Genomic DNA, 72089 nt, shown 5'->3' on the forward strand with positions numbered 1-72089 from the left:
AAACTCAAGGGGCAAGGAAAAGACAAATGTTTCTAAAAAAAAAAAAGCACTCTTAATTTGTGACTCATAAGCACAGGTTGTAGAATGGAAATGATTCTCAACCAGGAGTCTACAGCCCCCATGGGACATACTTCAGTGTTTCACTGGCTATGAAGGTGCCTCTGATATACCAGCACTATTCCAGTTCAATGGCATTAAACACTCCACACAACATAATTCCTTAGGGAAACTCAGGAAAATCAGTGTTATCCACCATGACTTCCATCATCACAGTCGACTTAGTTTGTGAGTTAGAATATCTGCCATCACTACTGTCCTAACAGCTGCATGTGGACCTTATCAGACTGTTGGTAGGTTTGCAGTGAGGAATGCAATCAATGCATATGCCCTTTGGTGGTACTTTCACTGTTTTTATTTATTAATTTAGTTATTTTTCAAATCTAAACTATAATACAGTACAGAAAGGTGGTTGGGGTTTGAACATGGTTAGCCATATGCATTGCAATGTATTTAACACAGAAAGACTGGGAACCACTGTAGTGCAGAATATAAGACTTTGTTAGCCAATCTCCTGCTAATAGTCTTCTGTTGGGAGGTATATTGTCAAGAACGCTCTGAGAAGCTGGATGCATGCGCTTAGCTGGTTTTAATAACACAGGCTCCTCTAAAGACGAAATCAGATACAAGCAAGGTTCATTACACAGATTACTGACTGCTTTAGGTAAGGCTTCAATCAGAAATTAACAACCCAAACTTGTAAATAAGTAGAAAAACCAGACAAAACAGGAAAGAACACAGCTTAGGAACTGGGAGACTTTGTGAAGATTTGTGAGACAGCTGGTGACAGACCGGCCAACAGCACATAACACTGATATGCAGAGTCAGAGAGGGCTGGACACAGACACATGACAGGACTTTTGTGTCTCATTGGTGAGTAAAAGTCGTTTGTGAGGATGTCAGTGCAGCCCTGTCTCATATATATCAGAACAACCTTGTGATGTAAACTGTTGCTATGTTGTGAAAGACTTGCTGATACAGGACCACAAGTTGTGAAGTGTTTAAACATGGTCACTGTTTAAGCTCTCCTGTCACTCCATTTCAGCTCCATCCAATGTACCCACAGTTAATCTGACAAGTCGCACTGAGAATCAGTTGACTTTAGAGTGGAGTAAAGTGAACAACAACAGTGATTACAATTATATACTGAGATACAGCAATGGAACAGAGACAAACATCCCTGTATCACAGGACAGTGATGTAGTCCCACATACTGTACCATCTCTGTCTTCTGGGACAAAATACTTCTTCACTCTGTACACTGCATTTGAAGGAGTGAGAAGCAGTGGATACAACTTCTCTGAGGTCACTAGTGAGTACCAGTCAACAGTTGGATTTGATTCAGTTTGTTTGTTCGTTCTTTGTTGTTGTTGTTGTTGTTCGACAATTTCTTAAGAGCTTCCAGTGCTTTGCTAGTATATTTTACTTTTGCTTTCTCTCATGCTGCACTGTGTCTGGAAAGATCATATCCAGTTTTAGTGCAAAGTCTCCAGGTAAAGTTGGGAGATTTACAGGTTTTAGGATGACACAGCTGTACCTCTCTTTTTCTCTCTTTATCTATTTTGTTCTTAATACGTCTTCTTTTCAGCCCCATCCAATGTTCTCACAGTTAATCTAACCAGCCGCACTGAGAATCAGTTGACTTTAGAGTGGACCAAAGTGAACAACAACAGTAATTACACTTACATATTGAGATACAGCAATGGAAATGAGACACCCATCACTGAGTCAGATTCAGGAGATGTAGTCCCATATACTGTATCATCTCTGTCGTCTGGGACAAAATACTCTTTCACTCTGTACACTGTGTTTGAAGAAGTGAGAAGCAGTGGATACAACTTCTCTCAGGTCACCAGTGAGTAACAGTGAACTTTCTTATTTCCACTGTTAAATTTTGTTCAGCTTTTTCAGCTGATGGTATATTCTAAAGAATGACCATGTGGTGAAACGATCTCGCGATTTTAGTCGCCCCCTACTGGCCACGCCAAGTGGGTGAAGCTTTTGGAAATGATGGGTAAAAAGGCTAAACTGGTCTTGCAGCAGTCCAAATTTGATCCTGATTACTGACGTCCCGATGTTTTATGACCTATATTACATTAGTCTCAGATGCACTGTAGTCTGCTTTGTACACATTCGATAGACTACAAGATCCATCACTCATCTCTCAGTTTGGTCACGTGACGAGGATTAGCCACGTAAAACTTGGAAGCTCCATAGCTCTAACATGTCCTGTAGGAAACCAGGACTATGGTAGTCTTGAATCATAAAAAGACCTTGAAAAGAATCCATTTACTGTTGGTTCTCCGTTTGAAGAAAACAACATTTCTACAATACTGAGAACTCTGCAGGAGAACAAAGATTCATGTTTTTATATGATTTAGCAAAAAACAACTAAATCTGAGATACTTGAGTGGTAATTGTAGTTTCACAGACTGCATGCAAATACTTTTGAATCAGTTATACCAGTGGTTCTCGATTCTGCTCCTAGGGGACCCCTGCTCTGAATATCTTCTATCTATCTTTGCTCCAAACACATCTGATTAACATGCTCTTGATTAAATCAGGTGCGCTCAGCCAATCAAAAGTGCCACTGATGAGTTCAGCCGGGTAGAAAGAGCAAGGAAAGATGGAAAATGCGCAAAGCAGGGCTCCCCCTGGAGCAGGATTGAGAGCCACTGATTTATACGATGCTTTCGAATCTATTAGAAACATGTCTCTATTTGGCCTTTTGTTCATTATGTCCCATGTGTCAATCATTGTCAGCTAATGGCGTGTAGTAGTCCTCTGCTGAGATGGGTATTTTTTTCTTAGGCGTTAGTTTGCAAGAGTTATTTCTATGAATCTCAGTATTGCTCTTTTGTCGTTGGTCGCAAGAGCATTTCCTGATATATGTATTACCCATGTTGGGAATGACTTCATAATATTCAGCCCAGTTTGTGATGTGTGTAAACATGGTCATTGTTTAATTTCTCCTGTCACACCATTTCAGCTCCGTTCAGTGTACTCACAGTTAATCTGACAAGCCGCACTGAGAATCAGTTGATTTTAGAGTGGAGCAAAGTGAACAACAACAGTAATTACAATTACACACTGATATACAACAATGGAACAGAGACAAACATCACTGTATCTCAGGACAGTGATGTAGTGACACATAATGTATCATCTCTGTCCTCTGGGACAAAGTATTTCTTCTCTCTGTACACTGTGTTTGAAGGAGTGAGAAGCAGTGGATACAACTTCTCTCAGGTCACCAGTGAGTACCAATAAACACTCTTATTTTTGCTGGTCAACTTTATGAAGGGTTTAAGACTTTGCTTTTCTGGGGTAAGGTGCAAAGCTGTTCCCTCAGCTGCCCAAATTTGGTCCTCATTGCTGAAGTCCTCATGTTTTCTGATCTGTGATACACTAGTGTCAGAGGTGCTGTGGTCTGTTTTGCACACATGGCAAAACTATGCACGACCCCTCTCACAACTGTCAGTCCAGACATACGGTAGGCTTGAGCCATGTAACCCATGGTGGCCCCAATGGGCCACCATATTGTTTAAGATCCTCACAACTGTTGCAAACATAGATCACAAAAAAAACACTTCCAAAAATAATTGTAATTTGACTTTGTTCTAAAGCTGAGGAGAATATTCAGTCTATGACACTGACAACTTTGGGGACGGCAGGGATTAAGGATTGTTAAATAAGAAAGCATGTAATTTTTGGTGTATAGGTGCAGACTGTAATATTGCATTATCTCTTTCTCAGTCTTTTGCCTGCACAAACACTCTCATACAAAGAAGAGCATTTTGCGTTTTGTTGGCTAGCAAAGAAAATTTGTAGGATTGTCAGTATTGCCCTTTGTGGTCTGCTGATGTCGGAGTCTTGCGGGCCATACTGCAGACATTTTGTGAATGACTTCAGAGTACACGCCCTAAACTGCAAAGTGTCAAAACATGGGTTTTTACATCCTCCTTTCAATTCTTTCCAGCTCCATCAAATGTACTCTCAGTTAATCTGACAAGCCGCACTGAGAATCAGTTGACTTTGGAGTGGACCAAAGTCAACAACAACAGTAATTACAATTACACACTGAGATACAGCAATGGAACAGAGACAAACATCACTGTATCTCAGGACAGTGATGTAGTGACACATACTGTATCATCTCTGTCTTCTGGCACAAAGTACTTCTTCACTCTGTACACTGTGTTTGAAGGAGTGAGAAGCAGTGGATACAGTTTCTCTGAGGTCACCAGTGAGTACCAATAAACAGTCTTGTTTCTGCTGGTCAGCTTTGTGAGGGGGTGAAGACTTTGGGTTTCTGGGGTAAGGTGCAAAGCTGTTCCCTCAGCTGCTCAAATTGGGTCCTCATTGCTGAAGTCCTTATGTTTTTTCACCTACACTACACTAGTGTCAGAGGTGCTGTAGACTCCTTTTTACCTACAGAAACAGAACGCCTGTCCCATCATTCAACTGTCAGTCAAAGCACATGGTGGCGATGAGCCATCTAACCTTTGTTAACCCCATTGGACCACCATATGCTGCAACACCCCACATCTTTGGCTGGCCTAAATCACAAGACAAATGACTCCCAAACAAGAACATATTTTTCCTTCGTTATTGTGATGAAGAGGATAGCTTATCTATAGTTCCCACAACTCTGGGGAAGGACAAAGATTACTGATTTTTAAACAGGATACAATTTCACAGATTGTAATTTGGCATTTATAGGCGCTTTCACACCGGAGGAACTTTTCATAGTTCTTAGAACTGTTGGAGAAAGTACCCCCTTTTTGGCGTGTTCGCACCGCAGGAACTTAGAACGATTTTAGTTCTAAGAACGCCGTTTTGAGGGGCTTTTGTAGCCCCTACTCCAGGGTAGGTACTTTTGCAGCACAATAGGAACCTTGTGACGTAGGTGTACAGCCATTGGTCCAGACGCAGGTATACGATGATTGCAACCGCCATTTTTAAAGATCCGTGCAAAATATAAAGTCTTAGAACATATTTCATTTAGCTTTTGATATTCATGTCTCAAAATGTCTGGAATTGTAGGAGGGGGCACATAGTTTTTATGTTTTATTTTACCGGTATTTTATATCCCCCAACAATGACCATTTTGCAACGTCCAATGTATATTTGTACATCGAAGAGGTAGCGTACACTCCGCTTCGGTAGGTGCTTGTGTGTCCGCTTGTGTGGCTGTGATCCGCATTTTAACCTAAAATAAGAATGTGTTTATCCAGATTATGATTTTAGGGCTGCGGCAGGGGAAAAAGGGGGAAAAAAAAACACGATGCCGCGAGCAAGGGTCAGGCACAAGCGCTATGCTAGCACCCGAAAAGTACTATGCCCATCAAGTCATTCACTGCTACTGCGGGGGTAAATGCATAAATGCATTGGGAAATTATTTTCTCCATTGGACTGGGTCTATTGCCATACAGTTTTATTTTCGTTAATGAGAAGGCAGTTATAGGTTATCTAATGTGCAATCAATATTTCTGTCATTCAAATTCAATAAAACCCATTGCGTATACTGTAGTCTAGTTTGTCGATTTCTTTTGCCGCAGTAATGGTTCTTTTTTTCCTTTTGGAGGTATTTAAAAGGTCTTAAAAGTCATTAAATTTGTACTTCAAAATGTGCAGCTATCCTGGTTAGTCCTAAACAACAGCTCTTAGCTGCTATACCGTCGGCCGGCTTACGTCACTTCAGTGTTCCTACTGGCGGTGTGAAAGCAAACAGAAAAAAGGCCCTAGAACGAATGTAGTTCTAGGGGAAGCTCCACAGGGGGTAGTTCCTATCGAATTAGACCCTAGAACTGTTCGGTGCAAAAGCGCCTTATCTCATCACCAACCTTTTGCTTGCACTAACGCTCTTCTGCAAAGAATTATATTTTGAGTTTTGAAGGCTAATAAACATTTGCATGAATGTCAGTACAGCTCTCTTTTCTTCATCATTGTAGCAGTATGATGGTGCAAACTGCACACACTTTGTGAATAGCCCGCTAATACCCAGCCCCAAACAGCATAGTGTTTAAAGATGGTCAGTTTTTACCTTCTCCTTTGGATTCATTCCAGCTCCGTCCAATGTACTCATGGTTAATCTGACCAGCCGCACTGAGAATCAGTTGGCTTTGAGGTGGGATAAAGTCAACAACAACAATAATTACAGTTACATACTGAGATACAGCAATGGAACAGAGACAAACATCACTGAGTCAGATACCAATCAAGTCACACATACTGTACCATCTCTGTCTAGTGGGACAAAATACTCTTTCACTCTGTACACTGTGTTTGAAGGAGTGAGAAGCAGTGGATATTACTTCTCTCAGGTCACCAGTGAGTACCAATAAAAGTCTTATTTCTGCTGGTCTACATTATGACAGGTCAAGACTTCAGTTTTTATGTGTATGATGCTAAGCTGCTCCCTCAGCTGCCCAAGTTGGGTCTGCATTGCTGAGGTCCATATGTTTTTTGTCCTACATTACACTAGTGTCAGGATTACCCTTTTTTATTCACTGATGTAGCGGTGTTGTGGTGCGTACTGCAGATGTCTTCCAAATAGTTCCCTAATACCCAGCCCCAAATAACAAAAGTGTTTAAACATAGTCATTTCTTGAGTTCTTTCAATCTTTTTCAGCTCCGTCTAATATACTAGCGGTTAATCTGACAAGCCGCAATGAGAATCAATTGACTTTGGAGTGGACCAAAGTCAACAACAACAGTAATTACAATTATATACTGAGATACAGCAATGGAGCAGAGACAAACATCACTGTATCTCAGGACAGTGATGTAGTGACACATAACATATCACTTCTGTCTTCTGGCACAAAGTACTTCTTCACTCTGTACACTGTGTTTGAAGGAGTTAGAAGCAGTGGATACAACTTCTCTCAGGTCACCAGTAAGTAACGGTGAACTGTCACGAACTCAGAGAGGCTGGTTGCAAGCCAGGCAAAACTTTGTTCCAAGTTATGATGCAAGTGGTTAGTCAACAAAGAAGGGTCTCATACACAATACATAAGCGGCTAGGCAAGATTCAAAATCAAGAAGAGGCTAATGTCAATACAATGGCTAAGGTTAACAGGGAAACGTGCCTAACAGAGGGAATACAGCTAACAAGACTAACTGGGTAACAAGGCACATCTTAGTCAAGACAGCTAGTGTAAGACTTTACAAAGGCACACATGAAAACACAGGGGGATGTATACACACAGACATAAAGACGGAACAAACTGAAGACAGATGCAAACGCTAATCAGGTAACAAGGAGGTTAGCCAGTCAGATGCAAGTTGGCTCTGATTAGCTAGGGGACAGGGAGGTAGGGAAAGAGGCAGAAATACTTGTATTTCTGCTGACCAACTTTGGGAAAGGGTGAAGGCTTTGGTTTTCATGGGTATGGCGTGAAGCTGTTCTCTCAGCCGCCCAAGTTGGGCTGTCATTATTGAGGTCCCTATGTTGCATGACCTATGTCACGCTAGTGGCAGCCATGCTGTAGTCTGCTTTGTACAAAGGGCAACTGAACGCACGGCCTATCACACCACTTTCAGTCTGGCTACATGGTGGGGATGAGTCATGTAGCCCCTGGTTACCCCCACGGGCCGCAATGTACTGATATGCTGTAAGACTCCAACATGTGTGGCAGAACTCAATCGCAAGAAAGCCACTTCCGAAAAAGAGTGTATTTTTCCTTCATTCCTCAGTTGAAGAGAACAGTCAATCTTGGACACTAACAGTTCTGGGGAAGGACAAATATTAGTGCTTTGTAAATGTGATTACACATACTTGTTGATTCATAACCTCAGATTGTAATTTGACATTAAACTCTTTCCTAGCCTTTTGCTTATACTAACACTCATCTGCAGTATACTGAGGTTTGTTGGCTTGCAGAAATAATTCATAAGAATGGCAGTATTCTCCTGTGTCACAAATTGATGTAGCAGTAGTGTGGTGCATACTGCAGGCATTTTGTAACTGACTGCCTTATACCCAGCTCCAAACAACATAATGTTTAAACATGATCATCTTTTTAGCTCTCCCTTCAATCTTTTTCAGCTCCGTCCAATGTACTCACAGTTAATCTGACAAGCCGCACTGAGAATCAGTTGACTTTGGAGTGGGGCAAAGTGAACAACAACAGTGATTACAATTACACACTGAGATACAGCAATGGAACAGAGACAAACATCACTGTATCTCAGTACAGTGATGTAGTGACACATAACGTCTCACTTCTGTCTTCTGGCACAAAGTACTTCTTCACTCTGTACACTGTGTTTGAAGGAGTGAGAAGCAGTGGATACAGTTTCTCTGAGGTCACCAGTGAGTACCAATAAACAGTCTTGTTTCTGCTGGTCAATTTTGTGAAGGGGTGAAGACTTTGGTTGTCTGGGGTAAGGTGCAAAGCTATTCCCTCAGCTGCCCAAATTGGGTCCTGATTTTTGAAGTCCACATGTTTTTTTTTACCTACCCTACACTAAACTAGTGCCAGAGGAGCTGTAGTCTGCTTTTTACCTACAGAAACAGAATGCCTGTCCCATCACTCAACTGTCAGTCCAAACACATGACAGGGATGAGTTGCGGTACACTTTTAAAGACCCACAACGTTGGTAGACCTAAATCAGAAGAATGTGACTTCTGATAAGAGTGTATTTTTTTCTTCTGTTCTTCAACTGAGTGGAATAGTATATCTACAGAAGTGAAAACTCTGGGGAGGGATAAAAATGACTGATTTTTTTACAAAGAGGCCACATCATTTTTGTCTCGTATATGCAGACTGCAGAATTGGATTAAGCTGTTTCAGAGCCTTTTGCTTATACTAACACTCTCCTGCATAGCAGAGTATTTCGACATCCATGGGCCTTGCAAGAGTAATTTATAGGAATATCATTCTTGATCTTTGCTGCCTATTGCCATAGCAGAATTGTGGTGCATACTGCTGACTGACCTCCTAATACATAGCCACAAACAGCAAAGTGTTTAAACATGGTCATTTTTTACGCTCTCCTTTCAATTCTTTTCAGCCCCATCCAATATACTCACAGTTAATCTGACAAGCCGCACTGAGAATCAGTTGACTTTGGAGTGGACCAAAGTCAAAAACAACAGTAATTACAATTACACACTGAGATACAACAATAGGACAGAGACAAACATCATTGTATCACAGGACAGTGATGTGGTGACACATAATATATCATCTCTGTCTTCTGGCACAAAGTACTTCTTCACTCTGTACACTGTGTTTGAAGGAGTGAGAAGCAGTGGATACAACTTCTCTCAGGTCACCAGTGAGTACCAGTGAAAAGTTATTTCTGCTGGTCTACATTATGACAGGTCAAGACTTCAGTTTTTATGTGTATGATGCTAAGCTGTTCCCTCAGCTGCCCAAGTTGGGTCCGCATTGCTGAAGTCCATATGTTTTTTAACCAACATCACATTAGTGTCAGGATTACCCTTTTTTATTCACTGATGTAGCGGTGTTGTGGTGCATTTTGCAGATGTTTTGGAAGTATTTCCCTAATACCCAGCCCCAGACTGCAAAGTGTTTAAATGTAGTCATTTCTTGAGTTCTTTCAATCTTTTTCAGCTCCGTCTAATATACAAGCGGTTTATCTGACAACCCGCACTGAGAATCAGTTGACTTTGGAGTGGACCAAAGTGAACAACAGCAGTGATTACAATTACACACTGAGATACAACAATAGGACAGAGACAAACATCACTGTATCACAGGACAGTGATGTAGTGACACATAGCGTATCACTTCTGTCTTCTGGCACAAAGTACTTCTTCACTCTGTACACTGTGTTTGAAGGAGTGAGAAGCAGTGGATACAACTTCTCTCAGGTCACCAGTAAGTAACGGTGAACTGTCACGAACTCAGAGAGGCTGGTTGCAAGGGCAGGCAATACCTTATTCCAAGTCATGATGCAAGTGGTTAGTCAACAAAGGAGGGTCTCGTACACAATACACTGCTTACAAGCGGCTAGGCAAGATCCAAAATCAAGAAGAGGCTAATGTCCACACAATGGCTAAGGTTAACAGGGAAACGTGCCTAACAGAGGGAATACAGCTAACAAGACTAACTGGGTAACAAGGCACATCTTAGTCAAGACAGCTAGTGTCAGATTTTACAAAGGCACACATGAAAACACGGGGATGTATGCACACAGACATAAAGAGGGAACAAACGGAAGACAGATGCAAACACTAATCAGGTAACAAGGAGGTTAGCCAGTCAGATGCAAGTTGGCTCTGATTAGCTAGGGGACAGGGAGGTAGGGAAAGAGGCAGAAATACCTGTATTTCTGCTGACCAACTTTGGGAAAGGGTGAAGGCTGTGGTTTTCATGGGTATGGCGTGAAGCTGTTATCTCAGCCGCCCAAGTTAGGCTGTCATTATTGAGGTCCCTATGTTTCATGACCTATGTCACGCTAGTGGCAGCCATGCTATAGTCTGCTTTGTACAAAGGTCAACTGAACGCACAGCCTATCACACCACTTTCAGTCTGGCTACATGGTGGGGATGAGTCATGTAGCCCCTGGTTACCCTCATGGCCTGCCAAATGCTGTGAGACCCCAACATGTGTTGCAGAACTCAATCGCAAGAAAGCCACTTCCGAAAAATAGTGTATTTTTCCTTCATTTCTCAGTTGAAGAGAACGGTCAATCTACAACACCGACAACTCTAGGGAAAGCCAAATATTAGTGCTTTGTAAATGTGATAACACATACTTGTTGATTCATAACCTCAGATTGTAATATGGCGTTAAACTCTTCCCTAGCCTTTTGCTTATACTAACACTCATCTGCAGTATATTGAGGTTAGTTGGCTTGCAAAAATGATTTATATGAATGGCAGTATTTTCCTGTGTCTTGAATTGATGTAGCAGTAGTTGTGGTGAAGTACTGCAGGCATTTTGTTACCCACTGCCTAATACCCAGCCCCAAACAGCATAGTGTTTAAACATGGTCATTTTTCAGTTCTCCTTTCAATTTTTTTCAGCTCCATCCAATGTACTCACAGTTAATCTGACAAGCCGCACAGAGAATCAGTTGACTTTGGAGTGGACCAAAGTCAACAACAACAGTAATTACAATTACACACTGAGATACAACAATAGGACAGAGACAAACATCACTGTATCTCAGGACAGTAATGTAGTGACACATGACGTATCATCTCTGTTTTCTGGCACAAAATATTCTTTCACTCTGTACACTGTGTTTGAAGGAGTGAGAAGCAGTGGATACAACTTCTCTCAGGTCACCAGTGAGTACCAATAAACCGTCTTATTTCTGCTGGTCTACATTATGACAGGTCAAGACTTCAGTTTTCATGTGTATGATGCTAAGCTGCTCCCTCAGCTTCCCAAGTTGGGTCTGCATTTCTGAAGTCCATATGTTTTTTGTCCTACATTACACTAGTGTCAGGATTACCCTTTTTTATTTATTGATGTAGCGGTGTTGTGGTGCGTACTGCAGATGTCTGGCAAATAGTTCCCTAATACCCAGCCCCAAACAAGAAAGTGTTTAAACATAGTCATTTCTTGAGTTCTTTCAATCTTTTTCAGCTCCGTCTAATATACTAGCAGTTAATCTGACAAGCCGCAATGAGAATCAGTTGACTTTGGAGTGGACCAAAGTCAACAACAACAGTAATTACAATTATATACTGAGATACAGCAATGGAACAGAGACAAACATCACTGTATCACAGGACAGTGATGTAGTGACACATAACATATCACTTCTGTCTTCTGGCACAAAGTACTTCTTCACTCTGTACACTGTGTTTGAAGGAGTGAGAAGCAGTAGATACAACTTCTCTCAGGTCACCAGTAAGTAACGGTGAACTGTCACGAACTCAGAGAGGCTGGTTGCAAAGACGGGCAATACTTTATTAATACTTTATTAATAATACTTTAATACTTTATTTAAGTCATGATGCAAGTGGTTAGTCAACAAAGAAGGGTCTCATATGCAATACACAAGCGGCTAGGCAAGATCCAAAATCAAGAAGAGGCTAATGTCAATACAATGGCTAAGGTTAACAGGGAAACGTGCCTAACAGAGGGAATACAGCTAACAAGACTAACTGGGTAACAAGGCACATCTTAGTCAAGATAGCTAGTGTCAGATTTTACAAAGGCACACATGAAAACACGGGGATGTATGCACACAGACATAAAGAGGGAACAAACGGAAGACAGATGCAAACGCTAATCAGGTAACAAGGAGGTTAGCCAGTCAGATGCAATTTGGCTCTGATTGGCCAGGGAACAGGGAGGTAGGGAAAGAGGCAGAAATATTTGTATTTCTGCTGACCAACTTTGGGAAAGGGTGAAGGCTTCGGTTTTCATGGGAAAGGCATGAAGCTGTTCTCTCAGCCGCCCAAGCTGGGTTGTCATTATTGAGGTCCCTATGTTTCATGACCTGTGTCACGCTAGTGGCCGCCAAGCTGTGGTCTGCTTTGTACAAATGGCAACTGAAAAACATAGCCCAAAACACACCACTGACAGTCCGGCCACATGGTGGGGTTGAGTCATGCAGCCCCTAGTTACCCCTCAGGCCAGAATATGCTGTAAGACCCCAACATGTGTGGCAGAACTCAATCACAATGAAGTGACTTCCGAAAAAGAGTGTATTTTTCCTTCATTCCTCAGTTGAAGAGAACGGTCAGTCTTGGACACTAACAGTTCTAGGGAAGGACAAATATTAGTGCTTTGTAAATGTGATTACACATACTTGTTGATTCATAACCTCAGACTGTAATTTGACATTAAACTCTTTCCTAGCCTTTTGCTTATACTAACACTCATCTGCAGTATTTTGAGGTTTGTTGGCTTGCAAAAATAATTCATAAGGATGGCAGTATTTTCCTCTGTCTCGAATTGATGTAGCAGTAGTGTGGTGCATAATGCAAGCATTTTCTTACCAACTACCTAATACCCAGCCCCAAACAGCATAGTATTTAAACATGATCATCTTTTTAGCTCTCCTTTCAATTCTTCTTTTCAGCCCCATCCAAGGTACTCACAGTTAATCTGATCAACCGTACTGTGAATCAGTTGATTTTAGAGTGGAGCAAAGTGAACAACAACAGTGATTACAATTACACACTGAGATACAAAAATGGGACGGAGACAAACATCACTGCATCTCCGGACAGTGATGTAGTGACACATAACGTATCATCTCTGTCTTCTGGCACAAAGTACTTCTTCACTCTGTACACTGTGTTTGAAGGAGTGAGAAGCAGTGGATACAACTTCTCTCAGGTCACCAGTGAGTACCAGTGAAAAGTCTAATTTTGCTGGATAACTTTGTGAAGGCTTTAAGACTTTGGTTTTCTGGGGTAAGGTGCAACGCTGTTCCCTCAGCTGCTCAAATTGGGTCCTCATTGCTGAAGTCCTTATGTTTTTTCACCTACACTACACTAGTGTCAGAGGTGCTGTAGACTGTTTTTTACCTACAGAAACAGAATGCCTGTCCCATCATTCAGCTGTCAGTCAAAGCACATGGTGGCGATGAGCCATCTAACCTTGGTTAACCTCATTGGGCCACGATATGCCGCAACACCCCACATCTTTGGCTGGCCTAAATCACAAGACAAATGACTCCCAAACAAGAACATATTTTTCCTTCGTTATTGTGAGGAAGAGGACAGCCTATCTACAACTCCCACAACTCTGGGGAAGGACGAAGATTACTGATTTTTAAACAGGATACAATTTCACAGATTGTAATTTGGCATTTATCTCATCACCAACCTTTTGCCTGCACTAACATTCTTCTGCAAAGAATTATATTTTGAGTTTTGAAGGCTAACAAACATTATTTGTATGAATGTCAGTACAGCTCTCTTTTCTTCATCATTGTAGCAGTACGATGGTGCAAACTGCAGACACTTTGTGAATAGCCTGCTAATACCCAGCCCCAAACAGCATAGTGTTTAAAGATGGTCAGTTTTTACCTTCTCCTTTCGATTCATTCCAGCTCCGTCCAATGTACTCACGGTTAATCTGACCAGCCGCACTGAGAATCAGTTGACTTTGAGGTGGGATAAAGTCAACAACAACAACAATTACAATTATATACTGAGATACAGCAATGGAACAGAGACAAACATCACTGAGTCAGATACCAATCAAGTACTCACACATACTGTACCATCTCTGTCTTCTGGGACAAAATACTCTTTCACTCTGTACACTGTGTTTGAAGGAGTGAGAAGCAGTGGATACAACTTCTCTCAGGTCACCAGTGAGTACCAGTGAAAAGTTATTTCTGCTGGTCTACATTATGAAAGGTCAAGACTTTAGTTTTTATGTGTATGATGCTAAGCTGTTCCCTCAGCTGCCCAAGTTGGGTCTGCATTGCTGAGGTCCATATGTTTTTTGTCCTACATTACACTAGTGTCAGGATTACCCTTTTTTATTCATTGATGTAGCGGTGCTGTGGTGCGTATTGCAGATGTTTTGGAAGTATTTCCCTAATACCCAGCCCCAGACTGCAAAGTGTTTAAATGTAGTCATTTCTTGAGTTCTTTCAATCTTTTTCAGCTCCGTCTAATATACAAGCGGTTTATCTGACAACCCGCAATGAGAATCAGTTGACTTTGGAGTGGACCAAAGTCAACAACAACAGTAATTACAATTATATACTGAGATACAGCAATGGAACAGAGACAAACATCACTGTATCACAGGACAGAGATGTTGTGACACATAACGTATCACTTCTGTCTTCTGGCACAAAGTACTTCTTCACTCTGTACACTGTGTTTGAAGGAGTGAGAAGCAGTGGATACAACTTCTCTCAGGTCACCAGTAAGTAATTGAACTGTCACGAACTCAGAGAGGCTGGTTGCAAGGCAGGCAATACTTTTTCCAAGTCATGATGCAAGTGGTTAGTCAACAAAGAAGGGTCTCATACGCAATACACAAATGGCTAGGCAAGATCCAAAATCAAGAAGAGGCTAATGTCAATACAATGGCTAAGGTTAACAGGGAAACGTGCCTAACAGAGGGAATACAGCTAACAAGACTAACTGGGTAACAAGGCACATCTTAGTCAAGACAGCTAGTGTAAGACTTTACAAAGGCACACATGAAAACACAGGGGGATGTATACACACAGACATAAAGAGGGAACAAACTGAAGACAGATGCAAACACTAATCAGGTAACAAGGAGGTTAGCCAGTCAGATGCAAGTTGGCTCTGATTAGCTAGGGGACAGGGAGGTAGGGAAAGAGGCAGAAATACCTGTATTTCTGCTGACAAACTTTGGGAAAGGGTGAAGGCTTTGGTTTTCATGGGTATGGCGTGAAGCTGTTCTCTCAGCCGCCCAAGTTGGGCTGTCATTATTGAGGTCCCTATGTTTCATGACCTATGTCACGCTAGTGGCAGCCATGCTATAGTCTGCTTTGTACAAAGGGCAACTGAACGCACGGCCTATCACACCACTTTCAGTCTGGCTACATGGTGGGGATGAGTCATGTAGCCCCTGGTTACCCTCATGGCCTGCCAAATGCTGTGAGACCCCAGCATGTGTTGCAGAACTCAATCGCAAGAAAGCCACTTCCGAAAAATAGTGTATTTTTCCTTCATTTCTCAGTTGAAGAGAACGGTCAATCTACAACACCGACAACTCTAGGGAAAGCCAAATATTAGTGCTTTGTAAATGTGATAACACATACTTGTTGATTCATAACCTCAGATTGTAATATGGCATTAAACTCTTCCCTAGCCTTTTGCTTATACTAACACTCATCTGCAGTATATTGAGGTTAGTTGGCTTGCAAAAATGATTTATATGAATGGCAGTATTTTCCTGTGTCTTGAATTGATGTAGCAGTAGTTGTGGTGAAGTACTGCAGGCATTTTGTTACCCACTGCCTAATACCCAGCCCCAAACAGCATAGTGTTTAAACATGGTCATTTTTCAGTTCTCCTTTCAATTTTTTTCAGCTCCATCCAATGTACTCACAGTTAATCTGACAAGCCGCACAGAGAATCAGTTGACTTTGGAGTGGACCAAAGTCAACAACAACAGTAATTACAATTACACACTGAGATACAACAATAGGACAGAGACAAACATCACTGTATCTCAGGACAGTAATGTAGTGACACATGACGTATCATCTCTGTTTTCTGGCACAAAATATTCTTTCACTCTGTACACTGTGTTTGAAGGAGTGAGAAGCAGTGGATACAACTTCTCTCAGGTCACCAGTGAGTACCAATAAACCGTCTTATTTCTGCTGGTCTACATTATGACAGGTCAAGACTTCAGTTTTTATGTGTATGATGCTAAGCTGTTCCCTCAGCTGCCCAAGTTGGGTCTGCATTGCTGAAGTCCATATGTTTTTTAACCTACATCACACTAGTGTCAGGATTACCCTTTTTTATTTATTGATGTAGCGGTGTTGTGGTGCGTACTGCAGATGTCTGGCAAATAGTTCCCTAATACCCAGCCCCAAACAAGCAAAGTGTTTAAACATAGTCATTTCTTGAGTTCTTTCAATCTTTTTCAGCTCCGTCTAATATACTAGCGGTTAATCTGACAAGCCGCAATGAGAATCAGTTGACTTTGGAGTGGACCAAAGTCAACAACAACAGTAATTACAATTATATACTGAGATACGGCAATGGAACAGAGACAAACATCACTGTATCACAGGACAGTGATGTAGTGACACATAACATATCACTTCTGTCTTCTGGCACAAAGTACTTCTTCACTCTGTACACTGTGTTTGAAGGAGTGAGAAGCAGTGGATACAACTTCTCTCAGGTCACCAGTAAGTAACGGTGAACTGTCACGAACTCAGAGAGGCTGGTTGCAAAGACGGGCAATACTTTATTAATACTTTATTAATAATACTTTAATACTTTATTTAAGTCATGATGCAAGTGGTTAGTCAACAAAGAAGGGTCTCATATGCAATACACAAGCGGCTAGGCAAGATCCAAAATCAAGAAGAGGCTAATGTCAATACAATGGCTAAGGTTAACAGGGAAACGTGCCTAACAGAGGGAATACAGCTAACAAGACTAACTGGGTAACAAGGCACATCTTAGTCAAGTCAGCTAGTGTAAGAGTTTACAAAGGTACACATGAAAACACAGGGGGATGTATACACACAGACATAAAGAGGGAACAAACTGAAGACAGATGCAAACGCTAATCAGGTAACAAGGAGGTTAGCCAGTCAGATGCAAGTTGGCTCTGACTGGCCAGGGGACAGAGAGGTAGGGAAAGAGGCCTTCTGCTGACCAACTTTGGGAAAGGGCGAAGGCTTCGGTTTTCATGGGTATGGCATGAAGTTGTTCTCTCAGCCGCTCAAGTTGGGTTGTCCTTATTGAGGTCCCTATGTTTCATGACCTGTGTCACGCTAGTGGCAGCCAAGCTGTGATCTGCTTTGTACAAATGACAACTGAAAAACATGGCCCATCACACCACTGTCAGTCCAGCCACATGGTGGGGTTGAGTCATGCTGCCCACGGTTACCCCTCGGGCCAGAATATACTGTAAGACCCCAACATGTGTGGCAGAACTCAATCACAATGAAGTGACTTCTGAAAAAGAGTGTATTTTTCCTTCATTCCTCAGTTGAAGAGAACAGTCAGTCTTGGACACTAACAGTTCTGGGGAAGGACAAATATTAGTGCTTTGTAAATGTGATTACACATACTTGTTGACTCCTAGCCTCAGTTTGTATTTTGACATCAAACTCTTTCCTAGCCTTTTGCTTATACTAACACTCATCCGCAGTATATTGAGTTTTGTTGGCTTGCAAAAATAATTTATAAGAAATGCAGTATTTTCCTGTGTCTTGAATTTATGTAGCAGTAGTGTGGTGCATAATGCAAGCATTTTGTGACTAACTACCTAATACCCAGCCCCAAACAGCATGGTGTTAAAACATGGTAATTTTTTAGTTCTCCGTTCAATTTTTTCAGCTCCATCCAATGTACTCACCGTTAATCTGACATGCCGCACTGAGAATCAGTTGACTTTGGAGTGGACCAAAGTCAATAACAACAGTAATTACAATTACACACTGAGATACAGCAATGGAACAGAGAAAAACATCACTGTATCACAGGACAGTGATGTAGTGACACATAACGTATCATCTCTGTCTTCTGGCACAAAGTACTTTTTCACTCTGTACACTGTGTTTGAAGGCGTGAGAAGCAATGGACACAGCTTCTCTCAGATCACCAGTGAGTACCAATAAACAGTCTTGTTTCTGCTGGTCAACTTTATGAAGGGGTGAAGACTTTGGTTTTCTGGGGTAAGGTGCAAAGCTGTTCCCTCAGCTGCCCACATTGGGTCCTCATTTTTGAAGTCCACATGTTTTTTGAACTGTGCTACGCTACACTAGTGCCAGAGGAGCTGTAGTCTGCTTTTTACCTACAGAAACAGAATGCCTGTCCAATCACTCAACTGTCAGTCAAACCACATGGCAGGGAGGAGTTGCGTAACACTTTTAGAGCCCCACAACTTTGATAGACCTAAATCAGATGCATATGACGTCTGATAAGAGTGTATTTTTTCTTTTGTTCATCAATTGAGAATAGTCTATCTACAAAACTGAAGATTCCTGAGGGAGGATAAAACTGAGAGACTTTTTTAAAAGATACCATATCACATTTGACTCATATATGCAGACTGCAGAATTGGATTAAACTCTTTAAGAGCCTCTTGCCTGAACTAACACCCTCCTGCAGAGCAGAGCATTTCGACATCCGTGGGCCTTGCAAAAGTAATTTATAGGAATATCATTCTTACTACCTATTGATGTAGCAGTAGTGTGGTGCATACTGCGGGCATTTTGTTACTGACTGACTAATATCCGGCCCCAAACAGCAAAGTGTTTAAATGTGGTCATTTCGTGCCTTCTCCTTTCAATCCATTTCAGCTCCGTCCAGTATAATCTCAATTAATCTGAAAAGCCGCAATGAGAATCAGTTGACCTTAGAGTGGACCAAAGTCAATAACAACAGTAATTACACTTACACACTGAGATACAACAATAGGACAGAGACAAACATCACTGCATCTCAGGACAGTGATGTAGTGACACATAACGTATCATCTCTGTCTTCTGGGACAAAGTACTTCTTCACTCTGTTCACTGTGTTTGAAGGAGTGAGAAGCAGTGGATACAACTTCTCTCAGGTCACCAGTGAGTACCAGTGAAAAGTTATTTCTGCTGGTCTATATTATGAAAGGTCAAGACTTTAGTTTTCATGTGTATGATGCTAAGCTGTTCCCTCAGCTGCCCAAGTTGGGTCCGCATTGCTGAGGTCCATATGTTTTTTGACCTACATTACACTAGTGTCAGGATTACCCTTTTTTATTCACTGATGTAGCGGTGTTGTGGTGCATATTGCAGATGTTTTGCGATCAGCTCCATAATACCCAGTCCCAAACAGCAAAGTGTTTAAACATGGTGATTTTTTACCTTTTCTTTTCAATCCCTTTCAGTTCCGTCCAATGTACTCACAGTTAATCTGACAAGCCGCGCTGAGAATCAGTTGACTTTGGAGTGGACCAAAGTCAACAACAACAGTGATTACAATTACACACTGAGATACAACAATAGGACAGAGACAAACATCACTGTATCTCAGGACAGTGATGTAGTGACACATAACGTCTCTCTTCTGTCTTCTGGCACAAAGTACTTCTTCACTCTGTACACTGTGTTTGAAGGAGTGAGAAGCAGCGGATACAACTTCTCTCAGGTCACCAGTAAGTAACGGTGAACTGTCACAAACTCAGAGAGACTGGTTGCAAGGGCAGGCAGTACTTTATTCCAAGTCATGACGCGAGTGGTTAGTCAACAAAGCAGGTTTCGTACACAATACACTGCCTACAATCGGCTAGGCAAGATTCAAAATCAAGAAGAGGCTAATGTCGATCCAGTGGCTGAGGTTAACGGGGAAACGTGCCTAACAGAGGCAATAGAGCTAACAAGACTAACTGGGTAACAAGGCACATCTTAGTCAAGACAGCTAGTGTCAGAGTTTACAAAGGCACACATGAAAACACGGGGATGTATGCACACAGACATAAAGAGGGAACAAACGGAAGACAGATGCAAACGCTAATCAGGTAACAAGGAGGTTAGCCAGTCAGATGCAAGTTGGCTCTGATTGGCCAGGGAACAGGGAGGTAGGGAAAGAGGCAGAAATATTTGTATTTCTGCTGACCAACTTTGGGAAAGGGTGAAGGCTTCGGTTTTCATGGGAAAGGCATGAAGCTGTTCTCTCAGCCGCCCAAGCTGGGTTGTCATTATTGAGGTCCCTATGTTTCATCACCTGTGTCATGCTAGTGGCAGCCAAGCTGTGATCTGCTTTGTACAAAGGACAACTGAACACATGGCCCATCACACCACTGTCAGTCCAGCCACATGGTGGGGTTGAGTCATGCTGCCCACGGTTACCCCTCGGGCCAGAATATACTGTAAGACCCCAACATGTGTGGCAGAACTCAATCACAATGAAGCCACTTCCGAAAAAGAGTGTATTTTTCCTTCATTCCTCAGTTGAAGAGAACGGTCAGTCTTGGACACTAACAGTTCTGGGGAAGGACAAATATTAGTGCTTTGTAAATGTGATTACACATACTTGTTGACTCCTAGCCTCAGTTTGTATTTTGACATCAAACTCTTTCCTAGCCTTTTGCTTATACTAACACTCATCCGCAGTATATTGAGTTTTGTTGGCTTGCAAAAATAATTTATAAGAAATGCAGTATTTTCCTGTGTCTTGAATTTATGTAGCAGTAGTGTGGTGCATAATGCAAGCATTTTGTGACTAACTACCTAATACCCAGTCCCAAACAGCATGGTGTTAAAACATGGTAATTTTTCAGTTCTCCGTTCAATTTTTTCAGCTCCATCCAATGTACTCACCGTTAATCTGACAAGCCGCACTGAGAATCAGTTGACTTTGGAGTGGACCAAAGTCAACAACAACAGTAATTACAATTACACACTGAGATACAGCAATGGAACAGAGACAAACATCACTGTATCACAGGACAGTGATATAGTGACACATAACGTATCATCTCTGTCTTCTGGCACAAAGTACTTCCTCACTCTGTACACTGTGTTTGAAGGAGTGAGAAGCAGTGGATACAGTTTCTCCGAGGTCACCAGTGAGTACCAATAAACATTATTTCTGCTGGTCAACTTTGTGCAGAAACCTGCAGAAACTGAATGCTTGTCCCATCACTCAACTATCAGTCCAAACACAATGCAGGGATGAGCCATGTAACACTTTAAGCACTTTAACCCCACAACTTTGGTAGACCTGAATCAGAAGAACGTGACTTCTGATAAGAGTATATTTCATCTTCTGTTCATCAGCTGAGTAGAATAGTCTTTCTACAAAACTGAAATTCTGGGGAAGGATAAAAATTATTTTTCTTTTTTAAAGATACCACATCATCTTTGAGTCATATGTGCAGACTGTAGTATTAGATTAATCTTTTTCTGAGCCTTTAGCCTGTTCCTACTCTTTGCTACACTCTAACGTAGCAGTATTGTGGTGTATATTGTTGAAGTTTTGTTACTAACTGCCTAATATCCAGCCCCAAACAGCAAAGTGTTTAAACATGGTGATTTTTTACCTTCTCCTTTCAATCCCTTTTAGTTCCGTCCAATGTACTCACAGTTAATCTGACCAGCCGCACTGAGAATCAGTTGAATTTAAAGTGGGATAAAGTCAAGAACAACAATAACTACACTTACACACTGAGATACAGCAATGGAACAGAGACAAACATCACTGTATCACAGGACAGTGATGTAGTGACACATGACGTATCATCTCTGTCTTCTGGGACAAAATACGTCTTCACTCTGTACACTGTGTTTGAAGGAGTGAGAAGCAGTGGATACAGCTTCTTTGAGGTCACCAGTGAGTACCAGTGAAAAGTCTAATTTTGCCTGGTAACTTTGTGAAGGGTGTAAGACTTTGGATTTCTGGGGTAAGGTGCAAAGCTGTTCCCTCAGCTGCTCATATTGGGTCCTCATTGCTGAAGTCCATATGTTTTTTGACCTACACTACACTGGTGTCAGAGGTGCTGTAGACTGTTTTTTACCTACAGAAACAGAATGCCTGTCCTATCACTCAACTGTCAGTCAAAGCACATAGTGGTGATGAGCCATCTAACCTTTGTGAACCCCATTGGACCAACATATGCTGCAACACCCCACATCTTTGGCTAGCCTAAATCACTAGACAAATGACTCCCAAACAAGAACATATTTTTCCTTCATGCTTGTGATGAAGAGGACAGCCTATTTACAACTCCCACAACTCTGGGGAAGGACGAAGATTACTGATTTTTAAACAGGATACAATTTCACAGATTGTAATTTGGCATTTATCTCATCACCAACCTTTTGCCTGCACTAACATTCTTCTGCAAAGAATTATATTTTGAGTTTTGAAGGCTAACAAACATTATTTGTATGAATGTCAGTACAGCTCTCTTTTCTTCATCATTGTAGCAGTATGATGGTGCAAACTGCAGACACTTTGTGAATAGCGCGCTAATACCCAGCCCCAAACAGCATAGTGTTTAAAGATGGTCAGTTTTTACCTTCTCCTTTCAATTCATTCCAGCTCCGTCCAATGTACTCACGGTTAATCTGACCAGCCGCACTGAGAATCAGTTGACTTTGAGGTGGGATAAAGTCAAGAACAACAATAATTACAGTTACATACTGAGATACAGCAATGGAACAGAGACAAACATCACTGAGTCAGATACCAATCAAGTAGTCACACATACTGTACCATCTCTGTCATCTGGGACAAAACACTCTTTCATTCTGTACACTGTGTTTGAAGGAGTGAGAAGCAGTGGATACAACTTCTCTGAGGTCACCAGTGAGTACCAGTCAACAATTTTGTCTGACTCTTAAAGGACAGATGTTTTTGTTCATGTTTTGGTTTTGGTTTTTGAAGCTTCATTGTGTCTAAAATGAGCACATTTCCAAATGTTCAGTTTCATGATAAACTCTTCAATTGAAATTGAAGGATGCAAGTTTGGAGTGTGATGAAGTTTCACAATTGCACTTTTTATATCTTTAACTGCTGTACAAACATATTTATTCTCTATTTAATTCTGGTTCAGGTGTCGTTTGGTATTTTGGCACATAATGCTGTCATCTTGTCATCCTGTTGTATTTTAATGCATTGCATATATGATGTTTTGACAGTTTAAAGGAATTATAGTTGATAGGTCTATTTTGTATCATTTCCCTTATACCAGATTTACCAAATTTGTAGAAATATGACCAGTTCTCAAACTTTTTTAAATTTGTTTTATTTATTTATTTTTAAACCACATTGCCAAAATACCCTCAAATTTTGATCACGCAAAGCAAAGTATAAGAACAGGGGGTCTGATTTATTATAATGTTCTAATACGCAAGTGAGCAGCAAACAGGTCCCCATTTATCACACAGAACACTGAGGACATCATAGATTTATGTTTCAGAAACCTCACTTCACCAGTTAACTGCATATTAGTGAGTCTGAAACGTTCTAAAACAATTTTTTGCCATAGCAACATGACCACTTACGACTAACATCATTTTGTATATGGCTTTAAAGCAACAGAAGGTTATTCCAATTCTTTTCGACTATTATAAATATACTATTGTGATGTACCTTCCACTGCCTGATCCCAGAGATGAGGTAAGTGAGTGAATGTTATCTTTTGTCTTCTCCATTTTTCTTCTTTTCAGCCCCATCCAATGTACTCTCAGTTAATCTGACCAGCCGCACTGAGACAGAGTTGACTTTAAAGTGGGATAAAGTCAACAACAACAGTGATTACAGTTACATACTGAGATACAGCGATGAAACAGAGACAAACATCACTGAGTCAGATACCAATCAAATAGTCACACATGACATATCCTCTCTGTCCTCTGGGACAAAATACTCCTTCACTCTGTATACTGTGCTTGAAGGAGTGAGAAGCAGTGGATACAACTTCTCTGAGGTCACCAGTGAGTACCAGTGAAGAGTCTTATTTGCATTGGTCAAACATTGTAAAGGGTTTAAGGCTTTGGTTTTCTTGGGTAAGGTTTTAAGTTGCTCTCTAAGCTGACCAAGTCTGATCCTCATTACTAAAGTCCCTACTTTTCCTAAGCTAGACAACACTAATGTCAGACACTCTCTAAACTGCTTTGAGCACATGGTAATAGACAACATGTCTCATCACTCATCTGTCAGTCCAGACACATGCCACCGATGAACCGTGTAGTAACTGGTAGCCCCATCACACCACTGTATCTTGTCAGACCCCAACAACTCTGGCAGAGCTACATCACGATACATTGCCTTTCAGCAGTCAAGAATTCCTGTAGTTTTGACAGACCCTATGACACCAAGGATTTAATCCATTTTCATTGGTTAACATATGTGGTGGAGCCATGTTAACCAATGAACATTGGTTTCAGGGTGAGGGCAAACAGCTCTCAGCCAACACAGCGAACACTGAGTTTTACATTTCAGAAACAATGTTTTTATAACTAGTGACAAAGTGCCAATTCATGTTGTATTACTATAGTAATGTTGTTGGCTTTTGTCTTCTCCATCTTTCTTCTTTTCAGCCCCATCTAATGTACTCACAGTTAATCTGACAAACCGCACTGAGAATCAGTTGATTTTGAGGTGGGATAAAGTCAACAACAACAATAATTACAGTTACATACTGAGATACAGCAATGGAACAGAGACAAACATCACTGAGTCAGATACCAATCAACTAGTCACACATACTGTACCATCTCTGTCCTCTGGGACAAAATATTCTTTCACTCTGTACACTGTGTTTGAAGGAGTGAGAAGCAATGGATACAACTTCTCTGAGGTCACCAGTGAGTACCAGTCAACGGTCTTCTCTTCAAAGGAGAATTGATTGTCTTGTAACTTTTTTATTGACAGGATTGGTTATTCTTGAAAACTGAAAATGTTTTCTTTCTTTCTTTCTTTCTTTCTTTCTTTCTTTCTTTCTTTCTTTCTTTCTTTAACCCACGTTGCAGAGCTCATAAATATAAATTTAAATGTAAATTTTATCTCGTTGAAGTTCAAGCTCATGAGTGAATACATCATCTATACTGTTTGGTGATTGAGATATATGTGTCTTTCTTTGGTTTGAATAACTTACACAGCGTCTTTGCAGGTTCTCTACTGATCTTAGTACTAATCTGGTAGCACTGTGCCACACAGCTGCTAAAACATTTCAAGTTAAATGAATGTTTTAATGCTGGTATTTTAGCCTTGCCTTAATATGTTACAGTTAATGTAATCTATGTTTGATGTTAGGGGGGGTTGTCCCAATGTGCTGCAACCAAAACATAAGACACAAATGTGCAGTCTGTATGGAGCCACAGTCATGCTAAAATTCATCAAACAGTGCCAATGGTGTTTTATAAAATATCCCTCAGTGTGAGTCTTCTGTCGCCCCCTACTGGCCAGTGTCCTGAGTTACTATATAGAAACTGTACAATAGAATACAACTTTAAGGCTAATCAGGAAAGCAGAAATGAACTTTCCACACATTTGCAAAGCAGCTTCAGGAACCTCATGGAGTGTGATTTACTAATAAGAAAAATACACAGCAGAGGACTCACCCTTTCTGTGGATGATCTGCTAATGATGACATAATAACAGTCAATAACAGTTACAAAGTCAGCTCAATAATTTTGAGATGCATGCCAGTGCGGTATTGTATTATCACAGTGGCACAAAATTGGCTCAGATATAATTGTGCTGAACATTCAATTACAATTTGAGATCAATTTGAGGGTCACCACAAAACTTCAATTTGGGGGCGGGGGGGGGGGGGGGGGGGGGGGGGGGGGGGGGAGGTTAACAGTTGTTAAGTAATTATCAAGTTGTCAAGCATTTAATGCACAAATCCATCTTCTTTTGCAATTCTCAGGGTGATAAAATTGACACGCAAAGAGCAAACTCCCACAAGTTGCCATTTTAAGAGGAGTAAATCAGGTCACATTACTCTTCAAACTGTTAATAAATTTAGTCTTTGGTCTCCTAAATAACGCCACCTGCTGTTGTAGTCTGATATTTCCTCAGTATATTACAATCAACTACTATCTTTCATCTTTGCTCCACTTTGCTGAGTATATTTGCAAAATGAATTTATCTGAGAGAAAATATTTCAGTAGTGAAGCTCCACAGTAACTACACCAAAATTCAAATGACTCACAGATGCAGGGAGTGTATTATCAATACCCATTTTATGGGCTGTGTTCTGAATATTTTGAACTTCTGTTTGTTTTTAAAATTAATTATATTCGCTAAAGTTTTCTCTGTGCTTTGTGTAATTCATGTAATATTTGTTTGTGAAACAGAATATAGTCCCAACTGTTGTCTAATTGTCACATTATGTATTTACAAAATGCATTGTGTTTGAGAACTGTTGGATATTTGCAAAATATCTCATTTGTTTGATAAATTTTAGCATAATTTGGCTCCATATGTCTGTTCTGGCTCATGCCAACCACACATTCGCCATCTTGGTTCTGTAACATGACGATTATCAAACTACATAATGTGATAACATAATAGTGGAACAGAATGGACCTGTACAGTGACCGATGTCACTGGCCAGCACTGGCCTGAATCATCCAACACCCAGTAAAAAACTATGTAAAAAAAAGAACAAATCAACCAATTATGATTTTCATAGAGCTCTCATACAATATTAGAAATATTACACAGTTAAAGATTTGTCACTCGTCTGGGTGAATTTGCATGAATCAAGAACATAAATTTAGGATTGCTCCACTGGGAACACCAAGTAAAAGGTGTGTCTTACACTGCAAAGACTTTTTCAACATGGGTGTGTTTTGTTCAAATACTTACAGTGCTACATTTGCTAAGTGCCACATTTGCTAACAAACTTCCTTTCATCCAGTATCACGTTCCTTCCCGGTGCTTATTGGTGGTCTCTGACAGTCATACAAATTTTATCTGTTGTTATATGTGTCGTGATGGCTTACATGTTAAGCCCTGAGACAGTGCTGGCAGTGTTCAGTGTGAAAAGAAACATGGTCTGGTTTCATCTGAACAAGCCTCACTCACCTCAGCTGAAGAGATCATGGGTATAAAAGCATTTCAAATTTCAGAGAAAAATGGAAATTGGATGAATTCAGAAAAACAATATTTATTTTACACGTTTCCTTTTTTCTTTCTCTTTTTTTTGTAATATTTTCCAAATGTATCAAACTGATGTGTTGTCCAAAGAGGAAAAATGGTGTGACACTGTGTAACACCACGAAAACTGCAAACATGTAAAAGTGAGGACCTAAAATGTGAAGGGTCTTGTCTGATTTTTGTTTTCTGTTTCAGCTCCTTCCAATTTAGACCATGTTACTGTGACACACCGCAATGAGACTGCATTAACACTGCAGTGGAACAAAGTGAACAAAAACAATAAATACAGTTACAATCTGACATACAACAGTGGACCAGAAATACCCATCTCTGCATCAGAGGGAAGTGATATAGTCACATTCACAGTCTCATCTCTGTCTCCTGCGACTGAATACACTCTCACTCTCTACACTGTGTTTGAAGGAGTCAAGAGCAGTGGACATGTCTCTCTCTCATTCACAAGTAAATATGCATATGATTCAGATTTCAACCACTTATGACAGAAGTGATCAGTTGATTCTCATGACATTTTCAAATGTTTTACCATTTTACATATACAAATGCTGTAGATGTCCTGAAAATAAATATAAAACAGCGTACTAATTTTGCAGTGTGAAATTTCAGTAGGAAGGTCAATGCCAGGAAATTTTGAATGGTAACAATCCTTTTGTTTTTTGAAGCCTTCGACTGCACCATTTCGAACTGGAGAGTCACCAACCAAACCATTAATGCTCAGATCCAGGGACTTTTCACCACAGCCACGGCAATCAACGGCAATGACAGCAGTCCTGTAGATGGCAGTGTGGATAACGGAGCAGTATCATTTTCTGATCTTTCTCCAGGCTCTACATACACTGTGTCTCTCCAGTATCAGTCCCTTCTGCAGTGCACACACACTGTGACTTTAGGTGAGACTGATGGTTCATATTTTTAGTGACAACCTCAAATCTAGACGTCCTGCTTTTATTCGTTTCTGCCAACCACATGTGTCACTGATCAGTGGTAGACTGTTCAAATATGTCTTCAGTTAAAATCAGTCCTAATTTCAACTTAGGGCCAAGAGTGAAAACCAGTAAGACTTTTGCATTTAAGAGCCAGAGCTGAACTCTCCTGTTGTAGCTTCTGCAGCGAAAGTCATTTTACATCAGTATTTAAGAGCACATTAGAAAAAAATACTACTACCTCAGATCAACTTTATTTTTATTTATTTCCGCTCAGTGCCAGGACTTGTGACTGGTCTACGCTGTGAGTATTCGTCTGGTGGTTATGCCCTGGCTCTGGTCTGGGGTGATCCAGTTGGAAAGCGGACTGGGGTGCAGGTGAACATGAGTGGGAAAAGCTTTACTGAAAATGGGAATCGTCTGGAGATACCGGGGCAACAGCCTGCCCAGTGGTACCATTTGACTGTGACATCACTGTCTGGAGAGATGAGAAGTGAATCTGTTTCAATCAGCTGTCAGACTGATCCAAGAGGTGTGAGAGCCCTATCTGTGTGAGCATGTGTGTGTGTGTGTGTGTGCTTGTGTGTGTGTGCATACGTGTGTGTGTTATTTATTATAGTGAAATCTGTCCTTCTCATCATAATTTCCAAAAGCAATGTTCAATGGACATATACCAACCAGATTATCCCTGGTGTTGTGCTCTGAAGCTCTGGTTATGAACAGTCTTTCTCTTGCTTGTAGAGACCTGGTTTTACAGTAGATTACAAGTGAAGATGTCTTCACGTGTAGCAAATTCATCGTTTTTCTCTTTGTGCCTCAGGAGTCATTGCAGGGTCTGTTATCGGTGTTCTGCTCATCATTGTCTTAGTCTGTCTCGGTTTATTCATCTGCCGCAGGCACCCGGAGATAATTGGGTAAGATTTGCAGGATAAATGTCCTGTAATCATGTAACTCTCTGATTCTTTGATTGATTATCAGTCCCTTTGAACGGAATGCCCTCTTTATGACTCAGTACAAAACAGCTGACACAAATCATGGCATTTCAGACCAAAAACAATTTCAGTTCTCAAATTAAACAACGGAACTCCAGTAAGATCTTTTTTTTTACAGCCTTTAGATTTTCATTACTATTTTTAGAGAACATAACTTTTACCAGTTTTCAGACCAGTCGTCTCACAGGGTTACTGTTTTACATACATACCTTGTAACATCCATGCACTGAAGGATACCATGGACATTCTCTGTTACTGTCATATGTGCTATTCTCTCTATGAAATAACCAGGCCTCTCTGTTTCCACCTTCACAGTAGCTCCAAACTCCCCCATGTGTTTACGGACACGAAAAAAACATCTGTCGACAAATTTAAGTATGTACAACAACATGATTTTTTGAGCATCATCTCTAGAATTCACAGTCAGAGAGAAAGGGTTTTAGAGCAAAATGGCACAGAAGCTATACCAATATACTTCTTAGACTGAAGATTTGTACAATGTTGCTTCTCTTACTGTCGCTAGTTTTAACCACCTCACATCGGTGATTTACAGCTTTTGAGACATGTAGTGTGTTTTATTGTTTGTGCTGAACATGAATTTATGCTTGATTTGGATGGTCACTGTTTATTGGGCAATGCTTTTAGGGCTGCCATTCCATTGAAGAAGTTTCCGGATCACTTTAAGGCAATGAGTGCAGACGAGAACAGAGGCTTCAGTGAGGAATACGAGGTAAGTGTGTGTAAATGTGTGTAAATGTATCTGTGTGTGTGTGTGTGTAGTTTTGAATTTTCTGTCCGTCTGGTCGCTTTGTTAAAGTATGAAGTCATGAATGTCGTGTGAAGCGCTCTGGCCTGATCTCAGATGTTCGTGTGATCTATCTGAAGGACTTAGGTCCAGTTGGGACAGAACAGGCCCGGAGAGTGGCACTGATGCCTGAGAACAAGAGCAAGAACCGATTCACTAATGTGCTGCCCTGTGAGTTTCAGTTTTACACTCCACTCACACACACATACACGCACACACACACACACACACGCAGACACACACAGACAAGCATACTAGCATGATGACAGAGCTCTCTCTCTCTCTCTCTGTTGTCTTTATTTGTTTGTTTGTTTGTTTGTTTTACTTTAGATGACTGGTCTCGGGTGAGACTAAGTGCACAGGGCCCTGGAAACTCAGACTACATCAATGCAAACTATATGCCTGTAAGTCATCTGTGACATGGTAGCAAAATAACACTGCATTTAAAAAAAAGAAAGAAAGAAAAACAGATTTCAGATTTCACTAAAGGAAAAAATAAGATAGGACTCAAAATACATTTCTTTTTAAAAATCAATATGGAACAGAAACAAAAAAAAGCAGTTGTACTGGTAAAACAGCTTGATAAATCTGTCAACCTTTGTACATCAAAAGAAAGTGTGTACGTCTGTAAGTGTCATTGTTGAAAATGCAAAATGCCGAATGACATGCATGTGTGGGTTTGTGCACATTTAGGGATATGGTAGCAATAGCAGACAGTACATTGCTAGCCAGGGCCCACTGCCCTCTACAGTCAATGATTTCTGGAGAATGATCTGGGAGCAGAAGGTTCAGGGTATCGTCATGGTAACCAACTGCACGGAAGGAGGAAGGGTGAGTCCATTTGTACGTTAGTGTTTGAGAAAACAGTCGCTGTTATGTGAATAACAAAAACCGTTTACTCGTTAATAGCTTCAATCTCTTTATCTCTCCAGCGTTTTCTCTCCTCTTTTTGACCATTACGACTTCTGTTTGTATTGTTTTTGTGGCTCCTTCCCCACCCTGTCCCTCTCCAGATCAAATGTGAGCAGTACTGGCCTCTGGACTACACGCCCTGCACGTACGGTCATGTGACTGTCACTGTCCAATCAGAGCAGAGGGACGTCGACTGGACGCTGCGGGAATTTAAGGTCAAAAATGTGAGTGCAGCATACAATCCTGAAGTGTCCGTCAGAGGATCAGAAATTTTGAACTTTATCGCCTTATTGGTTGGATGACATACGTGTAGCAGGGTTTCCCAGACTGGAAAGGTACAGTCCCATTGCAACTGACAGGTACAGGCTGACTCTTATCAAGGTGAACTGTCAATCAAAGACCACAGTGTGTAGTTCATATGAAAAACAACATTTCTCTGGACAACCATGGACCAGATTTGAGGATCTATAGTGTTTTTCTCTGGCTGTGAATGTGTTATGCAGAATGCAGGTCTGTGTTTATGTAGCAGATTAACATCACTTTATGTCTGTGCTACAGATAAGAGTATTTTCTGGTTTTGTTCAAACTATTGTGGAACTGTTTCTTTCTGGATGTGACTATGGGTGTGTGTGTGTGTGTCTTAGACGACCTCCTCGTCCGAGGAGCGGACAGTTAGGCATTTCCATTTCACCGCCTGGCCCGACCACGGTGTTCCTGCAGGAACGGAGGCGCTGATCCAGTTCCGTGCCCTTGTACGGCAGCACATTGAGACGTGTGGTTCTAGTGCGCCCACTGTGGTTCACTGCAGGTACGTAATTCTGAACCAAACCCGAGCCTGTTCAGATCACCTCCACTGCCTGACTATATTACAGCACCTTCAATGAGCACCCAAAACGCAGCTTCGTCTTCAGCTACATTCTTAGCCCTCATCAGCTCGTCACCAACTGGGCCTGGTAAGATTTATCAGTCCCTTACCCACTTGAGCAGCAAACACCCTAGGAATGGGGTCCATCCACAACCTAAAGTAGATTTCACATGTTGTTATTCTCGATACTCTATGGAGCCAGTCCTGAACACCTACAGCATGCTTTCATTCTCACTGAACACCTCGACACAGGTTTTTTATTTAAAATTAAAGGAATCACCAAACCCAAGACAGATACAGGCATCACAGCAACAGGGACAAAACTCTGTTAAGCCTGTGTTGTATAAATATCCGATATCCATGTCTTTTTAATATCGACTTAAAATTATTCAAAGTGGTAATATATCCATAGCATTTTTGACTAACTGTCCAGCCTCTCTGCCAAGCTCTCACTGAAACATGGAACACTCTCACTCTCTCTCTCTCTCTCTCTCTCTCTCTCTCTCTGTCTCTGTCTGTCTGATGGCAGTGCTGGAGTGGGCAGGACAGGCACGCTGATTGCCCTGGACGTCTTACTCCAGCAGCTGGACAGAGACCGGGCAGTGGGTATCGCCAGCTTCGTCTATCGCATGAGGATGAGCCGACCACTCATGGTGCAGACAGAGGTAAACACTTCTCACACACACACACACACACACACACACACGGCCACGTGACTGACACACTGGGGCACGGCTGGCGGTTAAACTGGTGGCACAGACCTTCATCCCACTTCTCCAAACTGGACAAACTGTTGTCAGATTTATCCAGCAATGCTACCACTAGGCTCTGTCCTTACTGAGAGAGGAGTGCCGTAGACAGGTGCAATAGCAACTGTGGGACCCAGTGCATATATGTATATACTAACATCTCCTTATTTTTTTTATCATTCTCTCTCTTTCTCAGTCCCAGTACGTGTTTCTGCACCAGTGTATCATGGACTGTCTACAGCCCAAAGAGAAGATTCCAGAAGAGGCCATCTATGAAAACTCAGACATGATTTATGCCAACGCTATGGCTTTGAAAGAATACAACTCAGGCACAAAGGCTTAAGCACCAATACAGACTCTCACAAAGACCTGGACTTCTGCACCTCTTCGAACTTTTCTTAACACTCTGTGGTCCTCGATTTCAATTCGAAGCACTTTCAAGCAAACGACCGGACCGAAACATTTAACTTTTAATTTTGTATTTCGTTATTGCAAAGATCTGCCTTACCATAAACTGCCTTTTTGTAAAATTGTCAGAACTGGCTCTTTCAAAATGTCAATATTTAACTTCTTTTTTTCTTGTACGAAATTAGATTTTTATGAGGAAGCTTACTGAATGGTTGTAATGAATGCCAGATGACTGAGACAGTAATGATTTTCTGTAGCTCAGATGTAATTTCAGGATGATGACCAGAAGGGCTCTACAAAAAAAAAAAAAAAATCTAATTTCTCCATACAGATTATTTTGAGTTATATTGTGCTCAGTGAGGAAAAGAAAAAGGAAACTGTACATGACGCCACAAATCTCTGTTATCACAGAAGGGTTAAGGATGTGATGGATCTGAGAACCCAGCTAACTGTAAGACTAGTTTTTTTTGCACTCCATTCTGGCGTTGTGTTTTGCATCCTGATAGGAAAACCAGCCTACTTCATTCATTGATCATTTAAGATGAGAATCACACCTAGCTGCACTTTTGTTCAGAATGCTCGCTGTCTTCATATGACACTGCCGCCAGAGACCACAATGACCTGGTTCCTCAGAGATGTGTTTTCTTATGTTTATCTTTTATATTACAAATTTTATTGGAAGAGATGTACATAATGTATGTGTTTAATAAGAGTAATTTATTTGTGATTTATTCTAAATAAATTAAACAAAGAAAATTCTGTATTTTTCTCCAAAAACAAGTGTTTCCGTTGTTTTTGGTTCTCTGATGCTGCAGTCCCAGACCTTGATTTCAGAAAGGTCTCTGAATTATTTAAATGACTGGGTCATGTCCCCAAACTCTCCACTGCTGCCTTCCCGTATGACCATTTCTAACTCTGACTGAAATGTTAGCAGGACTGAATGTTACAGCAAAACAAAACACACATTTCATGAGAGGCGTAGTCTTCACCAAAACCGCTCTTTATCCAGTTAACAAAGAGAGTAATGTCCCACAGAAAGCAGGTGCCAAAGACTAGAAGCAATGTACTGATCTGTCAAATTCAGCTAATGCACATTTGACCAGGCACTGCTCCTGTGAATGATAAAGCACCTTCAGTCATGAGTCTCATTTCACAGCGCACTCTGACTACACCTTCAGTCATGAGTCTCATTTCACAGCGCACTCTGACTACACCTTCAGTCATGAGTCTCATTTCACAGCGCACTCTGACTACACCTTCAGTCATGAGCCTCATTTCACAGCGCGCTCTGACTACACCTTCAGTCATGAGTCTCATTTCACAGCGCACTCTGACTACACCTTCCCTCCCCATTTTCAGTCTCCCTGATCCCATTCCCCTCGTCCAAACGGTCAGACGGATGAGAGAAGCACATCGCTATCATGTCCTCTCGGATTTTTTCCCCTTCCGACAGCTCGTGTCCCTCTGACCGACCCCGCGGAGACGCGGCGGGAAGCAAAGGCTCGGGCATCGGTTGCCCTGGCAACGGCACGGAGAACTTCTTGGCGACGTTGTGAAGGACGCAGCAAGCTCTGACGATCTGGCAGGCGTGGTTCAGCGCGCCGGTCTGGACCGGCCCAAGGTGCTCCAGGCAGCGGAAACGGGTCTTGAGGGCTCCGAGCGTACGCAGGACACAGCCCAGGGCTCGGGAGTGGGCGGCGTTAAAGCGCCGGGCCGCCTTGGTCTTCAGCTCCGCGTCACACAGAGCAGTCAACACATGCTTACTCATATAAAGACCCTTACCACCTGATGGAGAGGGAGAAAGAGAAGTTGAGGAGCAAGAGAGCAGAGAGAGGGGGAGAGAGAGGGAGAGAAAGAGAGAGAAAACAAGAGAAAGAGAGAAGGATATGAACAAAAATCCAATCATTTAGCATAACTAGTCCACAACATGGTTCCTAAGAACCACTCCAGGAGATGCAGAGTCCTTCCTGGTTACCATGTCAACTACATACTACTATCTCTGACTCAGTGAAGAGTGCATTCTTCTCTTTTCCATTTTCTTTTTTTTTGAGCTTCAAATTATGACACAACAAAAAATCTGTAGGACCTAAAGGTACAAGTTTTGGTATCTTTGGTACACAAGTAATCTACTCGACCCAGTTTGGTCACCGTTTTCTGGTACATTCAGGGAAACTCACCTACCACCCATGTTTGACCATGCTGAAAGCTGTTGAACTGTAGGCTGATATTTGAGGTCTCCCAGACTTGCTGCTCAGGAGTTCCACCAGGACAACACTGTTCGACACTAAGTAAGTTTCCCTCGCCATCGCATATCACCTGCGTCATAACGGAGTGGTCGTCCAGCGAGTTTAGATAAAGACTCTCATCCTCCTGTGGAGGTGTCACCTTCACGTGAAGGTAGCCCAACACCCCTACCACGTTAGGAATGCCGCTGAAACTCCTTATCACCGACGCCACGCCCATTCGGTCGTTAAAGCTACCAGGGAACGTGATGAATTTGTCGGTCATACCGGCTAACAGTTTTGTCACGGTGTTCACCGCCTCGCGAGCCGTCACCTTACTCAGTCCAAGCATGTCAGTGATTCTCCTAGGTAGCGTCCCATGTGCGTAAAAACACAGAGTAGCGAGCACCGCAACGTCGCTCATTGGCGTGTTGTTGAGACGATCAGATGCGCGGTTGTTTAAAGCAGCTTTGATTAAATCCGTGATGAACTGAAGGGACTGTCGAGTGAAGTGAAAGTTCTGAAAGAGAAATCTGTCGTCGAAATTCTCCAAATAGCATCTCGGAACGTCATTGCGGCCAGCATTGTATAAGTCCTCTTGCACAGCAAGCCAAACTGCCGAAGCGTAAGACATTTTACTATAAAACAATATAAAACGGCGAAAACAATCAAATCTACTACAGTGACCAGAACGAAAACAAAAAGATGCGTTGAGCCTCCTCCTTGCTCTGTTTATCCCGCTGTGTTTGAAGCTCGTTCACCTAGCCATTTAACTGCAGTGACAACCCGACTGAATGCGTTAGAACGTGGGGCATAATTGCTTTCTTCCACGATAAAGCTCCAACTCACAAACATTTACTATGACACGTCCTTGAGTTGATTAGTATTATACGCCAGCGTCCACCACCTCTCAACACTGCACACAGCACACTGTGAAAGGTAAATATTCAACACAGCGTTTGGACTTCCGGGGTAATTTTCGGACATGGTTTCTATCAACATAAAAGTCTTGAGCACTTGCCGCGTGCACCGTGCACTCATTTTTTACTACGATTACATTGTTACAACTTTCTTCCTTGTGTATCAGCGAGATGTCGAGGTATAATTTAATTCAGTTCAATTCAGTTTTATTTGTATTGTACTTTTCACAATGGGCATTGTCACAAAGCAACTTTATAGGATGCCGGACCTGATGGCCCCACTGAGCAAGCCTAGAGTGACACTAGCAAGGAAAAACTCCCTTAGAGTGAGACTGGAGTAATCAAGACTCATCAGGGGCAGCCTGTCCTCCTCTGGCTGGCCCAGGGTGGTTTGGTTGATTAACAGAATTACATAAAAGTAAAGTAAAGCAAGAAGGATCCATGAAAGTTAATGTCATCAAACACTAGAAATGTTAGAAAGCTGTTAATGACTTGTTAATAATATATATATATATATATATATATATATATATATATATATATATATGCGTGTGTGTGTGTGTGTACACACTTACACACACACACACACACACACACACACACACAGAGAGATAGGTATACATGTGCAATATGTTTTTGTTGGTTGTTACTGTTATAGTGGGATACAAATTCTTTTGCCTAGATGTATCTGAATCAGGTTTGGTGGCCTATGAGACCATACAAGGAAAAACCAATTTCATAACGCAAAATAAACACACATTTCCTCCAAGTAATCACTTAACAAAAAAGATCTGCGACATACGAAAAAAGAATGAGGCAATGAAGGAAGAAATGAGTGACCAGGGCAGAGAAGACAAGCCTGTACTGCATGGAGATAAACAGGTTTTACTCCTCAGCTGTATGTATGAGAAACATGAGTTTTATTTTCATTATAATCCGGGGGCGGGAACACCCGAATGCAAGAAGAGGCCCTTTAGGGGATAAAGGAGCGACGGAACGCTGATGCTGAAAATCGAGAGAGGGGAAACAGACACACGTTACTGACACTGAAACTACAGGATTAGCAAAAAGAGCGGGAGAGACTAGAGGGATCAGAGATGCTCATTCTCATGAAGAGACAGAGAGAGCTAATGATCACACATAACAGACGCACGAAACAAAGTGAGGACCGTGGATGGTTGGAGAGGAAAAGTCTGGAGGAGATGGACAGATATTCTGGAATACTGAGGAACAGACCGATGGTGTTCATGATCCAGATATGGAGAATGAGACCTTTGATGTTCCCAGAGGTTTCCCTGGCCATAGCAGAAAACCAAGATGAAGAATATATCCATACCACAACACTGGGGGAGTGTCTAAAGCATTTGGAAGCTAACATAGAGACACTGGTGGAAAAGACAGGCCTTTTAACAAAGGATTTGCATAAAGAGATGGAGGGAAGAGAACAGGAGAAGACTGTGATGTCATAAAGGGAAAAAACAGCAATGCAAGACACTGATATCAATGCAAGATCAATCTATCACTCTTAAGACTCTTAATAAGAGATCTACTCAACAATAACAAGCTCATGTAACGTGTGTTAATTTGAAACCGGTGTGAGTGACTCTTGAGGTCAGTTTTGAGCACAGAGACTTCTCCCTGTGCTATCATTTGTCAGAGCTGATGGTTGGGATGGCTTCCAAACTTGAGGCACAAGCTCTCAAGCAGAGCTGCTGAGAATATTTGTGGGAAAAGTATACCTTACAGTCTATTGCTTGTAATATAAAACCTATAGCCTGTAAGATTAATTAAATAAATAATGATTGCATAACATTTAAATAAAAGGATTTTATAACTTAGAGACATGAGTGAATTGTATCACTTCGACGATTATACACTTTTTACATGATGTTCCAAAATCATACACATACCCAATACCATTAGAACTGGGCAGATTTTTGCATTAAATGTGTGTGTGTGTGTGTGTGTGTGTGTGTGTGTGTGTGTGTGTGTTGTTTGTGTGTGATTTGCTTGTTTGTTTGTTTTGAAAATCTTCACAGTAATACTCCCAATAAATCGATAAATATGTCAAAAACACATCATAAGCAAACTCTTACACTATTTGGGTTTATATGTTGTATAGAAGGCACTATAAGTCTGGACATACAGGTTCATAACAGAACATGAGCCATTATTGTGATTTAAACAGCACATACTACAACCATGTTCAGGTTGTAGATCACAGTTGGAGTTTGGAGTACAATAGTTTGTGAATAATAACAAAGCAGTTACATTATACTTCATCAAATCAAGTCAAGTCCAGGAAGGTCAGCTTTGTTACCATTCCTCTGATCACATGTGGGAGTTGAATGAGGAAGAAAATATAGTTCCCTAGAACCACAGTGCTATAACAAACAACAGGAGTGGACATGTGACAATACAATACAATACGATACAATAAATTACATCACGGTCGACTGGGGCTCATGGACATGGACATTAGAATGAAACTGTGGTTCATCAATAGAGAGACAGAGAGAGGGAAATACAGGTCCCCAGAACCACAGTGCGACATGTTACAAAGAACAGTGGCAGACACCAAGTACAAATCACCATACATTACAGGCACAGAGTACACAGTAATGTAGAGCACAGTCTTCATAAACTTCTCCACCATCCTCACCTAAATCTCCTGCCCAGAGACTCCTCCACCATCCTCAGCTACATCTCCTGCCCAGTAACCCCTCCACCATCCTCACCTACAACTCCTGCCCACTAACTCCTCCACCATCCTCATCTATATCTCCTGTCCTCTAACTTCTCCACCATCCTCACCTACATCTCCTGCCCAGCGACTTCTCCACCATCCTCACCTGCATCTCCTGCCCACTAACTTCTCCACCATCCTCAGCTACATCTCCTGCCCAGTAACTGCTCCACCCTCCTCACCTACATCTCCTGCCCAGTAACTCCTCCACCCTCATCACCTACATCTCCAGCCCACTAACTCCTCCACCCTCCTCACCTACGTCTCACGAGTGCTGTTAGCATCTGTTCCTCAGATTTGCTTCATCCACAGGGCGTAAATCTGACATCTGACGCGTAGTTGTGGCATTCAGATTCCTGAACATTCAGCTAGCATTTTACTTTAAATTTTACAGCTTTAGGCAGCAGAATGTTAAAAAAAAAATGCACACGATACAAAGCTTTTCACTAGATACTGCAAAGTTTTAAAAAAAAAAATCACTATTAACCAATCAAACTGTTCACTCAGAACACCATGAGATAAGGAACTGAGTCTGTACTCCAGACTTCCCATCATGGGTAATGATGCCACATGGGTGACTGTCTTTATTGTAATGCTGTCAGTTTATAGGCTGTGGGCCAGTAAATCATGGAGAGTTCAGGTCAGTGCAAAGGACACCAAAAGGTTCTGGCCGTATGCTTGTAGCAAACTAATTAATTAAGTTGTCAGCTAACTTGTTCACTTATTCAACTGATAGATAAGTATTACTGTCCTCTTGGTGCAATGAGACAGATTTCTTTAAATTTAAAAAAAAATCCGTGTTTATTGCACTGCGCTGAGCACATCAGTAACTTGGTCATCTTTGATAACAGCAATATATGACTCACAGGTTACAAAGGTCTCTAATCTCCAGCTTTGAAGAGCAGGTGAACGGCACCGTTAGCCGTAATTTAGCACCAACGTAAACCTGTTACGGTAATTCAGAAGTTTGTTTTATGGGTTGAATTAGGTTTGTTAGTGTTGAGCCTGGCTGTTCTGTGAGCTTGCATTGTGTCGCAATTAGGATTGTGGGTGTGCCAAATCATCTAATTCGTGATGCTGGGCCAGCTGAGGTCATTATCACTCTTGAGACGTGAGGAGCCCTGTTAAACACACAGTGACCAGTGATGTTCGGTTAAGAAGACACTGACAGATTGGACTGGGCTCTCAGTCTCTTCTGTTAAATACACACGTGCAAATGCTTTAACATCACAGGCGATTTGCGTGGCAGGAGGCTTTTGGCTCTGCTACTGTTGGACTACTTTACTCCAGGCCTAATGCCTCTCCATCTGCAGCTATATTGTGCAAGATGCTGGAATGCACCCAATCATGCATGCAGTGAGTCAGACAAGGGAAAATCACAGTTGCTTACTAATTTCATTCATTCATTCATTCATTCATTCATTCATTCATTCATTCATTCATTCATTTATTTTCAGATTTCATTGGTTGATTTGATTGAGATGGAAATATCTTTGTTTTGATGATAATAAAAACAAAACAAACAAAAAAAAAAATAAAGGAAGGTGTAAGAACTCAACAAAACAGTAAAAGGAGCATAAAACATCGGCGCCTTCGGGAAACAGTTCAAAGTTCTCCAAGACACAAAACAGGCCCAATCACATGACAAGGCTCTGCTACACACTCCTGCCAAAAGATAGGACTGAGGTGGACCTTGTCTCTGGAGTCAGTTCTTCCTGGTAGAGTTCACACTATAGCACCAAAGAGCTAACACAGGGAGAAACCTGAGCTACAGACCTTCACCTCATGCTGGGAAATGTCAAGACCTGATGTCTTTGATCTGAAGTGAGTAGATACATTATTAAACTACCGTTTATGAACAGGCATTCTGAAATGAGTAGATGTTTACCGGTCCGCAACTGTAGTTGTTTGTAGCCCGTTTAAGTGTTAAGTGACCTTAATGGTTTACTCCACTGCTGTCGTACTCATTAATTGATTACATCTACAGGAAATGCTGATTTCTTATAAACAGTTTAGGATACTCTACTCCTTTTACTTACACAGGGACTTTACATTTGTGCTGTTGACAGACAGTGAATTAGCTCCTGATGTTTTCTGTATGGCTTCTAATGTCTGTGAACTTCTAACCGACTTGTGAATAGAGAGTGTTCTATTGATCACTGATGTTTAGGAATTTTAGCTGTGTCTGATCTGTACAACCAACAATAACCACACCCTTATCCCAAATCCCTAACCTCAGAATTTAGACCAGTCCTATGAAAATGCCAGGCGATTCTTTGTGGTTGTATGAGGTATCCTTCTGTATATGAGCAAACATGATTTCCTTCATGAAGTTTGAATGAAAAAAAGTTGCGTGAACTGGTTTGGGAAAGGGTTCAGCAATACTGCCAGTTGTGTGAAAACAACTAAGACATGTCTATAGGCATTAAAAAAATCTGTTCTTTGTTTCACATGAGCAAAGTGTTTGCTCATTAAGGTCACGGTAGCAGTTCCATGTGTAAATATTTGAGAAAAGCAGGAATGAAAAAAAAAAAAGACGTCATTAATTCAGTCTCCAAACATTGTACAGCCTTTGAGGACATTGGTTTTTTCTATGCACTGTTCTACACTTTCGTGCCTCTCTCTCTCTCTCTCTCTCTCTCTCTCTCTCTCTCTCTCTCTCTCATTCTGCTTTTATAGAAAGGCATGGCAACATCCAAGGATTATCACACTCAGGAGTTCAAACTCAGCTCCCCTGACAATAATGTGGAAACCGAGCCGGTTCATGAGGTCACTCTGCCCTGTTACCTGTCTCCAAAAATCAGTGCTGCTACCATGGAGATCAGGTGGTTTAAGTGGACAGACTGTATTTACCAGTATAAGAATGGACAGGTGACAGAGGGGAGGGGCCATAAGGGCAGAGTGAGTCTGATTATGGAGGAGCTCCAGAGAGGAAACGTGTCTCTGACACTGAGAGATGTCAGGAGGATGGATTCTGGGTTGTACAGGTGTGAGATCGTCCATGGAAAATGTGTGCAGGACACACTGGTCTCTCTGAATGTCAAAGGTGAGTCTTTTAATGTCAGCTCTGATGAAATCCCACTGACAGGGGAAGGTAGATTAGGGCCAACAAAGTCCTTCTGGAGATGTGCCAGAAAGCCTTGATCCAAAGCTCCTGACAAAGCTAACTGAAGTTCTAATGAGCATGAAATTGATAGAATCAAGAGACTACTCTTTGAAGCAGGTTTTTTTGGTTAGCTGGATAAACTTAAGCCAAAAGACAAGACTGAACAAATGCTCCTTCGCTGTGTCCATCAGAAATGCGGCCACTTCCTTTACCAATTGAGCAATATTAGCATTTTGCTTAATGTCATCCAGTACACTGGCCAATGGCACTTTGCCATATACATCTCAAATATGTTAGATTATGGATAATACAACACCTCTAAAGATATTCAGCATAAAAATTTCCAGTCCAGTCTCCGTGACATTGAGAGGAGAATAGATAAGAGTATTTTTAATTTTTTTATTATACACAATCTGAGATCAATGTACAAAGCTGTATCATTTCCTTTACGATAGAATTTATGATATGTGTAAATTGCCTCTTGACACTTTCAAAGACGTGCGTACCATCACTTGCCAGAGTCCTTGCTTACGGCTAACAGCTAAAAATGTCAAATATCTTTTAACTTCATGTGAAATACTGTCCCAGTTGGTTTTACAGGTTTTACAGGTTCTCCAAATCATTCTAAATCTACACATTACAGACACAATACCACCCCCCACCCCACCCCCACCACCACCACACCCTTTTTATTAGAGGATAACCTCTACCTAAAGTGACTGTCTCATGGCCAGTTATCTGAAAACATCACAGTCAGTTGGATGGAGTTCACCGCTGTGCAACCCTAGTGTTTTCACATGAGTAAAAGTTCAATACAGTGCCTTCTGGAATGTCCCTTACCTATGCACTGGCAGTCAGTCTGGGATCGGACAGTTTCAGCTTGTAAAAATATATCATTTTAGACTAAAATGTTTATTCATGTGTTTATTTTTCTAGCTTTTGTTGGCTTCAAACCTCCATTAAGGAAGAAGAACAGTATGGATAATATGCATCCTTACTGTAAGTCAACCCTGTTACTCACCCATACTGATGTTTGTAACATTACTGGACATGAGTTTAGGTGAATAGTCCTTGGCTGAAGTCCTATGAACCAAACCTTAAATTCAAATTTTCCTCTATAATTCATACTATAATGATACAATAAGAAGAAGAAGAAGAAGAAGAAGAAGAAGTAATAGTAATAATAATAATCATCATCATCATAATCATAATAATAATAATAATAACAACAACAACAACAATAATGATAATTATTATTAGTAGTCGTAGTAGTAGTAGTAATAGTAGTATTGTTGTTGTTGTTGTTGTTGTATTCCCAGATTATTAAATTGGTAAAGTAAACACCTTTTCAAACATATTCTCATTTAAGATCATTTGATACCATATTACCATTTTCTAAAACAAGCTACTGTTTCATGTTTATGAGTTTGGACAACAGACAGCACTATAAGCAAATATAAGTATGCATTTTTATGAGGATAATTCTAACTGTAAAATAACGACATTCTTCTGGCCTGTAACAAACTTTTACCAGTGCATTTTATACCTTAAGCTAAAATTATTAGTTTTTTTTTTCTTTTCTTTAATTGTTGTGACCTAATTACTACTAAATAGATATGCCATACAATACCTCTGGAGTTTTTAATTCTTTTGTTTCCCCATGTTTCCCTATTTTATTCTTAGTGCTTCCTAGTGTATGAAAATCAACCAGATCCTTCAATGTGAAGCACATACTACCTCTGATTCATCTGAAATTACATGTCATGCTTTTCCTCATAGTGTAGACAGACAGTCAACCACATTCTGCTTGGAACCAGGACAATAAATAGCCCAAAGATTTTATATATATATATTTTTTAATCAGAAAGTATATATTGGAAATGAAGTGTTACTGGATTTTGCTACAGTCATTCATACAAACAAGAGGCTTGTGTGATAATTGTTAGTGTTTATGTCTGATCGTTTGCAGTGGGAGGGGAGAACCTCAGTGAAGACTCTTTGAATCGTCTTAGAGAGATTGAAATGGCTTTTCAAAAAAAAAAGAGGACCATTCAGATCCACGGGAACAGGAGCGGGAAAATGACCGTGACTCCCGAAAAGATGGGGGAAACAAGAGAGCCGACAAAGATAAAAAAGAGTCAGACACCTCATTCAGCTGTCAAGCAAACTAGTCAGGAAAAGGGAGCCAGCGAGCCAGAAAACCTTGGACTCAGACAAAAGACCGTTAGCGAAGAGATGGAAAAAATAGAAGAAGTGCAAAGCCTGAAACTGGGCAAGGATGTGAGAGAAGGAGTCGAGGGGGCGTATTTTATGGAGATCCCAGATGTAAACACACTGACGCTGGACGACCTGGATGTGGAGATGAACAGGAAGCTGGGCCTGATGGACAGAGAGATAGAGAGAATTGCTCAAGATCGAGAACGTGTAAATATTCAGAGGCGTTTACTGAGCATTCAGGAGAGCTCGGGAGACGCAGATGAAAGTCAGGAGAAGAGAGACAGAGATATAAGCAGGCTGAGGGAAAGATTGATGACCGTGGACACGACTTTGGAGAGAATGGAGGAGGAGATGCTCTTCATTCGCATGAGGAGGCTGAGAAAGATTTTGGTCCAAAACATCGAGAGAATGAAAGAAAGCGCGGAGACCGGCACAGAAGAGATGTCCAGGCATTTCATCTCTCTGAGGTACAGAGTGATGGTCTTGGCCGAAGAGATCTGGAGAATGAAGCGTTGGATGTACCCCGTGACCGAGTCGGGCGACGAGGGGGGTCAGGAGCAGGAACCTTTGTATGACAGAACGCTAAATGACCGGCTCAAAAACCTGGAGATGGAAATTGAGACGCTGGGAGAGGAGATGAACTTGGAGGGATTTAAGGAGCTGAGGAACCCTGTCCCTTTGAGAGCAGAGAAATGAGACCAAAGTTCTCTCTCCAACCTCTACCGCAAAAACCAGATCAATCGGACGAAGAGGAACATTAGACAGGACGGCAGGAAAAGACCAAGAGGATGTGTGGAGCTTTAAAAGAACAACAGAAAAAAACCCACACAGGGCAATATGAGGCTTGTTACTGCGATGATGAAGGATATACAGATATTTAGCATTATTTTAATGGCACAAGCCTCATTCCTCATAATGTTTGTTTTTGTGAAATAAAGTCTTAGGTTCTTTGCGTAATCCATAATACAAACCCTGGCTTAAATAGTTTTCCTACTGTACCTGGGAATGGAGGATACTTGGAGCTTTATCCTGTTCCCTGAGCTGTGTCAGATGGCCTGTTTAAAATGCATGTAATTATGGGTTTCAGTTGTTGTGAGTAAAGGATTCCTGCACTGAATGTAAATGTAACGTAGTATGCAACTTGTAAATATTGTAAATGTTTGTATATACAAATAAATGAATGAATAAATAAATGTTTGCAGATTTTTGTTCAAAGATTAAACTTAAGACATTTATTTCACCAATCTATCAACTGTGTCTCTGCAGTTTAAAAAAAAAAAAGATTGAATAAGTCTTGTTTGCCAGGAACTGTGTCGAGCCCTGGCTCTCTCTCCCCCTCTGCTGGTCATTTTTTTCTTCCTGGTGCTTCCTGGTTTCTTTTGCTTTCCATTGGTAATTCAATCCAATAAATTGCTCAGATAAACTAAATTAACCTGTGCATGCATCCAGAATTCACCTCAGTCTGCTCTGGAACTGTCTTGATTAGAAATTTTTCTGACAAAATTTCGTAAATGATCATTTGAGTTTGCTGTTGATTAAACAAATTACATTTTTGCTAATACGACACTACAGGTGACATTCAGCTCGGTAAGCCTGAGAGAAGAGTCTGAGTGACATTTTTTAAACCCCACTGCATATACATACAGACATACATTCATACACACACACACACACACACACACACACACACATATATATATATATATATATATATATATATATATATATATACACACATAAATTTACAACATGCAGTTCTTTCCAGGTTTGTGTGTGTGTGTGTGTGTGCGCATGTGTGTGTGTGTGTGCATGTGTCGTTCAGTAGCCTTCACTCTGTTGCGGCTGACTCAGTTGAGAAAACCACGCCCACTGTACGAGTGAACTGAGGAAGTGTTTCTGAGAAGAGCAAAACGAAACCAAGCAGAACAGTGAGTGTAAGAACAGCAGCTGAGAGGAAATGGCTGAGGCCAATGTTTCACTGGATCACGCCGGGTTTTGCTGCCCGGTGTGCCTGGATTTACTCCAAGACCCCGTTACCATTCCCTGTGGACATAGTTACTGCATGAGCTGCATTAGAGACTTCTGGGATAAGAACGGTGGTAAGGGAGGCTACACATGCCCTCAGTGCAGGCATAAATTCCCTCAGAGGCCTGAGCTAAACAGAAGCACTGTACTCGCAGACGTGGTGGCGAGACTGAAGAGGACTGGCGTCCAAGATCTTCCTTCTTCCCAAAGCTCTGTCGGCCATGGACTTATAGAATGTGATTTCTGCACGGGCAGGAAACTTAGAGCCGTGAAATCCTGTTTGGTGTGTCTGGCCGCATACTGCGAGATTCACATTGAGCCTCACTATAGCTCCCCTGCCTTTAAGAAACACAAACTAATCCAGGCTTGCGCCAGCTTACAGGACAAGATATGCCCAAAACATGACAGACTTCTGGAGTTCTACTGCGTGGATGAAAAAACCTGTGTGTGTTATATGTGTATGATGCAGGAACACAGTAATCATGAAACAGTCTCTGCAGAAACGCAACGAAACGAGAAACAGGTTTGTTTACTGCTTTGAAATGACCGAATCCCAAACTATTCTTTCAGTCTTTGAGAGTACAGCCAACTGTGTTAATAATGTCAACACCCATAACAAGTCCAGTTTCTGTTATACTGTCATCGATTTGTTTTTCAAGGTTCCTCTAATTGCTTTTTTCTTTTGTACCTGAAGAGAGAGCTGAGATGCAGTCAAATGGAATTCCAGAGAGGAGTCCAGGAGAAAGAGAGGGAGGTTCGGAAGCTGAGAAAGCTTATGAGTTCTCTCAGGGCAAGTATTGTACTGTCAGCAGGACAATTTCTAACACTACACTTATTAAGGCTCAGCAAACCTCTCTGAGAGGAGACAAGAGCTGGACCAGCTTCAAACGCCGATACAAGTGTTTGAAACCCCCGTTCCTCTTTCTCGCCATGCCAACAGAGCTCAGCACAAGCAGCGGTGAAGGACAGCGAGGAGGTCTTTACTGAGCTGATCTGCTCCACAGAGCGAAGGCGATCTGAGGTGACAGAGCTGATCCGAGATCAGGAGAAAAAAGAACTGAGTCAGGCCGAAGCGCTCGTTGAGCGACTGGAGAGGGAGATCACTGGTCTGAGAGAGAGAGACGGGGAGCTGGAGCGGCTTTTTCAAACAGATCACATCGACTTTCTAAAGGTAAGAGCACCACATCATTAAAACGTCTATGGTACACAGGCTCTTACACAAGAACTGCTCCTGTAAAATAATAAAGGAGGAAAATGGCAGAGCCACATGACTCAAACAAATGTGCATTTTGGAAACAAATGTATAGTCAGTGCTGTAGCCTAGATAAACACATTCTTTGGAAAGTTCAGATGTGTGGTATGTGAAGAGAGGGAGGACACTTTCCTGAATTGTTTTGTTGTTGTTGTTGTTGTTGTTAAGGACTAAACGTGAGTATCTTCAAAATCAAACAAACAAATAAACCCTTCAGAACAAACTGGAAATCATAAAAAAAGTTCTTTATGACTGTATTATTGATCATAGTGCTTGCATGATTTCTGTGCTTATGTTTGGTTGTATTGTAACCTAAAAACATGAAGAACTTCAGTGATATTCAATATTCAGCTGTGTTTATATGAACTTTGTGTCCCTGACTGTAGAACTATTCGGCTTTGACCTCTGTGCCTGGACTGGGATCTTCCCCCCGCTTCCAAGTGAATCATCAGCTATCCTTTAAAGCCGTCGTAACCTCTGTCAGTAAACTCAAACAGAACATGGAAGAGGTCTGTCAGAGAGAAATGCAGGACACCAAATCCACATGTATGGACACACTGTTCAGAGTAGAAAAGCTTTCAAATTCATACATAATATGTACACTTCTGTCTGTGATATAACTGTTAAAAAAATATAACTTTGTAACTTGTTCACGTTTCTGTTTTGATTTGTAGTTTCTCAAAGAAAACTGAACAAATGAATAAATTAATGAATGCATGAATTAATGAATGAATAAATAGAGGACTGACTGTGTTTGAAACTAAACTGTTTTGTAATTGTGTGTTTATCTCTACAGTGGAGAATGTCACTGTTTTTCATCTAGAAAAACCGAGACCACAACCAAGTGAGTAATATTAACTTAGTCAGCCTGAATTCAGAAAAAGGCATGAGAATGAATGTGAGGATTTACCCTCTCTTTTTCTCTCACTCTCTCCCCTTCCAGAACATTTGCCAAAACCAACAACACTCTTTGAAGGTAATTCACTTTGTGCCAAAATACTGTTTTATTAAACATAATGACTGAAATTAGTTTGCTTAAATGATCAATCTCCCCCATTTCCAGGGCTGAAGCACAGGGAAGACTTTTTACAATGTGAGTTTGCAAGTAGTTCTAATTTTACTTTCTTTATACCATACTAACTGCACTACATAATCTGTCTTTTCCATTTAAAAACACAACACGTGCATACACACAATTCTGTGTCTTTCTCAGATGCCTGGCTTATAACACTGGACCACAAAACAGCTCATCCTTGTCTGAGAGTGTGTGAAGGAGCAAAGGCAGTGTGTACCACTGATAAAGCTGAGTCTTGTCCTGATTACCCTAAGAGATTTGACCATTGGCCTCAGGTGTTGTGTAGAGAGGGCTTGTCTGGCCGCTGTTACTGGGAGGTGGCGTGGAATGAAGAGGGTATTTGTACAATTGGACTCTCTTATAAAGACATCCGGAGGAAAGGTATGGGTAAGAACTGTGGTTTTGGACAGAACCATCTCTCTTGGAGCCTGGACTGCTACAAGTTCAGTTACATCTTTCGCCACGGCAAACAGAGAGTGTCTATCCCTCATCCCCCGCGTTCCCCAGCTAAAGTCGGGGTTTATCTAGATTACAGAGCAGGAATTCTGTCCTTCTACAGCATCTCAGACACAATGACCCTCCTCCACAGAGTCCAGACCACATTCACTCAGCCCCTCTATCCTGGGTTTGGGCTCTGGACCAATGGATGGGAGATTGCAGGCCTATGGACTGGCCAGAGAAGCTCCAAAACAAGAGAATCACTGATTCAAATAACCAGTCTCTGACAGAGAATGGTTTGTTTGTTTGTTTGTTGGATTCTGAATAAGAGTGCCTTAAACACACTTTAGCCCACAGCTTTAAGAACATTTAACAAACTGACATTTTAGGCCACCCAACATTTCTCGGAATCATTGAGAAAAGAGCTAAAACACAGAGAAATTTATCCACATATATCTATATCAGATAGTAGCAGTGAATGTGAAACAACTTAAGGAGAATCATATTGCTAAATAAATACATACATACATACATACATGCATACATACATATAAGAATGATTAAAATGAATTTAAATAGTGAATTCTGAAACTGTCAGTTTCCAGATCAGTCGACCGCTCTATCTACCTATCTACCTATCTATCTATCTATCTATCTATCTATCTATCTATCTATCTATCTATCTATCCTCCTCTACTGGTCAGTTTTATGCTAGGTTTGTGTTAGTCCCTGGTTTCCTTTGTTTCCCCTTGTTAGTTTAATCATTGGTTTCATTGGTTCCACCTGTTTTCCATAATTTAGTCTTGCCCAATCTGGTAGAAATACTCCAAGGTTTCCTGTCTGCCTTTGTGTGGAATTGAGTTGCATTGTCTGTTGAGTTGTGTTCAAGAATGCTGTGTTAAAAATGCTGTAAGTATCAAGAGGTCTTTTGTGTCATGTTTTGTCCAAATAAAACTGAAAACCCTGCACATGCATCCAGCCTCTTCTGGGAACTGTGACATCTATATATCTATTTGCACTTATTTATTTATTTACTGGAACTCCATAATTCACAATTTTCTTCAGTGTCACAAAGAACTGGAATTTTGTTCCCTTTACTTTCTATTGTCGACCAAAATTAGATTTCTCCTGTTCTAATGGTTAAATTAAGAGCTGAAAACACGGCTGTGACTCACCTGTTTGGTAGACAGAGAACACAGCTGTGACTTGCCTGTTTAATGTTGTTACGTGCGGCGAAATGTGCATTTGTTTTTGTCTGCGTCTTGCATCGCCTGCGTCTCTCTCTCTCTCTCTCGCTCTCTCTCTCTGCACAGGTGTCCAGCAGCAGCGCGAACCAGATGCCAATCTTAACCTGGCCTGGTGTTGCGCTCCGCTCTCGTTGTTACCCTTTCTGCTTTTTCGTGACTTAACTTGCCGTTCGGTGTTTGACTGTGTATCGTTTACTGACCTGATTTTTGGGTTGTGTCTCGGGTCTGATGCATTCGGCTGTCGTTGGGAGGAGAATACCCAGCCGGGACGTGAAAGGTGGCTGCTTCGAAGTTGAAATGTGGTGGCAGTAATGTCACACTACAATATATCTAAATACACATGAGTAAAATTTAGAGTGAAAACATAATTCAAACTGTAGTATAATTAATGCTTAATAGAAAGACATCGGAACAACGTCGCGATATCGATGTTGACTGTATTTTCAATATCAGTATATTGTATACTTAAGTCAATGTTGACGCAACACCTTCACCCATGTCGAAAAGTGAAACAACGTCGCGATATCGACGCTGATTCGATTTCAAAATCGAAACAAAATTCAGCGGCAATTCAACCTTGATCCATGAGGTTGACTCAACCCTGAGTAAACGTTGAAATGCCGGCTGGATAGGTAAGGTGGGGGAACCCCGCGCTAGCGTTGCACTTTATATTTGGATTAGGTTAGAGGCGGGTGCCACTTGTGAGGTGTTTTTTGTTGTTGTTGTAGTTAGGTTTTTCTTTGGCTCTGCCACCTTTTTGTTTTGCAGGTGAGTGGATGGCGCAGGTAGCCTTATTTTAGGGTGGGTTTGGTTACGTTCATTCCTTTGGCACCGGCTGTCGTCCTCTCCCCATTTTACTTTTTTATATTCGTTAGTGGAAATATTGCTGTACATATTTGTAAATCTTACTGTTTTGTAAATTTTAATATACCACACCTAATTATTTACACTGCTCCCGTGTCCGTATTTTTGCACCGTGCACCGTCCCAAACCTGCACTCGCGGTGTGACCCCTTTATGCTACGTCCCTTACCCATACACACTCGCCATATTACACCAGTGACGTATCAAATGTGTTCTGATTATTTACTAAAAATAATTTTCACTGACACAGCTACATGCTCCAACTTCTTCCCTCTGTTTTGTCGTGGTCCGTATATTGTCAATACAATAAAAACCTACAAATGCTTTATGAGGCTAGTTATGTTAACCAATGGCTAAGTTTGTAATGCTGTACACAACATTAATTACCTGTAGGTAGAACATTTTAATTACAACTTGGTGGTGAGGTGGGACAAAATACTTGATGAAATACGGCAAGGGTGCTGTCATCGTTTCATGATAAACTTAATCTTTGTTGACAGTGGGTTTCAGTATATGGTCATACAGGATGTTTTGACATTATTGCAACCATCAAGAAAGCTGTATAAAAAGAATGCGGCTAAAGGTAACCTTACAAGGTGATATAACTGTGTTTAAGTAATCAGAAAAGCACCATCAACCATCCGCCATCCAACCATCCACTGTATGATGGGTCAGTCCTTAAACACAGAGCCCGAATAGCAGCTCACCTTGACGACATTACTGTTTAGAGTGAGCGCCAGGAAATAGGCCTACATATGTAGCCCAGGGGGGAAATAAATCATTTATACAATAAATAAAAATAAGTACAATTATATCAAAGTGTTAAACAGTTTGTTTTGTGTGAAACCCCAAAGTTCGAGACATATGCCAGTTAACTCATACTAATGATAGATTTATAGCCAATCCCACTTAGACAGTTGAGCCAAGGGTTCTCAGCACATCACAGGTGTGCGCGCGAGAGAGAATAGGAGAGGAGACGCCAGTGAATTGACCGTTAAAACTTCAAAGGTGAACGAGAGATTCACAAAAGAGGGTTTTTTTTCTGCTTTCTCCAGTTGTCAATCCGAGAACTTTGAGTTTTCTAGTTTTATCTGTTTTATTCGGAACAGAGTTTCAAATACAATTAAAGTGTTTTATTTTTACGGACTTCAAACCGAAGTCTCAGTGTCATCAGCCGAAGATGTAGTTTTGTATCGGTCTAGGAAACACCAGATAGATGTTTAGGCCACCAGGAGTGCCTGATATCACCTCTGGCAACGCTGGATACTGTTGTCGTCAGTTCACCTCTTTGGATCCAGCGCTTGATTTTCTGCCCTGTTACTGGCGTACGGAACTAGCATTATGCGCGGAAGGAGGTACTTTTTTGTTCTGTTGTTTTTGCTCTAACGAGTGTGTCTTTCTTTTGATTCGTGTTTGTTTTAAAGAGATCCATTTTTTTTAAGATAGCGTTAACTGATATAGCGTATTGATCACACATATTGTTGTGTTGATAAAGTTTTATTTAAATCAACATCGAGTTTGATATATAGGCCTAAATTATGTCTAAATTATCCATCTAATTTATTTGAACAGTTGTAATCTGGTATTGAGTTGTTGATCTATCTTAGTATTCATACTGGTATGGTTTTGTTGTGACTGACATAGTAACTTTTTTAGCGTCAAACTTACACAGCATCGTGCTACATGTTGCTATGAAAACTTAATCGAAGTATGCAAAGTATGCAGTTTTGACTTCCATCATCTCTGTAAAATCTATTTGTGCTTGTTATTTTCTTGTTTATTTATTTCCTTTATTTTACTTCAAAATCAAACTTTCCTTACTATTTCAATTACAGTAAACAACCAATTATATTCATAAAGTATTTCTTTTAAAATAGCTAGATAAGGGAATCTTTGGTACTGATTTAGTGAGGGGGGGGGGGGGGCACCCACATTCTGTAACCCTTAGTGAATTTTTTTTAATTTAATAAATCGTTAAACATACTCACCAAAAGAATAAGGAGAGATCCACACTGAAAAAAAGAACTCAAGCCTTTGCCTTAAATTAGATCAGGGGTAAAGGGTGTTACACATAGAATATATAGTGTTGGTGGTGTCATGAGCACGCCCTAATCATAACGCCTGCCATGTGACCGTGATCTCAGTATCTAGCAGAATCATTCCTGATCAAAAAATAATAAATAACAACGATATAAAAAAACATTATTAAGAATACAAGAATATTAAGAATATTAAGAATATTTTTTTAAGAATAATTAATAAGAATATTAAGTAGAAAATGCAATGTTTCAGCCCGTCCCAGCGTGACACACATCTGCACAGGGGATACTTTGCTATAAACAGAACTTGCACTATTTGCAGACTCTTTAAAGGCAATATTTAATGAGGAACACATAAAACTACCAAGACTAAAATTCATAAAACAATGCATGCTCTCAATAGCGACGTCTCATTTTCCATACACAACAGAGTCACCGAGTGTTGCTTCCAACTCTCAAGACATTGAATCAATACAATTTACCATGCTAAAGATAACTTGTGTTGATATTATATACTGCCTGGCCAAAAAAAAAAAAGTCACCGTTTGGATTTGGAGCCTCTGGAGGCAGTGTTATGATCTGGGGTTGCTTTAATTGGTCAGGTCTAGGCTCAGCAATGTTATGTGGCAATGAAATGAAGTCAACTGAGTACCTGAATGTACTGAATGACCAGGTTATCCCATGAATGATCATTTCTTCCCTGATAGCATGAGCATATTTCAGGACAACAATGCCAAGATTCATGGATTCATCAGGCTCAAATTGTGAAAGTGTGGTTCAAGGACCATCAGGAATCATTTTCACACATGAGTTTCATGCACAGAGTTCTGACCTTAACCCCACTGAAAGTCTTTTGGTTTTGCTGGAGAAGACTTTACAGAGTGGCTCGACTCTCCCGTTGTCAACAAGATCCTGGCCAAAAATTACTGCAGCTCGGAATGGAAATACGCAACAATTGTGATGTTGCGTAAGGTTGTCGAAGCAATGCCATGGTAAATGCACGCCATAATCAAAGCTGAAGGCAGTCCAACGAAATATTAGAGTGTGTGACCTTTTTTTTTTTTTTTGTCAGGCAGTGCATAACGTGAAAGGGTACATACAGCAGTTTATAAACAGTAATGGCACCTTGAATAAACAAATATAATTACAAAACATTCCTAATTCATGGCTGTTATTCTTGTGGGCCCAAACTGAAGACACAGAAGAGCTGTGTCAGCCACAAACAAGACGTACTCATATTAAACATCTGAGAACGAAAGAACCGTTAAATTCTCGTTCGTCCACGAACTCGCTCACACTCACACACAACGTGAAGTAAATGTGAGAATAATTGCTCAAAGACACAATAAACAATATCCATGAAAAATCTGCAGGTCAACACAGAAGGTTAGAGGCAGCCATCTTCATCAAAAAAGGAATGATCCAGTACGTTTGAAATCCAGCACTGTGATCTGACTCCTCTTTGCATTTAAGGTTCCTTCCTCTTCTCCCACCCACCCACTGGTGAAGATCTTGTCTTAGAGACAAGATAATTAAAGTCATGAGAGCCTGGTCTTTCTAACAGAAGTTTGTGAAAGAGGCCTGTGTGTGTGTGTGTGTGTGTGTGTGTGTGTGTGTGTGTAGGTGTGGGTGTGGGTGTGGGTGTGAGAGAAAGAGTTAGATGTTGGAGAGTTTGTCTGTTAGTGAGTTCTGAGATAGTTTAACTCTTGTTGGCAACAGAGGGAAAAATGTACTCAACTGCAGATACTGATACTGCAGAACAGATACTGCAGAACTAACCCACTCCTCAGTCAACATGGCATCACTCTTAGGACACACCATGGAGGTATGTGCTATGATTCATTCCCATCTGCCTCCACATATGACTGACTGCTAATATCATTACTGTGCTAATTGTGGTGTCAGCACTGATATGAACTCAGCATGTTTAGTTTAATGCAGACAGCTGTAACTGGTGTCTAGTTTTAGGGGCATTTTGCTATTTTATAAGTGTTTTGATAGGTTTTGAGATTTGTATGTATCTGTGTGTTTGTGTCCATGTGTGTTTGTGTGTGATTGCCTGTGTGTCTGTCTGTGTGTGTTTGTGTGTGATTGCCTGTGTGTCTGTCTGTGTGTGTTTGTGTGTGATTGCCTGTGTGTCTGTCTGTGTGTGTTTGGAGAGGAACTGTTGTGTGTAACATTGGTGCCTGCATTCTTCTTCCTTTTCCTCTTTGACACAGACCATTATGAACCATTATGAACTCTCTGACCCTCATCTTTCTCTTCTGTATTTTGGTCATGTCTCTTTTGTTTGGTTCCTCTTTTGAACTTCCGATCTTCTTTTTCATGCTCTTCTCTTCTCTTCTCTTCTCTTCTCTTCTCTTCTCTTCTCTTCTCTTCTCTTCTCCTCTCTTCTGTAGGGCTGGTTATCCTCCTCTTTCTCACAGGTTACGTAAATACAGGACCAGGAACCATCCCTCACTGTGCAATATTTAGAGCTGTATGAGTGCTGGAGTCCAACTAAGTTCACTCCAATCCTCGGTTAGAAGGATGATTAGGCGAAGACTTGAGGTTAGTGAAATCCACCCTTTATTAGATATTCAACTGACAGTTGAACAGGAGTATGATTGGTGTGGTCTCTGCGCAAGGGAACACAAAGGAATATAGACATTACAAACATGGTACACAATTCTAATATGAGCTGCTAGATGGCGTCAAAACCGTAATAAATTAACCTTCTGCCTCAGGATGAGTCAGCAAAAAACTGCATCATAAACATATCCTAGCCAGTAGATATTCACTTGTAGAAATACAAATATAATTTACTAAATTATAAAGTACAATTCAACACGGTGTCAAACATTTATACGGGGCTAGTAAGGACAACATTACTCACGGAGTTTGATTTACATATTTGATTTACTACAATACATTGCTGATTTACATATTGCCACGTGATTAACTTTCCCATTAACCCTTTACGGCAGGTCAACCCGATAACAATATGCTATGCATAAAACACAAAGTGAAATGTAATTCTCTTACTTCGCATTAACGCAGACAAAGTTGGCAGAGAAGATGAACTGACGCACTACAGGAAGCAAGAAAAACCGAACTTGAAAACAGTGCGACAAACTGTGAGGAGACGCAGCACGCGTTATCGCCCCAGCTATTCTAATGCAGCAGTCTGGTCACAGGGAGTTTTGCACACTCACCTTAAACAGATCGTGATTGATGCTATGATTATGTGACCCTCATCGAGCCTGATTCTCTGTGAGCAAATGAATTACTCTGAGGAACTGTGTTTGAACAGAAAATCTGTTTACAGTCTTGCCTAGTGGTATGTGTATATTGCATGTGTATTAAATGTATACACAAACTATCACAAAGGACATACATACAGACATACATGGCATAAAATACAGGTGAAACACAGGAGTATCAACATATGTACAAGTTTACAGTGAATGAGGTAGTATATATCTGAGGCATTTGTTTCTGTGCAAATTGCATTGTAAACATATGGCAGTAGAGCAAAAAGAAAGTGATAAAGTGCAGAAACTGAGAGGGGGGAGGGGTCAGGGTGTGAATGTTGACAGAAAAGAGAATATGGATGTGTGTGTGTGTGTGTGTGTGTGTGTGTGTGTGTGTGTGTGTGTGTGTGTGTGTGTAGGGCTCAGGGGGGCTCAGCTTGAAGGGGGTCTTGGGTGTGTGTGTAAGTGAGAGAGTAGTGTTCAGTGGGTATCCAGGTTCAGAAGCTTGAGGGAGGAAGCTGTTTCTGAGCTTGGTAGTACAGGCTCTGAGGCTCCTGTAGCACCCCCTGGAGGGCAGAGGGGAGAACAGGCCATGGTTGGGATGGGTGGGATCTCTGCTGATGCTGAGACCTCTGTGCAGGCAGTGTTTATGATAAATGTCTTTTATGGCTGGGAGCTGGGTACCAGTGATCTGCTGGGCCGTCTTGATGACTCACTGCAGGGCTTTCTGATCTGCTGATGTGCAGTTACTGTACCACACTGAGATGCAGCTGGTTAGGATGCTGTCAATGGTGCAGTGCTACAAGTTGGAGATTATTTTGGGAGACAGGCGGGCACTACTCCTCATCCTCCACAGGAAATGCAAGCATTGTTGGGCCTTCTTCACAAGGAAGCGGGTGTTTGATGTCCAGGAGAGGTCCTCGTTGATGTGAACTCCAAGAAATTTAAAGCTGGGGACACGCTCCACTTCAACCCCGTTGATTTACATGGGGGGGGGGGGGGGGGGGGGGGGGGGGGGGTGGCTGCAGCTTTTGGACTTCCTGAAGTCCCCAATCAGCTCCTTCATCTTCTGTACACTGAGGACTAGATTGTTGGAGGCTCACCATGATGTAAGGTGCAGGATCTCGTCATTGCTAGCGATTCGGCCTACGACTGTGGTGTCGTCTGCAAACTTTATTATCGAGTTAGAGTGGTGAACTGGCAGGCAGTCATGGGTAAAGTATGGAGTTAGAGTGGTGAACTGGCAGGCAGTCATGGGTAAAGTATGGAGTTAGAGTGGTGAACTGGCAGGCAGGCGTGGGTAAAGTATGGAGTTAGAGTGGTGAACTGGCAGGCAGTCATGGGTAAAGTATGGAGTTAGAGTGGTGAACTGGCAGGCAGGCGTGGGTAAAGAGGGGGAACTCATCCTTGAGGGGCACCTGTGCTGAGGGTAAAGGTGGAGGAGGTGTGGTCACCTAACTTAACAGACTTTGCCGCCGCCATTTTATAGACTAAGTCCAACACAATACCACTGACCCCATTTGAGAACTGAGTGTAGTTGAATCTCTGTTGAAATATTCTTGATAATCCTGAAAATAACAGGAAATTTGTATCAAAATTGTCCATGAAAATGAGAGATTATCACAGTATTGCTTTTCAAAAAGACCAAAATGAGAGTAAGAAGTCATGGACTTCAGAGATTAATGAATCATTAGATGAAGACTTATGACGACTTGATCTGGAAAAAATAAGGAAGATTCCACTCCTGAAATGAAACTGAGGACTCAAGCTACGACTTGCTATTTTTCAGAGAAATCACGTGCTTATGGTTTTAAAGAAGCTAACCTTTGCTTGAGATACCAAAAAGAGGAAGGTTGGTCAATTCCTGTGTTATAAAACTGCATGTGGTTTATCGTTATATTTTGAAAACCATTACAAGACGCAAAGTGAAATTCACACATAACATTTAACTCAATCAATTATGAACCATTAAACAGAAGAGGTCAGATTATGCTCCAGTTACTTTGTACATCACAACGTTATGGAAATCTCTTAACATGACATTAAAAAATGAACCAAACAACAGTGGGCAAATAAACATTCGGCAGAGCTTCATCACTGTCTAAAACTATTTTGTCATCTCCGATAACAGTGAAGAAAACTATTTTAATGTCATGCAAAGGTTCAGTGCTGTCATCTTTAAACATTTAAACACACACACACACACACACAGAGGATATCATGGTGGGGTTGAGGTTAGTAAACTAATCAACATTAACAACACAGCATAAACTCTACATGCCCTTTTCTTTGTGTGAGATGGGAGAGAGAGAGAGAGAGAGAGAGAGAGAGAGAGAGATGTCTTATCTCTTCCTTTGGTTTCATCTTTCAATAGCGATCCCCTGTGTTTTATTTGAGATCGTCCCTGTAGCTGTTATAAGATGTGGTTAGTGATTTAGTTCTCTCCACAGGCTGTGTTTTAACTGCATTGACAGACTTTCTTCTCCATATTATGACTTTGTGAAAAGCGACTGGTTGCGTCTGAAAACGAGTGTTGAGTTCAGATGTAGATGGTCCAATGCTACATAAACCCAGAGAGCAGATGCAGGTGTGAGGGAACTGTGCACATGTATTAGTTTGAACTTGGAGATGGAAACAGATGGTGAATAGCATAGACATTTCTCAGTGGTTGTGGTATTTATTTTCACCACTGAATCCACTGTTCCCCCTACCTGTTCCTGTCCTTGTCTGTGTCAGTCCTGTGTATATGTGTCAGGAAATAAGAGGAGACTGGATGCAGGTGCATGGAGTTCTTTATTCCAAATCATAATCCAAGTCATAGTCAAGAAACAGGCAGGGTCTGGTACACTAAACACTGGCTACAGGGGTTTAGGCAAAAGTTGAGGTCAGGAAACAAACTAGGGTCAATACACTGGAGAGCTAACAGAGTGAACAGGGCTAACAGAAGGATCAGCGCCAACAAGGTTAAGTGGGAACAAGAAAAACAATAAATAAATAACAAGGTGTTCAGTCAATCAGCTCTAACTTGCCTCTGATTGGCCAGGAGACAGAGCGGTAAAGACAGAGACCTGACAAGATGGGAAGTTTTAGTTCTGATTTTGCACTTCTGTATTGACAACAATTACAACAAACATCAACAAGCATGTGTAATGCTACTGCATACAAACCATATTCTACATAAAGTCATACATATTGGAGAGAAATGTTGGTTGTTTTTATTCATAGTTCATCATTAGAAATGGAGAAATTGTAAAACATGAGAAAAGCAAAACATGATGGGTTGCCTGGACTTGTGATGGCAGATAGTTTGGGGACGATTATGTGATCTCTCAGTTTGAAAAAGAGACTTGTTTTAGTCATTTTACTGTCTAAAGCAGAATTAGTATTTTGTTCATTTCAGCTCTTGTTCTGGAGCAAGACCCGCGGCCTCATGCATAGCTACTCGGCTGTGAGGCGAAGATTTTTGACACTGGAGGACACACTGGTCGACTACACTTTCAACGACCTCATCTGGTGGAGAGGGACAGAGGTACTGTTGGGATAGTGACAGAAAGAGAAATAGACAGAAAAAGAAAGAGGGAAGCTGGGATCAGTGGTTTGAGAAATAGAGAGAACTTGTGTAGTTTCAGTCTGAGTATCACCACACTCACTCCCATAAAATAAATACATAAATAAACACCATTATGTCTTTGAACTAAAGCTCATTTCTCTTGCCCCCTCCACCCCACTCTCTCTCTCTCTCTCTCTCTCTCTCTCTCTCTCTCTCTTTCTCTTTCTTTGTCTGTCTTTCCTGTCTTTCAAAACCTTGACAATCTATCCCCATCTGCCACTCTTAAGTAATCAGAACATCAGAACATTTGAGATTGTTTCACCCACTGTGTGTGTGCGCACAGGTGTGTGGGTGTGTGCGTGTATGTGTGTCTGGATGTTTGTGTGTAGGTGTGTGCATAGGTGTGTGAGTGTGTGTGTGTGTGTGTGTGTGTGTGTGTGTGTGTGTATGTAGGTGTGTGTCTAGTTGTGTACGTGCAGCTGCACAGGCAGTTTTCACAGTAACTTCCTCTGAGGAGCTTTTGGACTTCCTGAAGTCCCCAATCAGCTCCTTCATCTTCTGTACACTGAGGACTAGATTGTTGGAGGCTCACCATGATGTAAGGTGCAGGATCTCGTCATTGCTAGCGATTCGGCCTACGACTGTGGTGTCGTCTGCAAACTTTATTATCGAGTTAGAGTGGTGAACTGGCAGGCAGTCATGGGTAAAGTATGGAGTTAGAGTGGTGAACTGGCAGGCAGTCATGGGTAAAGTATGGAGTTAGAGTGGTGAACTGGCAGGCAGGCGTGGGTAAAGTATGGAGTTAGAGTGGTGAACTGGCAGGCAGTCATGGGTAAAGTATGGAGTTAGAGTGGTGAACTGGCAGGCAGGCGTGGGTAAAGAGGGGGAACTCATCCTTGAGGGGCACCTGTGCTGAGGGTAAAGGTGGAGGAGGTGTGGTCACCTAACTTAACAGACTTTGCCGCCGCCATTTTATAGACTAAGTCCAACACAATACCACTGACCCCATTTGAGAACTGAGTGTAGTTGAATCTCTGTTGAAATATTCTTGATAATCCTGAAAATAACAGGAAATTTGTATCAAAATTGTCCATGAAAATGAGAGATTATCACAGTATTGCTTTTCAAAAAGACCAAAATGAGAGTAAGAAGTCATGGACTTCAGAGATTAATGAATCATTAGATGAAGACTTATGACGACTTGATCTGGAAAAAATAAGGAAGATTCCACTCCTGAAATGAAACTGAGGACTCAAGCTACGACTTGCTATTTTTCAGAGAAATCACGTGCTTATGGTTTTAAAGAAGCTAACCTTTGCTTGAGATACCAAAAAGAGGAAGGTTGGTCAATTCCTGTGTTATAAAACTGCATGTGGTTTATCGTTATATTTTGAAAACCATTACAAGACGCAAAGTGAAATTCACACATAACATTTAACTCAATCAATTATGAACCATTAAACAGAAGAGGTCAGATTATGCTCCAGTTACTTTGTACATCACAACGTTATGGAAATCTCTTAACATGACATTAAAAAATGAACCAAACAACAGTGGGCAAATAAACATTCGGCAGAGCTTCATCACTGTCTAAAACTATTTTGTCATCTCCGATAACAGTGAAGAAAACTATTTTAATGTCATGCAAAGGTTCAGTGCTGTCATCTTTAAACATTTAAACACACACACACACACAGAGGATATCATGGTGGGGTTGAGGTTAGTAAACTAATCAACATTAACAACACAGCATAAACTCTACATGCCCTTTTCTTTGTGTGAGATGGGAGAGAGAGAGAGAGAGAGAGAGAGAGAGAGATGTCTTATCTCTTCCTTTGGTTTCATCTTTCAATAGCGATCCCCTGTGTTTTATTTGAGATCGTCCCTGTAGCTGTTATAAGATGTGGTTAGTGATTTAGTTCTCTCCACAGGCTGTGTTTTAACTGCATTGACAGACTTTCTTCTCCATATTATGACTTTGTGAAAAGCGACTGGTTGCGTCTGAAAACGAGTGTTGAGTTCAGATGTAGATGGTCCAATGCTACATAAACCCAGAGAGCAGATGCAGGTGTGAGGGAACTGTGCACATGTATTAGTTTGAACTTGGAGATGGAAACAGATGGTGAATAGCATAGACATTTCTCAGTGGTTGTGGTATTTATTTTCACCACTGAATCCACTGTTCCCCCTACCTGTTCCTGTCCTTGTCTGTGTCAGTCCTGTGTATATGTGTCAGGAAATAAGAGGAGACTGGATGCAGGTGCATGGAGTTCTTTATTCCAAATCATAATCCAAGTCATAGTCAAGAAACAGGCAGGGTCTGGTACACTAAACACTGGCTACAGGGGTTTAGGCAAAAGTTGAGGTCAGGAAACAAACTAGGGTCAATACACTGGAGAGCTAACAGAGTGAACAGGGCTAACAGAAGGATCAGCGCCAACAAGGTTAAGTGGGAACAAGAAAAACAATAAATAAATAACAAGGTGTTCAGTCAATCAGCTCTAACTTGCCTCTGATTGGCCAGGAGACAGAGCGGTAAAGACAGAGACCTGACAAGATGGGAAGTTTTAGTTCTGATTTTGCACTTCTGTATTGACAACAATTACAACAAACATCAACAAGCATGTGTAATGCTACTGCATACAAACCATATTCTACATAAAGTCATACATATTGGAGAGAAATGTTGGTTGTTTTTATTCATAGTTCATCATTAGAAATGGAGAAATTGTAAAACATGAGAAAAGCAAAACATGATGGGTTGCCTGGACTTGTGATGGCAGATAGTTTGGGGACGATTATGTGATCTCTCAGTTTGAAAAAGAGACTTGTTTTAGTCATTTTACTGTCTAAAGCAGAATTAGTATTTTGTTCATTTCAGCTCTTGTTCTGGAGCAAGACCCGCGGCCTCATGCATAGCTACTCGGCTGTGAGGCGAAGATTTTTGACACTGGAGGACACACTGGTCGACTACACTTTCAACGACCTCATCTGGTGGAGAGGGACAGAGGTACTGTTGGGATAGTGACAGAAAGAGAAATAGACAGAAAAAGAAAGAGGGAAGCTGGGATCAGTGGTTTGAGAAATAGAGAGAACTTGTGTAGTTTCAGTCTGAGTATCACCACACTCACTCCCATAAAATAAATACATAAATAAACACCATTATGTCTTTGAACTAAAGCTCATTTCTCTTGCCCCCTCCACCCCACTCTCTCTCTCTCTCTCTCTCTCTCTCTCTCTCTCTCTCTTTCTCTTTCTTTGTCTGTCTTTCCTGTCTTTCAAAACCTTGACAATCTATCCCCATCTGCCACTCTTAAGTAATCAGAACATCAGAACATTTGAGATTGTTTCACCCACTGTGTGTGTGCGCACAGGTGTGTGGGTGTGTGCGTGTATGTGTGTCTGGATGTTTGAGTGTAGGTGTGTGCATAGGTGTGTGAGTGTGTGTGTGTGTGTGTGTGTGTGTGTGTGTGTGTATGTAGGTGTGTGTCTAGTTGTGTACGTGCAGCTGCACAGGCAGTTTTCACAGTAACTTCCTCTGAGGTTGACAGTAGCTCTGGACCACACAGGAAGCTGCCTATTGCTATCTATTGCATCTATTGCATGCACACTTAACATATATGCACTTATGAAACTCATTGGGCACATATAAGATTTTCACTGTGACAAAGTGTCACAGTTTATGTTCTGCTTTTAAACATATAGCACACACCCCTGTCCTCTGAGAGTGAAAATTACAAAAATACAAAATTGAAGAAGAAAATGAATGATTGAAAAAAGGGAAACATATGTAAAACACTCAGCCAAAATATAACTACACAGCAAATTCTATAGTTTTAAATCTACTCTGAGAGAGTTCATTTTAACACTATGCTGTTGTTTATTTTGTCCCAATCTTTGCAGTGTTAATTTGACACTTCCCAAAGTGTTAATAATACAGCTCAGATGCAGCGTTAAAATAACTCTATGCATAGTAAAAAATGAACTTCGCTTAACACCAGGAAGTGTTATCTACTTGCTACACTGGTTTCATAACTCCGTAGTACAAGTTGAATCTCTAGCACTTCTCAATGACACCAACTCTCTTTTGCAATTGATTCCTTTAGTGTTAAATCGTACTTTTACAGTGTCAGTTCACTGCTATATTTAACACTTTTGCTTAACACCAGTCAACTCAGAGAATTTTGCTGTGCATTGGATAATAATCCCCCACCACTGCGAATTACCCCACTGGTCAACTTATATCTGTGACTGGTTTTGTTGTTCTAAGGTTGGACTCCAGGGTGCCTGAGTCCAGGCACAAAGGCTCACAGTTCTGCCTTTTCCTCCTTTACCCTCAGAACCAGAGGCTGGTGGCTGCTTTTTAGCAGGAAACAGGTGTGTGCATCCTCTGGTCACACTGGTCAGAGTCAGAAAAACTAGTAGGATTTTGGACCTGCAGGACCACATTTGAGCAACCCTGACATTAACTCTCTTAAGAGTTGACTGAAGTCTGAACTCTGGTGAAGCAGCGTGCAGTTCTTAATGGAATGACTGCTGACAGCATGTCCTGGGCAGTATCTGTAAGGATGAGTTTCCCATCAAATCTGCATGTTGAAGATCTGACCAAAGCATTCAGAAATTTTTTATCGACTGTTCAGTGAAGTTCACTAATGGTTTCCAATGGAGAGCCACTCAAATTACACAGCAAATATTCAGCAGGACCTATTTCTGGGCTCTGATTGGTCCAATCAAAGAGCTGGACCTATTTCTGGGCTCTGATTGGTCCAATAATGATACTTGTGGGGGTTTTTTTTGTTTTGTTTTTGTTTTTTCAGGCACGTCAGCCTACGATTGGCTGTGTGCCTTGGATTATTGTCACTGAGTGGGTCCCACTGATGCCATCGTCAGCTTTCTCAGAGAGGCCAACAGGAGTCTCACTCTATGCTCACTCTAGTTTGCAACAGCAGCATGTGGCAACATCACAGTCTTGCTGAATGGATCGATCCCAAATGCTTTCAACAGGAAGAGGTTGAACTCCAAAACCACTCCCATATCACCAATAAAACTGCTCTGGGACTAAAACTATCCAGACAAAAACTGTTCTGGAATCAGCTCCAGTCAGTATCACAGTGCTCATTAGGATGATGAAAGACTAAAACTGTACCATGTCCTGTTTTATAAAAATCTTATCTGTTGCATCATTTATTGAGAAAGCTGCAATTAAAATAAGTTTTACCTGAACAAATGAGTCTCTGATTTTTTTTAGCATGTTTGGCAATGTGGAGCTAGACAACCTGAACCCCAGGATGGTCAGTTATGTTAACCTCAAAGTGGTGCCAAACTTGGAAGGACCATTCGTGTAAGAGAGTTATGATCGTGTGTGTGTGTATGGGTGTGTCTCTTACCTATGCAAATTATTTGAGAGCAGTCAGAAATGATCGAAGCCTTGACGTATAATTTGATTCAAAAGCAAATTCTGGAGAGGAGGTTCATCAGAACAGTCATTAATTATCGGTCTAATGTGTGGTTTACTCAACACAGCTCAACTCAACACATCTTCTAGAGCCATGTTTGGTGTGACCCTGATTCAACACATAAACAGATCGCTGGTTTGGACAATTACTCTCCCCTTTTTTCTGTTTCTCTTGGAGACCAGAGGATTCCGCTGGACCTGCACAAAATGAGGCACCATTGGATTCCTTGGATCAGGCGAAGTTCAGCGCACCCATGATGGCATTTTCCATACTGGATTTTGTAAAAAAATGTAAAAAAAAAAAAAAATTCACAGGCCTCAGATTTTGTCCAATCTTCCTCAACATTGGCACAGGTGATCTTCAGACCAAGCCTCGCAAAAGTCATTAGATGGATTTTTGATTTTTGAAAGCGTTCGCCATCACAGCCAATCGAAATTGGCAGCAAAGTCGCCAAACTGGAAGTGAGCTCATATGCAACCTAGGTTTGTTTTGTGTCCGTGAAAACATGGCGGAAGACAGAGACAGTGCTCCGGAGATTGAATTCCGTGTATGTTTGTATTTGTATATTCTTGAAACAGACCGCTGTTTAGACCAGTCTGTTTCCTTCTTCTGTATGGACTTTACGGCGTAACTATGATGTGACAGCGTTATTTGTATTTGTCTGAAGTTTACAAAATAGTTGAACTCTTCGTCGTGTGTCTGCAGGCTCTATTTGCCCTTTGCTCACAATAAAATTTACATGGTTTAGTAAATAGTCACACAGCCAATATATTTTGTTTATTTATAATAAGACAGTCATCAAATTGGTTGTAAGAGTGTTCCAACAGGAAAAACACTATACTCCTCTGTATTTATGTCAGTTGTTGGGCTCATTGCAATTACTGTCACTGTCTTCTTAAGACTTATTTCTATTTATGTTGTTATTTTAATGTTTTTGCAGAGAAACAGTGCATAGTGCTACTAATTTTATTTGTGGTTTTCAATATAAAACTTGCTGAAATGATTTCACTTTGTGCACCAGTACTTTTTGAACATTTTCAGCACATTTTAACAATACCACGATAACACTGATAACTGTGGTAATTTTGGTCACTATAATCGTGATACTAAATTTTCATACCATTTCATCTCTAGTGTACAGTTAATGTTTGATATAACTGAACCCCTGCTTTGACTTACTATAGTGTTGTAAGTACAGTCTATAATAAACCATGTGCAACTTTCCCGGGGGTCTCACGCTTTACACCATATTATGTGAGGTGAAACATTTCATATATGTATATGTTGTTATATATTATTACATCTCATCCCATTTTTATTTAACTCTTTTTCCTTTTTTTAATCTTTTATTGCTAAGATGAACTGTTTTTCTCATCCAACACATTTCATGGTACCACTGACCCTGTGTTAACCTATGTATGACTAATGAGACTGAAACTGAACAGAATGAAGTAAAATTCAGTTCACATGACCTCGAGATGCCTTGTGTACCGCTACGACAAGCTTTCGTCCGCCAATACAGAGCAGTCTAAAAAGTTGCTTGACAAACTTCCTGGTTTCCCATCCTCCACTTATAAGTGACTGTCCTCCCCACACTTTTCACTCACACAGATGAGCCCCTGATAGGTTCTTCACTGGTCACAGTCATTTCATCCAAGCAAAGCAGAGCAACAATGTGTGATGAGTGCGAGTGTGTTTCTGACAACCCACGAAGATGTCTTTGCATAGTTCTCGTTTCGGTATTTATCTGTGCCCTGGTTGTCGGGTTAAGCATAGGACTCACAATGAAAGATATCAAATCAGAAATTTTACAGAGATGTGAAAACTACAAAAATCTGCACCCTGAAGTGTCAAGGTGAGACTGAAGTAACATGTATGGTAGATGACATTTTACATGTCAGGATTTATATCCATTTCTTAATGTCTGTTTAATTTCATACTTTTCTATCATTTGAACATTTGTTTAACTTTAATATAAAGTAAATGAGAAACAGATGGATAAAGATATTTCTTGCTGCATTGTCATATGTCTGAAATACCACCATATACTTGATTTCTTGAAAAACCTCTTTCTTGATCAATCGTGTAGACGTATGATGGCTGTAAGGTAGAGATGATATAATAATTGATTTTGAGCGACTTGTCTGAAGGGTCATTGTAACGTTTAACCAAAAAGCATTTATAAAAAAAAAGCCTTGTCTTAGAAAACATTAAAAAGAGGAACAGAAACACCTCTTGGCGCAGTTTTATCCATAAGAACTCATAGAAACATCATTCTGGGAATTTGTGATTGCTGGTGGTTACATGTAGTATTGACAGGGGCTCTCAGTAGTAGTAGGACTGCTTTATTAACACTGATGACTGTTTAAGTAGCAGGCTGATGGTGACAGTAGTGTTAGGCTACTGATGTGTTGGATGCTTTGGATGACTTGCTTAATGACATGTTCTCGGTGGTTGACTGCAGTGGGAATGACTGTCAGAAGATTTGGACCACGTTTGAGCAAGCTTATGTGGGGAGGGATCCGTGTGATGTTCCAGTGGAGAACTATGACACTCTCATACGCACAGTCAAGCAAGAAATTCAGTGCGACAAGGTAAGACTTTCACTTTCTCTATCTATCTACCTATCTATCTACCTGTCTATCTACCTATCTATCTATCTATCTATCTATCTATCTATCTATCTATCTATCTATCTATTTGTGATTAATTTTTGTATCAGCAGTCATCCATCAATAGTGGTTCAAATAACACTTCTGTCTGTTCACTTAGTAATATTTGTCAGTGCTGATTCAGATGGATGTGATGTGGGGAAATGTAGAGGACTAATGCACATGGCTTTGGAGTCGCTACACAAAACCTTTGACTCCGACTCTGACTCCAACTCCGACTCCTCAATTCATGGTACCACCGACTCTGACACCACTAACCCAAATTTGCTTCCGACTCCAACTCCACAACTCCCACTCCAACTCCACAGCAGAGCTTCATTATAAAGCAGTGCTGTGGAATTTATGGTACCTCCGACTCCGATAACCCGATTTCACCTCCAACTCCGACTCCACAGCCCTGCTACTGTAGCCATGCAGTTTACACACCTGATCCAAACAACTCACTATAACCTTGTTAAACAAACAAGCAAACAAACAAGAAACAGGTGACTCTTTTCCACAGGAAGAGGGAAGAGACTTGTGTCTTTATCACATGTGTGAGTTTTTTTGCGTTAAAGTCCTTATGTGTTGTTACTCTGTTTGGACAGACATTGTTCTGGAGCAAGTCTAAGGACCTGGCACATGCCTTCACAGAGGAGAGGAAGTGCAAGATGACTCTGGAGGATACACTGCTTGGACACATGCTGGATGGACTCACATGGTGCAGCACAGCAGACAGCAAAGGTACTGTTTCTGTACCTTATGGGTGGCTGTGGTCTAAAGGTTAGAGAACCAGGCTTGTAACTGGAGGGTTGCCAGTTCGATTCCCAACGTGACCCATTCCATCCCAACTTGAGCAAGGCACTTAACCCTAATGCTCCCCGGGTGCTCACCAAGGAAAGCTGCCCACTGCTCCTGCGTCTGGTATGTGTTGGATGGGTTAAATGCAGAGGACAAATTCACTGCTCACTGTTCATAGTGTGTGTGTGCAATCACAGACACTTAACTTCTTCAGTTCTTCTCTCCACACTACACCATACATACACTGCATTCAGAACACACTGCACTCAGAGTGAGTTATATATATATATATACACAGACATGAATAGTTATGTCAGGATATGGGTGAATTGTAAGTCTCTTTGATGTTTAAATTTGTGAGTTCAGTGTTAAGACATCCACCTCTGTTAATGATATGACACATCTATGAAGTTTTGATTAAAGTTACTTACTGAAGTAAGTAACTTACTGAAAATGAGAATTATTGAAAATTATTGAGAAAATGAGAAACAGGCGGTCAGAGTCATAACGGGGTCAGGTGTTAAAGAAATAAAGGGGGGGGGTTCCCATGGAAAAAGAATCAAATGTATGAGAGTGTCAGTGGTCTTGTATATCTCAATGCGTAGAGAAGAGAAATGGCGTCTGCTTACCCCTCTCTCTCTCTCTCTCTCTCTCTCTCTCTCTGTCTCTCTCTATCTGCCCCCCCCCTCTTTCTGTGTGTGTGTGTCTCTGTTTGTATTCTTACTAACGCTTGTTCCCTCCTCAGAAACGTTCAGATCTGGGTGTCCTCACTGGGATGATCAGAACTGTCAGAAGAGTCCAGTCCGTTCCTTCTGGAGACGAATCTCTGCCAATGTAAGTGTTTGTTTCCCATCAGACCCTCTCCTTATGCTGGACTGGACAGCCTCAGAGCCAGAAAAACATTTCATGTCATCAACAACATGACCAATCTCTAACATTATACGTCTACTTCTACTGTTGTCAAAGGAGAGAGGTAAGAGTTGTTGCCATGGTGACCAAAACAAAGCTCTAAACATGCTCTGATGTTTAAAGTCTGTAGGATTACAGATTTCTTTGATGTTTTAGTAGTATTAGAGTTTAAATGACTTTTTTTTTTTACCAGAGGCTTCCTCAGTCCAGCATAAGAAGAGGGTCTGAAGGAAAACAGTCGCTTAAGTTGGCAGAGATTAAGGGCTGTGGAGTGAGCCTCTGATCTTTGTAGAATAATTTAGACCCCAGTGATGAGTGGAGAAGGAACTAGTCAGACCAGACACTTATCTGACACTGTTTAGTACAAACACCTGTGAGAGAAAGTGCCACACTGCAGAGGCCAAACATAGAAAGAAATTTAAAAAAAAAAAAAATTCACTTCACAAAGAACTCTAAACATTTCACATATCCTAAGATTGAGCACCTCAAAAATCTAAACCCACATAGAGAACCAAGCAAAGGGTTGAGCACAGAAACAGGCATATGAAGGCAATCCATTAACCATAAAGAGCAGACGAGGCCAAGTTGGAACACAAGGAGAACACACTGAATAAGAATAACATGGCTCGGTACACTCGGTTTTTATTGCAGTATCGCAGGGAACTGTGTGCATTCAAGGAGTGTATACATACAGGGAGAAGTTGGGTAACTGAATGAAACAGGTGTGTGTGTGATAATCAGGTAATGAACATAATACAGTATTGATTAGTGGTCCAGTACGCAACAGGGATTAGCAATCCAGAATACAACAGGGATTTGCAATCCCGAGAATGTGAGCACTGGCAGTTCTAACAGGAGAAAGGAGGAGTTGAGGGTGTGACAAGAATATGATATTCCAGGGGAAAGAGAGGATACGCGTTGATGCATTTTGACATGATAAAATTAAACAAGAGGACAGACAGTGAGCAGGCAGACTGCCTTTGACCTGTCACTTAATCTGATGTAGAGTTGATAGGACTGACATGGAATTTATCAGTATATGTTATGGTCAAGGCTCTCCACCGATTCTCTAATTATAAAGACAGCTGGTGTTGTGGGTGGAATCCCTCAAGGAATTCTTTGGGGTTGAATTCACCAGCATTGCTTGTCTGAGCTTTGCGTGTGGATGGTTTCTGAATGTTTGGGGTCCATAAGTGACGTCCTGCTGGTTCTACTGACAGCTCTCAACCTCTGGCACCAAAATACCTCCATATAACACCTTAATATAATGCAGCCAAATTTAACACAGAGAAACAGAAATTAATCTTTGAAACTGAATTTTTTAATGAAGTTGTAATGGACATGTCCCCAGAACTGCAGTAGCCAGCTGACTAACATACTGTAGCAGCGAGTCTGTTGTTTACGGCAAAACTTTGACAGTGAATGGGGAAGAAATGACTAAAGGACAGGATTACAGACACCATAAAAAAACTCAGGATATTTCACTGTTCAACCAAACGAATTGCAACAGTGAGCAACAACATGACCAGTCTCTAACATTATATGTCTAACCATTAGATTGGTTGGTAGATTAGAATCATTGGTAGATTCTAATGCAAGTGACAAAACTCCAAGCACCCCCCCTTCACCTCTACTATACTTCAGTCTGCTCTGACACACACAGTGAAAGTGGTTGAGAAGCAGACACCCTTGTTCAGACTCACTGTGTTATTGCTGAACTGCTGGGTACCTGGAGATCTTCTCTTCTCTCATGTCTACAATGATTCTCAGAGAATTTATCTCCATTTCCTAAATTTATCTCCTACCAAAATATGGACCGTCCCTTTTGCTAAAGTCTTCATACATCTAGGGCAATTCTTTGTCAAATGAAGTTTAGTGGATATATCAGAAAGGGCTTTGGGGCTGAGTCATTCCATCATAGACTTTACTCTGTATTTCACAGCTTCCCTGTTTGTGTTTACAGCTTTTATCTGACCCCCAGAACATGATTTCTCACTGAGTCACATAATTTGGGTCGAGGTCAAGAGTGTTCAATAAGACTGATCCTTAGCTGTTGTCCTGTTGGATAGCTTTGACCTTTGACCCTTGATGTTAACAGAGAAATCCTGCTTTGTGAAAACACCTCCAGGTTTCCATGGCTCTGAGATATGACACAATGACAACACCAGTCTCTTCTCTGACAAAAAGATTGTCTCTACTGCTGGCAAAAGAGTTTCATAATGTTTTTTCTTTCTGTACAGCATACTCAAGAGTAATCAGACAAACAAACAAACAAAAAAACACTCTCCTTCAGACATTTTTATCTCTTCAGCTGGTCTTCACTAATTTGATAACATCTTTGTAATGCGACCTCAGGTGCTTAAGATTTAAAAATAATA

The 72089-nt window shown here is 41.1% G+C and overlaps 3 protein-coding genes across 3 annotated transcripts; 2 read left to right on the forward strand and 1 right to left on the reverse strand.

The window, feature by feature from the left end:
- The first annotated feature begins 905 nt into the window (after positions 1 to 905).
- On the forward strand, positions 906 to 33653 carry LOC115806381 (receptor-type tyrosine-protein phosphatase eta). The gene is made up of 32 exons (XM_030767057.1): positions 906 to 930; positions 1103 to 1369; positions 1646 to 1912; positions 6692 to 6958; positions 8111 to 8377; positions 9079 to 9345; positions 9645 to 9911; positions 11063 to 11329; positions 13078 to 13344; positions 14170 to 14332; positions 14416 to 14423; positions 14622 to 14888; positions 16031 to 16297; positions 18994 to 19260; positions 19563 to 19829; positions 21740 to 22006; positions 22718 to 22984; positions 23848 to 24114; positions 24865 to 24987; positions 27485 to 27724; positions 27970 to 28197; positions 28508 to 28762; positions 29051 to 29144; positions 29538 to 29597; positions 29868 to 29952; positions 30108 to 30198; positions 30358 to 30431; positions 30721 to 30858; positions 31041 to 31163; positions 31584 to 31747; positions 32334 to 32469; positions 32750 to 33653. Exons 1-32 carry the CDS (start codon positions 906 to 908, stop codon positions 32894 to 32896), a joined length of 6159 nt encoding a protein of 2052 aa, XP_030622917.1. The 3' UTR covers positions 32897 to 33653.
- A 626-nt stretch (positions 33654 to 34279) lies between these two features.
- Positions 34280 to 35817, reverse strand: LOC115806382 (putative nuclease HARBI1). Its single transcript, XM_030767058.1, has 2 exons — positions 35139 to 35817; positions 34280 to 34746 (listed from the first exon to the last, which is right to left on the reverse strand). Exons 1-2 carry the CDS (start codon positions 35815 to 35817, stop codon positions 34280 to 34282), a joined length of 1146 nt encoding a protein of 381 aa, XP_030622918.1.
- A 10312-nt stretch (positions 35818 to 46129) lies between these two features.
- LOC115806384 (E3 ubiquitin/ISG15 ligase TRIM25-like) lies at positions 46130 to 57083 on the forward strand. The gene is made up of 7 exons (XM_030767059.1): positions 46130 to 46720; positions 46892 to 46987; positions 47138 to 47368; positions 47836 to 47889; positions 48800 to 48911; positions 55511 to 55537; positions 56905 to 57083. The coding sequence occupies exons 1-7, from the start codon at positions 46130 to 46132 to the stop codon at positions 57081 to 57083; spliced, it is 1290 nt and encodes a 429-aa protein (XP_030622919.1).
- Positions 57084 to 72089: the final 15006 nt, after the last annotated feature.

The sequence above is a fragment of the Chanos chanos genome, chromosome 3 (assembly GCF_902362185.1).
Source record: "Chanos chanos chromosome 3, fChaCha1.1, whole genome shotgun sequence".
NCBI classification, from domain to species: domain Eukaryota; kingdom Metazoa; phylum Chordata; class Actinopteri; order Gonorynchiformes; family Chanidae; genus Chanos; species Chanos chanos.

What these genes read in the sequence shown, in the direction of transcription:
- LOC115806384 (XM_030767059.1), top strand. Translation starts at nt 46,130, where the DNA reads ATGGCTGAGGCCAATGTTTCACTGGATCACGCCGGGTTTTGCTGCCCG. An exon ending in ATCACATCGACTTTCTAAAG is followed by an intron (nt 47,369 to 47,835) that starts GTAAGAGCACCA and finishes CCCTGACTGTAG; the next exon opens with AACTATTCGGCTTTGACCTC. An exon ending in GATCTTCCCCCCGCTTCCAA is followed by an intron (nt 47,890 to 48,799) that starts GTGAATCATCAG and finishes CATTGGCCTCAG; the next exon opens with GTGTTGTGTAGAGAGGGCTT.
- LOC115806382 (XM_030767058.1), bottom strand. Translation starts at nt 35,817, where the DNA reads ATGTCTTACGCTTCGGCAGTTTGGCTTGCTGTGCAAGAGGACTTATAC. An exon ending in TGGTCAAACATGGGTGGTAG is followed by an intron (nt 34,747 to 35,138) that starts GTGAGTTTCCCT and finishes CCTCTCCATCAG; the next exon opens with GTGGTAAGGGTCTTTATATG.
- LOC115806381 (XM_030767057.1), top strand. Translation starts at nt 906, where the DNA reads ATGACAGGACTTTTGTGTCTCATTG. An exon ending in GCTTCAGTGAGGAATACGAG is followed by an intron (nt 29,953 to 30,107) that starts GTAAGTGTGTGT and finishes ATCTATCTGAAG; the next exon opens with GACTTAGGTCCAGTTGGGAC. An exon ending in ACTGCACGGAAGGAGGAAGG is followed by an intron (nt 30,859 to 31,040) that starts GTGAGTCCATTT and finishes GTCCCTCTCCAG; the next exon opens with ATCAAATGTGAGCAGTACTG.